This window comes from Heptranchias perlo, unplaced genomic scaffold (genome assembly GCF_035084215.1).
Source record: "Heptranchias perlo isolate sHepPer1 unplaced genomic scaffold, sHepPer1.hap1 HAP1_SCAFFOLD_656, whole genome shotgun sequence".
Taxonomy (NCBI): domain Eukaryota; kingdom Metazoa; phylum Chordata; class Chondrichthyes; order Hexanchiformes; family Hexanchidae; genus Heptranchias; species Heptranchias perlo.
The window spans coordinates 30,663-102,751 of NW_027139684.1; the positions used below are offsets into that span (position 1 = coordinate 30,663).

Here is a 72,089-nt window from a genome sequence, read left to right on the forward strand (position 1 = left end):
TCCTCAGTGCGTCCCTGAGCACGTAATCCTGGACCTTGGAATGTGCCAGTCTGCAACACTCGGTCGAGGACAGCTCCTTGCACTGGAAGACCAGCAGGTTTCGGGCAGACCAAAGGGCGTCTTTCACTGAGTTGATGGTCTTCCAGCAGCAGTTGATGTCCGTCTCAGTGTGTGTCCCCGGGAACAGCCCGTAGAGCACAGAATCCTGTGTTACGGAACTGCTCGGGACGAACCTGGACAGATACCACTGCATCTCTCTCCAGACCTTCTTTGCAAAGGCACATTCCAGAAGGAGATGGGTGATGGGTGAGGGACAAATTACATTCAAATCCAGAACTCACCGACACGATCAGGTGGAGAGATGCGGAGAAATATTGTAAACTGAGATACAAACTAGATACCAGTTCAGAACACACCCATAGTGTGACATTGAAAGACACATTATCGATTCCATTAATGGACCGAGAGCTGGACATTACACACAGTCTGAAAATCACACACAATGTCAGACTGAAAGATTCTGTATCAATTCCATTAGTGCAGACTGTGCTACACATTACATCCCAGTCCAAAAATCTCATACACTATCAGAGTGAAAGACACAGTATAATTATACAGAGGTTCACAGAGGGACAGATTTAATACAATATCAAACTCACACTCATTACCCATTTAAAACCGACTGCATGAAATTCAAAAATGTATCCACATTGAGAAATGAACTACTAAATTGAAAAATATTTCTATATTAAGATATTAAAGATAGAGTTTCAAACACTATCCTCTGACCTGAGATAAGAACATAAGAAATAGGAGCAGCAGTAGGCCAGTCGGCCCCTCGATCCTGCCCCACCATTCAATCAGATCTCAACTCCACTTTCCCACCTGATCCCCATATCCCTTGATTCCCTTGGAGTCCAAAAATCTATCATAGAATCAGAGAAGTTCAGGCACAGAAGGAGGCCATTCGGCCCATCGTGTCTGTACTGTCCGAAAAAGAGCCATCCAGCCTAATCCCACTTTCCAGCTCTTGGTCCACAGTCTTGCAGGTTACGGCTCTTCAAGTCCACATCCAAACACCTTTCAAATGAGTTGAGGGTTTCTGCCTCTCCCACCCTCTCAGGCAGTGAGTTCCAGACCCCCACCACCCTCTGGGTGAAAACATTTCTCCTCAGCTCCCCTCTAATCCTTCTACCAATTACTTTAAATCTATGCCCCCTGGTAATTGACCTCTCTGCTAAGGGAAATAGGTCCTTCCTATCCACTCTATCTCGGCCCCTCATAATTTTATACACCTCAATTAAATCTCCCCTCAGCCTCCTCTGTTCCAAAGAGAACAACCCCAGCCGATCCAATCTTTCCTCATAGCTAAAATTCTCCAGTCCTGGCAACATCCTCGTAAATCTCCTCTGCACCCTCTCCAGTGCAATCACATCCTTCCTGTAATGTGGTGACCAGAACTGTACGCAGTACTCAAGCTGTGGCCTAACTAGTGTTTTATACAGTTCCAGCATAACCTTCCTGCTCTTATATTCTATGCCTCAGCTAATAAAGGAAAGTATCCCATATGCCTTTTTAACCACCTTATCAACCTGTCCTGCTACCTTCAGTGATCTGTGGACATGCACTCCAAGGTCCCTCACTCCCTCGACACCTCTCAGTATCCTCCCATTTATTGTGTACTCCCTTGCCTTGTTTGCCCTCCCCAAATGCATTACCTCACACTTCTCCGGATTGAATTCCATTTGCCACTTTTCTGCCCACCTGACCAGTCCATTGATATCTTCCTGCAGTCGACAGCAGTGGAAACGATTGTTGACTTTAATCTATTTTTGTTTAAAGAAGCAGTCTCCACAGAGACTATCAAAAATTGCCATTACCGACTATATTTCAAGTCAGCACAGCGGGGTATTGGGTAAAGTTTTCAATAAGCAATAATCACGCCTCAGTTCAACCTCATCGGCTACGATACTGCCACTGCGCAAAGTTAAAGAGATCCACCCTGACACACTGTGGTCTATCCGACTCGTACCCTTCACATTTGTGGTGAGTGGAGGTAACTTTTTAAATTATCAGCTCGGATCGTCTTTTCAACTGGCAATCACATTGTTTTCTTAAAAAAAATCGAGAAAACTCATTTTGTTCACAAAATATTGAAATGGGAATAAACTTTAATAGAATGGAAATATGTTAATTACTACAGCTACTTTGCATAAACTAATGTGTTTATAAAACATCTTTGGGTTTTCCTTGATTTTACTTGCCAATATTTTTTCATGCCCTCTCTTTACTTTCCTAATTTCCTATTTAATTTCACCCCTGCACTTTCTATCCTCCTCTGGGCTTTCTGTAATATTGAGTTCTCGGTGTCTGACATAAGCTTCCCTTTTCTGCCTTATCTTACCCTGTGTGCTCCTTGTCATTCAGGGGACTCTGGATTTGGGAGTCCCACCTTTTTCTTTGTGGAACATATTTGCTCTGAACCACCACTATCTCCTCCTTGAATGCTGTTCTGACACTGATTTACTTTCAAATAGCTGTTTACAGTCCACTTTTGCGAAATCACTTCTCAGCTCAGTAAAATTCGCTTTTCCCCAATTGAAAACTTTTACTCCTGTTCCATCTTTGTCCTTTTCCATTCATAATCCAAATCTAACTGAATTATGATCACTCCCACCAAAATGCTCTCCCACTGATACTCCTTCCACCTGCCCAGAATCATTCCCAAGAACTAAGTCCAGAACTGCCCCCTCTCTTGTTGGGCTTGCTACGTACTGGCCAAAAATGTTGTCCTGAATGCATTTTAAGAATTCTGCACCCTCTATACCCTTTACACTGATTCTATCCCGGTTAATATTAGGGTAGTTGAGATCCCCGATTACTGCCATATGAATCTCAGTCTTGAATATACTCAACGACTGAGCATCTACAGCCCTCTGGGGTTGAGAATTCCAAAGATTCACAACCCTCTGAGTGAAGATATTTTTATTCATTTTGTGCCTAAATGGCCGACCTCTTATCCTCTCTTTCAAATCTGCCGTCATCACCCCCTTCACAAAAAACCCACCTTGACCCCTCTGCCCTTCCAACTATTTCTAACCTCCCGATCCACTTAAACGTACAGTCGCCTCCCAAATCCGTTCCCACCTTTCCTGCAACTCCATGTTTGAATCTCTCCAATCAGGTTTCCGTCCCTGCCACAGTATTGAAACGACCCTTATCAAAGTCACCAATGACATCCTATGTGACTGTGACCGTGGTAAACTGTCTCTCCTCATCCTTCTCCACCTGTCTGCAGCCTTTGACATGGTCGACCACACCATCCTCCTCCAACCCCTCTCCTCCGTCCTCCAGCTGAGTGGGACTCCACTCGCCTGGTTCCATTCTGATCTCTCCAGTCGTAGCCAGAGAATCTCCTACAATGGTTTCTATTCCCACCCTCAGCCCGTTACCTGCGGAGTCCCCCAAGGATCTATCCTTGGACCCCTCCTATTTCACATCTGCATGCTGCCCCTCGGTGACATCATCCGAAGACATGACAACAGGTTCCCCATGTAGGCTGGAGGCACCGAGCTCGACCTCACCACCACCTCTCTCCACCCCTCCATGTTTTTGTTCCCTCCAGATTTGATTATTCCAATGTTCTCCTGGCCGGTCTCCCATCGTCCACCCTCCATAAACTTGAGCTCATCCAAAACTCTGCTGCCCGTATCCTGACCATTCACCCAAAAACCCCCCAACTCCTCAGTTTTAACATTCTCATCCTTGTGTGCGAATCCATGGCCTCGTCCCTCCCAGGCTCCGTCGCCTCCTCCAGCCCCACAACCCTCCAGGAACCCTGCACTCCTCCAACTCTGGACCATCCCTGAACACCACCATTGGCAGCTGCATCTTCAAAGCAACATTCAAGACACCAACACAAACTAATCATTACAGCGACAGAAACAACTTGAAAAGAATATCAACTTCAAACTATTTTTGGTTAAAGAAGCAGTCTCCACAGAGACTATCAAAAATTGCCATTACCGACTATATTTCAAGTCAGCATAGCGGGGTATTGGGTAAAGTTTTCAATAAACAATAATCACGCCTCAGTTCAACCTCATCGGCTACGATACTGCCACTGCGCAAAGTTAAAGAGATCCACCCTGACACACTGTGGTCTATCCGACTCGTACCCTTCACATTTGTGGTGAGTCGAGGTAACTTTTTAAATTATCAGCTCGGATCGTCTTTTCAACCGGCAATCACATTGTTTTCTTTAAAAAATTGAGAAAAAATATTTTTGTTCACAAAAGATTGAAATGGGAATAAACTATAATAGAATGGAAATATGTTAATTACTACGGCTGCTTTGCATAAATTAAAAACACTGAATATTGACAGGGAATGAGAACTTCCTCAAAAGCAAAATACTGCGGATGCTGGAAATCTGAAGTAAAAACAGAAAATGCTGTAAATCCTCAGCAGGTCAGGCAGCATCTGTGGAGAGAGAAACAGAGTTAATGTTTCAGCTCAAAGACCCTTCGTCAGAACTGGAAGAAGTTCAAGATTAAACAGTTTTGAAGTAAGTCCAGAGTGAGGGAAAGGAGGGAGGAGAGGAGGAAAGAACAAAAGGGAGGGTCTGTGAGAGGGTGGAGGGCAGAAGTGATTAAATGACAGAAGGGATGATGGTGCGAGGCAAGGAGGGCGGGAATGGGACAAGTGAAGGAACAAAAGATGGGTCTGGAGGAGGGGGAAATGGGAACAGAAGAACCATTCCCAGCACCTGCTGTCCGAAAAAATGGGAGCAGTGGTTCTGATCTGAAGTTATTGAAATCAGTGTTGAGTCCAGAAGGTTGTAAAGTGTCCAATGGAAAGATGAGGTGCTGTTCCTCGAGCTTCCATTGAGCTTCATTGGAAGAGGCCGAGGACAGAGAGGTCAGAGTGGAAGTGGGACGGGGAATTAAAATGGGAAGTGACCTCTTATTTCCTTTTTCACTTCTCCTCTGTACTTTCTATATTCAGCCTGGTTCTCACTTGTATCATCAACTTGACATTTGTCATCCATCCCCGTTTTCTGCTTCATCTTATTCTCTGTCTCTTTCTTCATCCAGGAAGCTCTGGCTTTAGTTGCCCTACATTTCCCCCTCATGGGAATGTACCCAGACTGTACCTGAACCATCTCCTCTTTAAAGGCCGCCCACTGTTCGATTACAGTTTTACCTTCCAATCTTTGATTCAATTTACCCCCGGGCCAGATCCGTTCTCAACCCACTGAAACTGGCCCTCCTCCAATTAAGTATTTTTACTCTAGATTGCTCCTTGTCCTTTTGCATAACTAATCTAAAACTTATGATATTATGATCACTGTTCCCGAAAGGTCCCCCCACTGACACTTGATGCACCTGACCCACCTCATTCCCCAGAACTAGATCCAGTAATGTCTCCTTCCTCGTTGGGCCATAAAAATTCTGATCAAGAAAGTTCTCCTCAACATACTGCAGAAATGTCTCCCCCTCTCTGCCCTTCACACTATTACTATCCCAGTCTATATTAGGACAGTTGAAGTCCCCCATTATCACTGCTCGATAATTCTTGAACCTCGCTGTAATTTCCCTGCAAATTTGCTCGTCTATATCCTTCCCACTAGTTGGTGGCCCATAGAATACACCCAGTAGTGTAATGGCACCTCGATTGTTTCTTAACTCTAACCAAATAGATTCTGTCCTTGACCCCTCCAGGACATCCTCTCTCTCCAGCACTGCAATATCCCCCTGAATCAATACTGCCGCACTCCATCCTTTTTTCCTTCCCTATCTTTCCTGAACACCTTGTCTCCAGGAATATTTAGCCAATCCTGCCCTCTCTTGAGACAGATGTCCGTTATCGCCACTACATCATATTCCCATGTGGCTATTTGCGCCTGCAGCTCACCAACCTTATTTACCAGGCTTCGTGCGTTTACACACATGCACTGTTAAGCTATCTTCGACCTTCTCATATTGTCTCTTAGTCTGATCCCACCTAATATGGTAATATTTCTTACTCTAGTGCTATCTGTCTCTCCCAATCCTTCATGCGCCTTGTTCCTCCTTTCCAGTGCTACATCCTGGTGCCCACCAGCTGCCAAATTAGTTTAAACCCTCCCCCACAGCACTCGTGAACCTCCCTGTAGGAACATTGGTCCCAACTCTATTGAGGTGCGACCCGTCTGTCTTGAACAGGTCCATCCTGCGCCAGAGACCGACATGGAGAGAGATAGTAAAGGGGAGAGAAGCATGGAGATAGAGAGAGAAACACAGAGACAGATATGGAGAGAGGGAGAGAGAAACAGAGGAAGATATAGAGAGTGAGAGAAAAAGTGGGACAGACATGCAGAGAGAGTAAAACAGGAAGGTAGACACGGAGAGAGAAAATCAGTGGGACAATCACAAAGCGAAAAAGATAAGGGGAGAGAGACAGAGAAAGAGATGGATATGGAAAGAGAGAGAGTAAGAGAGAGGGAAACATGGGGAAAACGAGAAACAGAGGGACAGACAAGGAGAGAGTGAGAAACACCGAGACAGATATGGAGAGAGGGAGAGAGAAACACAGAGATCGACAGAGAGACGGAGAGAAACAGCGGGACAGACATGCAGAAAGACAGACATGGAGAGTGAGAGAAACAGAGCGACAGACAGAGAGAGAGAGAAAGACAGAGACACAGACAAGGAGAGAGAGAAACAGAGGGACATAAAAGGAGAGAGATTGAAATTGGGAGACAGACATTCAGAGAGTGAGAAACCGAGAGACAGACATGGAGAGAGAGAGAGAGAAAGGGAGACAGGAATCAGGAAGAGGCCACAAAGCACCATGACAGCAGGACCTGACAGAGGGCATAAAACAAATTCCTGGGGCATTGAGACCAGTTCTGTATCAGGAGGGACCTGCACAAGCTGGACGGGTTGCATCTCAACAGTGCTGGGACCAAAAACCTGGCGGGGAGGTTAACTAGTGTTGTTCGGAAGGGTTTAAACTAATTTAGCAGGGGAATGGGCACCAGGATGAAATATTAGAGAAGGGAAACAAAATGCACAGAGGACTGGGAGAGACAAATAGAACTGGAGCAAGGAATAGGTCAGAAATAGGAGGGAGGAATCAAGCAGTAAATGTGTGGCTCTCTGAGATGAGTTCGGAGTGTTGGCATGTAGATGCACAGAGCATGGGAAATAATGTTGGTGATCTGCAGGCACAAGTGGACACATGGGACCATGATATAAAGGAGAGCTGGCTCAAAGAAGGGGAGGATTGGGTATTCAGGAAAGATAGGGGATGACAGAAAGCGGGGGGAGTGGGTACAGGTTTGCTGGCGGCAGAATTGATCAAATAAACTATTATAGGACTGGAAAGGGATGATAGAGTTGAGGGGTCAGAAACAGAATCTATTTGTTTGGAATGAAAGTACAATCGAGGAGTTATCACACTACTGGGTGTATATTATAGGCCACCAAATAGTGGGAAGTAGGTAGAGGAGCAAATTTGTAGGCAAATTAGAGAAAGATGCAAGAACTAAAGAGCAGTGATAATGGGGATCTTCAATTATCTCAATAAAGACTGGGATAGTAACAGTGTAAAGGGCAGAGGGGGTGGAATTCAGGAAATGGACACTGAACTTTCGTGATCAATGTGTTTCTCGCCCAACGAGGAAGGAAGCAGAGTTAGATTTAGTTCTGGAGAATGAAGTGGGGCAAGTAGAGCATGTTTCAGTGGGGGAGCATTTGGGGAACACTGATCATAATATCATTAGGTTTAGAATAGTTATGCAGAAGGACAAGGAACAATCATTCATAAAAATACTTAACAGGAGGAGGGCTAATTTCAGTGGTTAAAAGGGGATCTTGCCCTGGTGGATTGGAATCAAAACTCGGAAGGCAAATTAGTAATTAAACAATGAGAGGCCTTCAAGGAGAAGACGGTTCGGGTACAGAGCAGATATATTCCCACGAGGGGGGAAAGGAAGAGCTCTATGGATGACTAAAGATGCAGAGACTAAAATGAAACAGAGAAAGGAGACTTATGATAAATGTAAGGTTCATGGATGTTTCATGGACTTGGATATAATTTCAAAGTTTGCAGGTGACACGAAACTCAGAAATGTAGTGAACAATGTGAAAGCTCGTAACAGACTTCAGGAGGACATAGACAGACTGGTGAAATAGACTAGCACATGGCAGATCAAATTTAACGCAGAGAAGTGTGAAGTAATACCTTTTACGAGAAAGAATGAGGAGAGGTTAAATAAGCTAAATGGTACACAAACTAAGTGGCATAGTCCCACGAGGGGGAAAGATAGGGCAACTGAAGCCAGAGTTCCCTGGATGACAAAAGAGATAGAGAGTAAGATGAAGCAGAAAAAGTAGCGTGTGACAGATATCAGGTTGATGATACAAGTAAGAACCAGGCTAAATGTAGAAAGTTCAGAGGGGAAGTGAAAAAGGAAATAAGAGGGGCAAAGAGAGAGAATGAGGCTAGACTGGCGGCCAATATAAAATGGAATTCAAAAGTCTTCTATCGGCAGGTAAAAAGTAAATGGGTAGTGAGAGGAGGGGCCGGACGGATTAGGGACCAAAAAGGAGATCTACGTTTGGAGGCAGAGGGCATGGCTGAGGTACTAAATCAGTATTTTGCATCTGTCTTTCCCAACAAAGTAACAGTAAAAGTTCTCCTCCATGTTGAACACCACTTGGAGGAAGCACTGAGGGTAGCAAGGGCACAGAATGTACTCTGGGTGGGGGACTTCAATGTCCATCACTAAGAGTGGCTCGGTAGCACCACTACTGACCGAGCTGGCCGAGTCCTGAAGGACATCGCTGCCAGACTGGGCCTGCGGCAGGTGGTGAGCGAACCAACACGAGGGAAAAACATACTTGAACTCGTCCTCACCAATCTACCTGTCGCAAATGCATTCTGTCCATGACAGTATTGGTCGGAGTGACCACCGCACAGTCCTCGTGGAGACGAAATCCCGTCTTCGCACTGAGGACACCATCCAACGTGTTGTGTGGCACTACCACCGTGCTAAATGGGATAGATTCAGAACAGATCTAGCAGCTCAAAACTGGGCATCCATGAGGTGCTGTGGGCCATCAGCAGCAGCACAATTGTATTCCAGCACAATCTGTAACCTCATGGCCTGGCATATTCCTCACTCTACCATTACCAACAAGCCAGGGGATCAACCCTGGTTCAATGAGGAGTGTAGAAGAGCATGCCAGGAGCAGCACCAGGCGTACCTAAAAATGAGGTGCCAACCTGGTGAACTAACAACTCAGGACCACATGCATGCTAAACAGTGCAAGCAACATGCTATAGACAGAGCTAAGCGATTCCACAACCAACGGATCAGATCAAAGCTCTGCAGTCCTGCCACATCCAGTCGTGAATGGTGGTGGACAATTGAACAACTAACGGGAGGAGGAGGCTCTGCAAACATCCCCATCCTCAATGATGGCGGAGTCCAGCACGTGAGTGCAAAAGACAAGGCTGAAGCGTTTGCAACCATCTTCAGCCAGAAGTGCCGAGTGGATGATCCATCTCGGCCTCCTCCCGATATCCCCACCATCACGGAAGCCAGTCTTCAGCCAATTCGATTCACTCCACGTGATATCAAGAAACGGCTGAGTGCACCGGATACAGCAAAGGCTATGGGCCCCGACAACATCCCAGCTGTAGTGCTGAAGACTTGTGCTCCAGAACTAGCTGCGCCTCTAGCCAAGCTGTTCTAGTACAGCTACAACACTGGCATCTACCCGACAATGTGGAAAATTGCACAGGTACGTCCTGTCCACTAAAAGCAGGACAAATCTAATCCGGCCAATTACTGGCCCATCAGTCTACTCTCAATCATCAGCAAAGTGATGGAAGGTGTCGTCGACAGTGCTATCAAACGGCACTTACTCACCAATAACCTGCTCACCGATGCTCAGTTTGGGTTCCGCCAGGACCACTCGGCTCCAGACCTCATTACAGCCTTGGTCCAAACTTGGACAAAAGAGCCGAGTACCAGAGGTGAAGTCAGAGTGACTGCCCTTGACATCAAGGCAGCATTTGACCGAGTGTGGCACCAAGGAGCCCTAGTAAAATTGAAGTCAATGGGAATCAGGGGGAAAACTCTCCACTGGCTGGAGTCATACCTAGCACAAAGGAAGATGGTAGTGGTTGTTGGAGGCCAATCATCTCAGCCCCAGGGCATTGCTGCAGGAGTTCCTCAGGGCAGTGTCCTAGGCCCAACCATCTTCAGCTGCTTCATCAATGACCTTCCCTCCATCATAAGGTCAGAAATGGGGATGTTCGCTGATGATTGCACAGTGTTCAGTTCCATTCGCAACCCCTCAGATAATGAAGCAGTCCGAGCCTGCAAGCAGCAAGACCTGGACAACATCCAGGCTTGGGCTGATAAGTGGCAAGTAACATTCATGCCAGACAAGTGCCAGGCAATGACCATCTCCAACAAGAGAGAGTCGAACCACCTCCCCTTGACATTCAAAGGCATTACCATCGCCGAATCCCCCACCATCAACATCCTGGGGGTCACCATTGACCAGAAACTGAACTGGACCAGCCATATAAATACTGTGGCTACAAGAGCAGGTCAGAGGCTGGGTATTCTGCGGTGAGTGACTCACCTCCTGACTCCCCAAAGCCTTTCCACCATCTACAAGGCACAAGTCAGGAGTGTGATGGAATACTCTCCACTTGCCTGGATGAGTGCAGCTCCAACAACACTCAAGAAGCTCGATCCCATCCAGGACAAAGCAGCCCACTCGATTGGCACCCCATCCACCACCCTAAACATTCACTCCCTTCACCACCTGTGCACCGTGGCTGCAGTGTGTACCATCCACAGGATGCACTGCAGCAACTCGCCAAGGCTTCTTCGACAGCACCTCCCAAACCCGTGACCTCTACCACCTAGAAGGACAAGGGCAGCAGGCACATGGGAACAACACCACCTGCACGTTCCCCTCCGAGTCACACACCATCCCGACTTGGAAATATATCGGCCGTTCCTTCATCGTCGCTGGGTCAAAATCCTGGAACTCCCTTCCTAACATCTCTGTGGGAGAACCGTCACCACACGGACTGCAGCGGTTCAAGAAGGCGGCTCACCACCACCTTCTCAAGGGGCAATTAGGGATGGGCAATAAATGCCGGCCTCGCCAGCGACGCCCACATCCCATGAACGAATAAAAAAAATGCGTTACCCTCATCGACCCTCTTTGTTACCTGTTCAAAAAATTCAATCAAGTTAGTCAGACACGAACTCCCCTGAACAAATCCATGCTGACTGTCCTTGATTAATCCGTGCCTTTCTAAATGATGATTAACACTGGCCCTCAGAATTGATTCCAGTAATTTGCCCACCGCTGAGATTACGTTGACTGACCTGTAATTACTCGGTCTATCCCTTTCTGCCTTTTTAAACATCAATACAATGGTTAGCAGTCCTCCAATCCTCCAGCACCTCGCCTGTATCCAGTGAGGATTAGAAAATGATGGTCAGAGTCTCTGCTATTTCCTCCCTTGCTTTTCTTAACAGCCTGGGATACATTTCATCCGTCCCTGGTGATTTATCCACTTTCAACGATGCTAATCCCCTTAATACTTCCTCTCTCACTATGTTTATCCCATCCAGTATTTCACACTCCTCCTCCTTAACTACAATCTCTGTATAGTCCCCGTCTTTTCTGAAGACAGACGCAAAGTATTCATTAAGAACCAAACCCACATCTTCCACCTCCACACACAGGTTACCTTTTTGGTCTCTAATAGGCCCTACTCTTTCCTGAGTTATCCTCTTGTTCTTTATGTATTTATAAAACATCTTTGGGTTTTTCTTGATTTTACTTGCCAATATTTTTCCATGCCCTCTCTTTACTTTCCTAATTTCCTATTTAATTTCACCCCTGCACTTTCTATCCTCCTCTGGGCTTTCTGTAGTATTGAGCTCTCGGTGTCTGACATAAGCTTCCCTTTTCTGCCTTATCTTACCCTGTGTGCTCCTTGTCATCCAGGGGGCTCGAGATTTGGGAGTCCCACCTTTTTCTTTGTGGAACATATTTGCTCTGAACCACCACTATCTCCTCCTTGAATACTGTTCTGACACTGATTTACTTTCAAATAGCTGTTTCCAGTCCACTTTTGCTAAATCACTTCTCAGCTCAGTAAAATTCGCTTTTCCCCAATTGAAAACTTTTACTCCTGTTCTATCTTTGTCCTTTCCCATTAATACTCCAAATCTAACTGAATTATGATCATTACCACCAAAATGCTCTCCCACTGATACTCCTTCCACCTGCCCAGAATCATTCCCTAAAACTAAGTCCAGAACTGTCCCCTCTCTTGTTGGGCTTGCTATGTACCGGCCAAAAATGTTGTCCTGAATGCATTTTATGAATTCTGCACCCTCAATACCCTTTACACTGATTCTATCCCGGTTAATATCAGGGTAGTTGAGATCCCCGATTACTGCCATATGAATCTCAGTCTTGAATATACTCAACGACTGAGCATCTACAGCCCTCTGGGGTTGAGAATTCCAAAGATTCACAACCCTCTGAGTGAAGATATTTTTACTCATTTTGTCCATAAATGGCCGACCTCTTGTCCTCTCTTTCAAATCTGCCGTCATCACCCCCTTCACAATAAACCCACTTTGACCCCTCTGCCCTTCCAACTATTTCTAACCTCCCGATCCACTTAAACGTACAGTCGCCTCCCAAATCCGTTCCCACCTTTCCAAAAATCTACTTTATTCATAACATTTGCAGCAATCCATAAAATACAGTTCTCATCTCACATTCCAAACGTACACAATACAGATTATACAATTTGCAGGTTCCATCAAGTACAGTTCAATGAACACATTGGACATAATTACAGTTCATGACACTCTGGGGTGTCTCATTGCATTACACTCAATACAGATTATTGATTACAGATTCATTACAGGTACATTACAGATTCATTACAGGTACATTACATCAATTTGAATTTTACATTCTGCCCGAGGGGGATTTTCCCTGATTTCAGCCCCTCGGTATACAATGGCGGGAAGGCTCTAAACGGTTGCCTTTCCCCACAGAGCCTTTGCGGAGGCCGCACCCGTCCTCAGTGCGTCCCTGAGCACGTCGTCCTGGACCTTGGAATGTGCCAGTCTGCAACACTCGGTCGAGGACAGCTCCTTGCACTGGAAGACCAGCAGGTTTCGGGCAGACCAAAGGGCGTCTTTCACCGAGTTGATGGTCTTCCAGCAGCAGTTGATGTCCGTCTCAGTGTGTGTCCCCGGGAACAGCCCGTAGAGCACAGAAACCTGTGTTACAGAACTGCTCGGGATGAACCTGGACAGATACCACTGCATCTCTCTCCAGACCTTCTTTGCAAAGACACATTCCAGAAGGAGATGGGTGAGGGTCTCGTCTCCACCGCAGTCTCCTCTGGGACAGCGCGCGGTGGGTCTGAGAGTCCGGGAGTACATGAAGGATCTGATGGGAAGGGCCCTTCTCACCACCAGCCAAGCTGCAGGAGCCAGAATGAATGTGATGTTTCCTCACAATAAACAGTACAGCCAGCTCCTTCTCACACACAGTCGGTACATTATAACACACAGAGCGTAGAGACACAGACAGGTCATCAGTTCCACAGTCTCAGACAGCAGAATTAGTCAGTCCCACACTGATCCCAAGTTCCAGAGACACAGTTTCAATCCGACAGTCAAACAGATCCGGAGAGACAGACATTGTTCCCATTTCATCCCAACTCAGTACCTCTGACAGGGAGAGAGAGAAATCCCAGATCAAAATCACACCCACTATCAGATTGAAAAGCATTGTGTCAGTCTCACAATACTGCAGACTGAGCTACAAATTAAATACCACATAGAACTGACACACGGTCCCCATTTGAAAGATACAGACTGAATCTCAATAATGGAGCCCCAGATTCAAATTAAATACCAGACAAGAACTCCCACATTGTGAGATTAAAACATGCAGTATCCATCCCAATAATGCACCCTGAGAGACAAATTACATTCAAATCCAGAACTCACCGACACTATCAGGTAGAGAGATGCGGAGAAATATTGTAAACTGAGATACAAACTAGATACCAGTTCAGAACACACCCATAGTGTGACATTGAAAGACACATTATCGATTCCATTAATGGACCGAGAGCTGGACATTACACACAGTCTGAAAATCACACACAATGTCAGACTGAAAGATTCAGGGCCAATTCCATTAGTGCAGACTGTGCGACACATTACATCCCAGTCCAAAAATCTCATACACTATCAGACTGAAAGACACAGTATTATTATACAGAGGTTCACAGAGGGACAGATTTAATACAATATCAAACTCACACTCATTACCCATTTAAAACCGACTGCATGAAATCCAAAAATGTACCCATATTGAGAAATTAAATACTAAATTCAAAAGTATTTCTATATTAAGATATTAAAGATACAGTTTCAAACACTATCCTCTGACCTGAGATAAGAACATAAGAAATAGGGGCAGGAGTAGGCCATTCGGCCCCTCGATCCTGCTCCACCTTTCAATCAGATCATGGCTGATCTTTGACCTCAACTCCACTTTCCCACCTGATCCCCATATCCCTTGATTCCCTTAGAGTCCAAAAATCTATCATAGAATCAGAGAAGTTCAGGCACAGAAGGAGGCCATTCGGCCCATCGTGTCTGTACTGTCCGAAAAAGAGCCATCCAGCCTAATCCCACTTTCCAGCTCTTGGTCCACAGTCTTGTAGGTTACGGCTCTTCAAGTCCACATCCAAACACCTTTCAAATGAGTTGAGGGTTTCTGCCTCTCCCACCCTCTCAGGCAGTGAGTTCCAGACCCCCACCACCCTCTGGGTGAAAACATTTCTCCTCAGCTCCCCTCTAATCCTTCTACCAATTACTTTAAATCTATGCCCCCTGGTTACTGACCTCTCTGCTGAGGGAAATCGGTCCTTCCTATCCACTCTATCTCGGCCCCTCATAATTTTATACACCTCAATTAAATCTCCCCTCAGCCTCCTCTGTTCCAAAGAGAACAACCCCAGCCTATCCAATCTTTCCTCATAGCTAAAATTCTCCAGTCCTGGAAACATCCTCGTAAATCTCCTCTGCACCCTCTCCAGTGCAATCACATCCTTCCTGTAATGTGGTGACCAGAACTGTACGCAGGACTCAAGCTGTGGCCTAACTAGTGTTTCATACAGTTCCAGCATAACCTTCCTGCTCTTATATTCTATGCCTCAGCTAATAAAGGAAAGTATCCCGTATGCCTTCTTAACCACCTTATCTACCTGTCCTGCTACCTTCAGGGATCTGTGGACATGCACTCCAAGGTCCCTCACTCCCTCTACACCTCTCAGTATCCTCCCATTTATTGTGTGCTCCCTTGCCTTGTTTGCCCTCCCCAAATGCATTACCTCACACTTCTCCGGATTGAACTCCATTTGCCACTTTTCTGCCCAGTCCATTAAGATCTGCCTGCAGTCGACAGCAGTGGAAAAGATTGTTGACTTTAATCTATTTTTGTTTAAAGAAGCAGTCTCCGCAGAGACTATCAAAAATTGCCATTACCGACGATATTTCAAGTCAGCATAGCGGGGTATTGGGAAAAGTTTTCAATAAGCAATAATCACGCCTCAGTTCAACCTCATCGGCTACGATACTGTCACTGCGCAAAGTTAAAGAGATCCACCCTGACACACTGTGGTCTATCCGACTCGTACCCTTCACATTTGTGGTGAGTGGAGGTAACTTTTTAAATTATCAGCTCGGATCGTCTTTTCAACTGGCAATCACATTGTTTTCTTAAAAAGATCGAGAAAAATCATTTTGTTCACAAAATATTGAAATGGGAATAAACTTTAATAGAATGGAAATATGTTAATTACTACAGCTACTTTGCATAAACTAATGTATTTATAAAACATCTTTGGGTTTTCCTTGATTTTACTTGCCAGTATTTTTTCATGCCCTCTCTTTACTTTCCTAATTTCCTTTTTAATTTCACCCCTGCACTTTCTATCCTCCTCTGGGCTTTCTGTGGTATTGAGTTCTCGGTGTCTGACATAAGCTTCCCTTTTCTGCCTTATCTCACCCTGTGTGCTCCTTGTCATCCAGGGGACTCTGGATTTGGGAGTCCCTCCATTTTCTTTGTGGAACATATTTGCTCTGAACCACCACTATCTCCTCCTTGAATACTGTTCTGACACTGATTTACTTTCAAATAGCTGTTTCCAGTCTACTTTTGCAAAATCACTTCTCAGCTCAGTAAAATTCGCTTTTCCCCAATTGAAAACTTTTACTCCTGTTCTATCTTTGTCCTTTTCCATTAATACTCCAAATCCAACTGAATTATGATCATTACCACCAAAATGCTCTCCCACTGATACTCCTTCCACCTGCCCAGAATCATTCCCAAGAACTAAGTCCAGAACTGTCCCCTCTCTTGTTGGGCTTGCTACGCACTGGCCAAAAATGTTGTCCTGAATGCATTTTAAGAATTCTGCACCCTCTATACCCTTTACACTGATTCTATCCCGGTTAATATTAGGGTAGTTGAGATCCCCGATTACTGCCATATGAATCTCAGTCTTGAATATACTCAACGACTGAGCATCTCCAGCCCTCTGGGGTTGAGAATTCCAAAGATTCACAACCCTCTGAGTGAAGATATTTTTACTCATTTTGTCCCTAAATGGCCGACCTCTTGTCCTCTCTTTCAAATCTGCCGTCATCACCCCCTTCACAAAAAACCCACCTTGACCCCTCTGCCCTTCCAACTATTTCTAACTTCCCGATCCACTTAAACGTACAGTCGCCTCCCAAATCCGTTCCCACCTTTCCTGCAACTCCATGTTTGAATCTCTCCAATCAGGTTTCCGGCCCTGCCACAGTATTGAAACGACCCTTATCAAAGTCATCAATGACATCCTATGTGACGGTGACCATGGTAAACTATCTCTCCTCATCCTTCTCCACCTGTCTGCAGCCTTTGACATGGTCGACCACACCATCCTCCTCCAACCCCTCTCCTCCGTCCTCCAGCTGAGTGGGACTCCACTCGCCTGGTTCCATTCTGATCTCTCCAGTCGTAGCCAGAGAATCACCTACAATGGTTTCTATTCCCACCCTCACCCCGTGACCTGTGGAGTCCCCCAAGGATCTATCCTTGGACCCCTCCTATTTCACATCTACATGCTGCCCCTCGGTGACATCATCCGAAGACATGACAACAGGTTCCCCATGTAGGCTGGAGGCACCGAGCTCGACCTCACCACCACCTCTCTCCACCCCTCCACTCTCTCTGTATGGTCAGGCTGCTGGTCTGACATCCAATCTTGAATCAGTTGTAATTTCCTCCAATTAATCATTACAAAGACTGAAGCCATTGTCATTGGCCCATTCACAAACTCCGTTCCCTCTCCCCCGATTCCATCACACTCCCTGGCCACTGTCTAAGGCTGAATCAGACTGTTTGCAACAACAGAATCCGATTTAACCCTGAACTGAGATTCCCAATCGCATATTCACTCCATCCCCAAAACCACCTACTTCCATCTCCATAATATCACCTGTCTCAATCCCTGCCCCAGCCCACCTGCTGCTGAATCCCTCATCCATGTTTTTGTTCCCTCCAGATTTGATTATTCCAATGTTCTCCTGGCCGGTCTCCCATCGTCCACCCTCCATAAACTTGAGCTCATCCAAAACTCTGCTGCCCGTATCCTGACCATTCACCCAAAAACCCCCCAACTCCTCAGTTTGAACATTCTCATCCTTGTGTGTGAATCCATGGCCTCGTCCCTCCCAGGCTCCGTCGCCTCCTCCAGCCCCACAACCCTCCAGGAACCCTGCGCTCCTCCAACTCTGGACCATCCCTGAACACCACCATTGGCGGCTCTATCGTCAAAGCAACATTCAACACACCAACACAAACTAATCATTACAGCGACAGAAACAACTTGAAAAGATTGTCAACTTTAATCTATTTTTGGTTAAAGAAGCAGTCTCCACAGAGACTATCAAAAATTGCCATTACCGACTATATTTCAAGTCAGCATAGCGGGATATTGGGTAAAGTTTTCAATAAGCAATAATCACGCCTCAGTTCAACCTCATCGGCTACGATACTGCCACTGCACAAAGTTAAAGAGATCCACCCTGACACACTGTGGTCTATCCGACTCGGACCCTTCACATTTGTGGTGAGTGGAGGTAACTTTTTAAATTATCAGCTCGGATCGTCTTTTCAACTGGCAATCACATTGTTTTCTTAAAAAAATCGAGAAAAATCATTTTGTTCGCAAAATATTGAAATGGGAATAAACAATAATAGAATAGAAATATGTTAATTTCTACGGCTGCTTTGCATAAACTAAAAACACTGAATATTGACGGGGAATGAGAACTTCCTCAAAAGCAAAATACTGCGGATGGTGGAAATCTGAAGTAAAAACAGAAAATGCTGTAAATCCTCAGCAGGTCAGGCAGCATCTGTGGAGAGAGAAACAGAGTTAATGTTTCAGCTCAAAGACCCTTCGTCAGAACTGGAAGAAGTTCAAGATTAAACAGTTTTGAAGTAAGTCCAGAGTGAGGGAAAGGAGGGAGGAGAGGAGGAAAGAGCAAAAGGGAGGGTCTGTGAGAGGGTGGAGGGCAGAAGTGATTAAATGACAGAAGGGATGATGGTGTAAGGCAAGGAGGGCGGGAATGGGACAAGTAAAGGAACAAAAGATGGGTCTGGAGGAGGGGGAAATGGGAACAGAAGAACCATTCCCAGCACCTGCTGTCCGAAAAAATGGGAGCAGTGGTTCTGATCTGAAGTTATTGAAATCAGTGTTGAGTCCAGAAGGTTGTAAAGTGTCCAATGGAAAGATGAGGTGCTGTTCCTCGAGCTTCATTGGAAGAGGCCGAGGACAGAGAGGTCAGAGTGGGAGTGGGACGGGGAATTAAAATGGGAAGTGACCGGAAGCTCAGGGTCAGGCTTGCAGACTGGACGGAGATGTTCAGTGGAGTGATGACCCCAATCTGTGTTTGGTCTCCCCAATGTAGAGGAGACCCTGATGGTGAGCAGCGAATCCAGTGGAGGAAACTGAAAGAAGGACACGGAAATCAGGAGTGTTTGGGGCCCTGGACGGTGGGAAGGGAGGAGGTGAAAGGGCAGGTGTTGCATCTCCTGCGCTCACAAGGCAAGGTGTGTGGGGAAGGCGAGCAGGTGTTGGGGATGTTTCATTGGAAACATAACGGAAAAACTTCAGGCATCTTCATGACGCATGTTGATGATTTCTTCTGGGCTGGCACTGCGGAATTTGAGAAATTCGTCATTAATAAGATTAGAGTCGAATTTAAAATGGGGAGTCGGGCCTGTGGGGCTTTTAAATCTATTGGTTTAGACATTAAGCAGAGTGGGCCTGGTTTAACTTTAAATCAACAGGCCTATTCAGAGAGTGTTATTCCCATCCCAGTGAATCGCACAAGGTCATCACAGAAAGGTGATGGTGTATGGAAAGAAGAGACAGAGCAATTACGAAGCTTGATTGGTCGGTTGAACTGGTTGTGCTCAGACTGGACCTGACGCTAGTTTTGATGTGTTGAGTTAAATACTTCAATGAAACGCCCCATAGCAGAGAATGGTTTAAAGGCAAATTATGAAAATTAAATACAGATAAAAGGGTCCTTAAGTTCACATCCTGAGGTGACCAAAGATAATGAAACTAGTTATCATTAGTGATGCTTCATGTGATAATCCTCCTGATGGGTATTGTGGTGCAGCTGGTTTCATTGTGTTTCTTATGGGCAAGAATGGGAAATGTTGTCTTTAGTTTGGGAAGTTAAGAAAATAAATATACTCTTGCTGTTGAAACACTGGCTCTACCGACACAGTGGATATGGGATTCTATTTGGCAAATATTTTGAGTGACTTCCCGTCCAATGGGAGTACTGAAGATAGTTTACCCATTGAATGTTATGTAGACAATCGTTCACTGTAGGATAATGCACACTCCACAAAAAATGTGAGTGAGAAAAGATCACGGATTGACTTTGCTGGCTTGAAACAAATGCAGGAGAGAAAGGAAATCTCTAAAATTAAATGGTGGATTCAAACCATCAACTGTCGGATTGTTTTACTAAAACAAGCAAATGTACGAGGAAATTTTTCGGGGTCCTGGAGAAGGGTCTCCTCACAATGTAATGTTTTGAATAATATAGGTTGTACAGAGGATGGAAGATTTTGATTTTTGATTTTTTTTATATTTAAAGGGAGAAAATGGAATCTGTTAATTGTGTCCATATGATTTATATCAATTAGTGTTAATTGTGTTCGGGTGGTGTGTATTAATTGGGGACTCTCCTGTATCCATTTATATGTGAGCTTATCTCGGGTGTGGAGCAGGTAATGTGGATCTCTGTGAATAAAGACTTGGAAGCAACTGAAGACGAGGCTCCAGTATTATATCCTTCACCACCGGGATATCCAGTTTATTACACAGATGGAGAGAAACATTGAGACCGAAGTGGAGAGAGAGAGAGAGTGAGACAGACATGGAAAGAGAGAAACAGAGAGATCGATATGGAGAGAGAGAGTAACAGAGCGACAGATATGGAGAGAGAGAAATATAGAATCAGAAAATAATAGAATGGTTGCAGCACATAAGAAGGCCATTCACCCCATCGAGCCCATGCTAGCTCTTTGTAAGAGCAATCCAGTTTGTCCCATTCCCCGCTCTTTCCCTGTAGCCCTGCATTTTTTCCCTTCAAGTATTTATACCATTCCTTGTTGAAAGCCATGATTGAATCTGCTTCCACCACCTTTTCAGGCGGAGCATTCCAGATCAGAACTACTCGCTGCATAAAAAAGCTTTTCCTCATGTCCCCATTGGTTCTTTTGTCAATCATCTTAAATCTGTGTCCTCTGGTTTTCGACCCTTCTGCCAATGGGAACAGTTTCTCTCTATTCACTTTATCAAAACCTTTCATGATTTCGAACACCTCGATCAAATCTCCTCTTAACCTTCTCTGCTCTAAGGAGAAAAACCCCAGTTTCTCCAGTCTCTCCACATAACTGAAGTCCCTCATCCCTGGAACCATTCTAGTAAATCTCCTCTGCACCCTCTCTAAGGCCCTCACATCTTTCCTAAAGTGCGGTGCCCAGAATTGGACACAATACTCCAGTTGTGGCCGAACCAGTGTTTTATAAAGGTTCAACATAACTTCCTTGCTTTTGTACTCTCTGCCTCTATTTATAAAGCCCAGGATCCCGTATACTTGATTAACCTCTTTCTCAACCTGTCCTGCTACCTTCAACGATTTGTGTCCAGACACCCCCAGGTCTCTCTGTTCCTGCACCTCCTTTGGAATTGTACCGTTTAGTTTATAGTGCCTCTCCTCATTCTTCCTGCCAATAACACAATTCTCTGCGTTAAATTTCATCTGCCACGTGTCCGCCCATTCCACCAGCCTGTCCATATCCTCTTGAAGTCTATCACTATCCTCCTCACTGTTTACTACACTTCCAAGTTTTGTGTCATCTGCAATTTTTGAAATTGTGCCCTGTACACCCAAGTCCAAGTCATTAATATATATCAAGAAAAGCAATGGTCCCAGCACCGACCCCTGGGGAACACCACTGTACACCTCCCTCCAGTCCGAAAAACAACCGTTCACCACTACTCTCTGTTTCCTGTCACTTAGCCAATTTTGTATCCATGCTGCCACTGCCCCTTTTATTCCATGGGCTTCAATTTTGCTGACAAGCCTATTATGCGGCACTTTATCAAACGCTTTTTGAAAGTCCATATACACAACATCAATCGTATTGCCCTCACCAACCCTCCCTGTTACCTCATCAAAAAACTCAATCAAGTTAATTAAACACGATTTGCCTTTAACAAATCCCTGCTGGCTTTCCTTAATTAATCCACACTTGTCAAAGCGACTATTAATTTTGAACGGGATTATCTTAAAGCTTTTCTTAAAGCTTCCCCACCACTGAGGTTAAACTGTCTGGCCTGTAGTTGCTGGGTTTATCATTACACCCATTTTTGAACAAGGGTGTAACATTTGCAATTCTCCAGTCCTCTGGTACCACCCCCAGTATCTAAGGATGTTTGGAAGATTATGGCCAGTACCTCTGCAATTTCCACCCTTACTTCCCTCAGCAACCTGGGATGCATCCCATCCGGACCGGGTGACTGAGATACTTTAACTACAGGCAGCCTTCCTAGTACCTCCTCTTTATCAATTTTTAGCCCATCCTGTATCTCAACTATCTCCTCTTTTACCGAGACTCTGGCAGCATCTTCTTCCTTGGTAAAGACAAATGTAAAGTACTCATTTATTTTTTTTTCAAAAAATATACTTTATTCATAAAATTTGCAGCAATCCATAAAATACAGCTCTCATCTCACATTCCAAACGTACACAATACAGATTATACAATTTGCAGGTTCCATCAAGTACAGTTCAATGAACACATTGGACATAATTACAGTTCATGACACTCTGGGGTGTCTCATTGCATTACACTCAGTACAGATTATTGATTACAGATTCTTTCCAGGTTCATTACAGATTCATTACAGGTACATGACATCAATTTGAATTTTACATTCTGCCCGAGGGGGTTTTTCCCTGATTGCGTCCCTGGGAACAGCCCGTAGAGCACAGAGTCCTGTGTTACGGAACTGCTCGGGACGAACCTGGACAGATACCACTGCATCTCTCTCCAGACCTTCTTTGCAAAGGCACATTCCAGAAGGAGACGGGTGAGGGTCTCGTCTCCACCGCAGCCTCCTCGGGGACAGCGTGTGGTGGGGCTGAGAGTCCGGGAGTACATGAAGGATCTGATGGGAAGGGCCCTTCGCACCACCAGCCGAGCTGGGTCTTGGTGCTTGTTTGAAAGCTCTGGCGATGAGGCGTTCTGCCAAATGACATTGACAGTCTGCTTGGGGAACAAACCGACAGGATCCACCATCTCCTTTTCCCGCAGGGTCTCGAGGACGTTACGTGCGGACCACTTGCTGATCGCCTTGTGGTCAAAGGTGTTTTTCTGCAGAAACTTTTCCACGAAGGACAGGTGGGGCGGAACGGTCCAACTGGACGGAGCGTTCCGTGGCAGCGTGGCCAGGCCCATCCTTCTCAACACCGGGGACAGGTAGAACCTCAGCACGTAGTGACACTTAGTGTTTGTGTACCGAGGGTCTATGCACAGCTTGATGCAGCCGCACACAAAGGTGGCCATCAGGATGAGGGCCACGTTGGGCATGCCTTTCCCCCCTTTCTCTGGAGATTTGTACACCGAGCTTGACCTCACCACCACCTCTCTCCACCCCTCCACTCTCTCTGTATGGTCAGGCTGCTGGTCTGACATCCAATCTTGAATCAGTTGTAATTTCCTCCAATTAATCATTACAAAGACTGAAGCCATTGTCATTGGCCCATTCACAAACTCCGTTCCCTCTCCCCCGATTCCATCACACTCCCCGGCCACTGTCTGAGGCTGAATCAGACTGTTTGCAACAACAGAATCCGATTTAACCCTGAACTGAGATTCCCAATCGCATATTCACTCCATCCCCAAAACCACCTACTTCCATCTCCATAATATCACCTGTCTCAATCCCTGCCCCAGCCCACCTGCTGCTGAATCCCTCATCCATGTTTTTGTTCCCTCCAGATTTGATTATTCCAATGTTCTCCTGGCCGGTCTCCCATCGTCCACCCTCCATAAACTTGAGCTCATCCAAAACTCTGCTGCCCGTATCCTGACCATTCACCCAAAAAAAACCCCCAACTCCTCAGTTTTAACATTCTCATCCTTGTGTGCGAATCCATGGCCTCGTCCCTCCCAGGCTCCGTCGCCTCCTCCAGCCCCACAACCCTCCAGGAACCCTGCGCTCCTCCAACTCTGGACCATCCCTGAACACCACCATTGGCAGCTGGATCGTCAAAGCAACATTCAACACACCAACACAAACTAATCATTACAGCAACAGAAACAACTTGAAAAGATTGTAAACTTCAAACTATTTTTCATTAAAGAAGCAGTCTCCGCAGAGACTATCAAAAATTGCCATTACCGACTATATTTCAAGTCAGTATCGCGAGGTATTGGGTAAAGTTTTCAATAAGCAATAATCACGCCTCAGTTCAACCTCATCGGCTACGATACTGTCACTGCGCAAAGTTAAAGAGATCCACCCTGACACACTGTGGTCTATCCGACTCGTACCCTTCACATTTGTGGTGAGTGGAGGTAACTTTTTAAATTATCAGCTCGGATCGTCTTTTCAACTGGCAATCACATTGTTTTCTCAAAAAAATCGAGAAAAATCATTTTGTTCGCAAAATATTGAAATGGGAATAAACTTTAATAGAATGGAAATATGTTAATTACTACAGCTACTTTGCATAAACTAATGTATTTATAAAACATCTTTGGGTTTTCCTTGATTTTACTTGCCAATATTTTTTCATGCCCTCTCTTTACTTTCCTAATTTCCTTTTTAATTTCACCCCTGCACTTTCTATCCTCCTCTGGGCTTTCTGTAATATTGAGTTCTCGGTGTCTGACATAAGCTTCCCTTTTCTGCCTTATCTCACCCTGTGTGCTCCTTGTCATTCAGGGGACTCTAGATTTGGGAGTCCCACCTTTTTCTTTGTGGGAACATATTTGCTCTGAACCACCACTATCTCCTCCTTGAATGCTGTTCTGACACTGATTTACTTTCAAATAGCTGTTTCCAGTCCACTTTTGCAAAATCACTTCTCAGCTCAGTAAAATTCGCTTTTCCCCAATTGAAAACTTTTACTCCTGTTCTATCTTTGTCCTTTTCCATTAATACTCCAAATCTAACTGAATTATGATCATTACCACCAAAATGCTCTCCCACTGATACTCCTTCCACCTGCCCAGAATCATTCCCCAAAACTAAGTCCAGAACTGTCCCCTCTCTTGTTGGGCTTGCTACGTACTGGCCAAAAATGTTGTCCTGAATGCATTTTAAGAATTCTGCACCCTCTATACCCTTTACACTGATTCTATCCCGGTTAATATTAGGGTAGTTGAGATCCCCGATTACTGCCATATGAATCTCAGTCTTGAATATACTCAACGACTGAGCATCTACAGCCCTCTGGGGTTGAGAATTCCAAAGATTCACAACCCTCTGAGTGAAGATATTTTTACTCATCTTGGCCCTAAATGGCCGACCTCTTGTCCTCTCTTTCAAATCTGCCGTCATCAACCCCTTCACAAAAAACCCACCTTGACCCCTCTGCCCTTCCAACTATTTCCAACCTCCGGATCCACTTAAACGTACAGTCGCCTCCCAAATCCGTTCCCACCTTTCCTGCAACTCCATGTTTGAATCTCTCCAATCAGGTTTCCGGCCCTGCCACAGTATTGAAACGGCCCTTATCAAAGTCACCAATGACATCCTATGTGACTGTGACCGTGGTAAACTATCTCTCCTCATCCTTCTCCACCTGTCTGCAGCCTTTGACATGGTCGACCACACCATCCTCCTCCAACCCCTCTCCTCCGTCCTCCAGCTGGGTGGGACTCCACTCGCCTGGTTCCATTCTGATCTCTCCAGTCGTAGCCAGAGAATCACCTACAATGGTTTCTATTCCCACCCTCACTCCGTTACCTGCGGAGTCCCCCAAGGATCTATCCTTGGACCCCTCCTATTTCACATCTACACGCTGCCCCTCGGTGACATCATCCGAAGACATGACAACAGGTTCCCCATGTCGGCTGGAGGCACCGAGCTCGACCTCACCACCACCTCTCCCCACCCCTCCACTCTCTCTGTATGGTCAGGCTGCTGGTCTGACATCCAATCTTGAATCAGTTGTAATTTCCTCCAATTAATCATTACAAAGACTGAAGCCATTGTCATTGGCCCATTCACAAACTCCGTTCCCTCTCCCCCGATTCCATCACACTCCCCGGCCACTGTCTGAGGCTGAATCAGACTGTTTGCAACAACAGAATCCGATTTAACCCTGAACTGAGATTCCCAATCGCATATTCACTCCATCCCCAAAACCACCTACTTCCATCTCCATAATATCACCTGTCTCAATCCCTGCCCCAGCCCACCTGCTGCTGAATCCCTCATCCATGTTTTTGTTCCCTCCACATTTGATTATTCCAATGTTCTCCTGGCCGGTCTCCCATCGTCCACCCTCCATAAACTTGAGCTCATCCAAAACTCTGCTGCCCGTATCCGAACCGTTCACCCAAAACCCCCCAACTCCTCAGTTTGAACATTCTCATCCTTGTGTGCGAATCCATGGCCTCGTCCCTCCCAGGCTCCGTCGCCTCCTCCAGCCCCACAACCCTCCAGGAACCCTGCGCTCCTCCAACTCTGGACCATCCCTGAACACCACCATTGGCAGCTCTATCGTCAAAGCAACATTCAACACACCAACACAAACTAATCATTACAGCAACAGAAACAACTTGAAAAGATTGTCAACTTCAAACTATTTTTGTTTAAAGAAGCAGTCTCCGCAGAGACTATCAAAAATTGCCATTACCGACTATATTTCAAGTCAGCATAGCGGGGTATTGGGTAAAGTTTTCAATAAGCAATAATCACGCCTCAGTTCAACCTCATCGGCTACGATACTGCCACTGCGCAAAGTTAAAGAGATCCACCCTGACACACTGTGGTCTATCCGACTCGTACTCTTCACATTTGTGGTGAGTCGAGGTAACTTTTTAAATTATCAGCTCGGATCGTCTTTTCAACTGGCAATCACATTGTTTTCTTAAAAAAAATCGAGAAAAATCATTTTGTTCGCAAAAGATTGAAATGGGAATAAACAATAATAGAACGGAAATATGTTAATTACTACGGCTGCTTTGCATAAATTAAAAACACTGAATATTGACAGGGAATGAGAACTTCCTCAAAAGCAAAATACTGCGGATGGTGGAAATCTGAAGTAAAAACAGAAAATGCTGTAAATCCTCAGCAGGTCAGGCAGCATCTGTGGAGAGAGAAACAGAGTTAATGTTTCAGCTCAAAGACCCTTCGTCAGAACTGGAAGAAGTTCAAGATTAAACAGTTTTGAAGTAAGTCCAGAGTGAGGGAAAGGAGGGAGGAGAGGAGGAAAGAACAAAAGGGAGGGTCTGTGAGAGGGTGGAGGGCAGAAGTGATTAAATGACAGAAGGGATGATGGTGCAAGGCAAGGAGGGCGGGAATGGGACAAGGAAAGGAACAAAAGATGGGTCTGGAGGAGGGGGAAATGGGAACAGAAGAACCATTCCCAGCACCTGCTGTCCGAAAAAATGGGAGCAGTGGTTCTGATCTGAAGATATTGAAATCAGTGTTGAGTCCAGAAGGTTGTAAAGTGTCCAATGGAAAGATGAGGGGCTGTTCCTCGAGCTTCCATTGAGCTTCATTGGAAGAGGCCGAGGACAGAGAGGTCAGAGTGGGAGTGGGACGGGGAATTAAAATGGGAAGTGACCGGAAGCTCAGGGTCAGCCTTGCAGACTGGACGGAGGTGTTCAGTGGAGTGATGACCCCAATCTGTGTTTGGTCTCCCCAATGTAGAGGAGACCCGGATGGTGAGCAGCGAATCCAGTGGAGGAAACTGAAAGAAGGACACGGAAATCAGGAGTGTTTGGGGCCCTGGACGGTGGGAAGGGAGGAGGTGAAAGGGCAGGTGTTGCATCTCCTGCGCTCACAAGGCAAGGTGTGTGGGGAAGGGGAGCAGGTGTTGGGGGTGATGGATGAGTGGACCAGGGTATCGCGGGGGGAGCGGTCCCTTCGGAATGCTGACAGGGGAGGGGAGGGGAAGGTGTTTGGTGGTGACATTGGGCTGGAGGTGGGGGAAAGGGCAGAGGATGATCTGTTCAATGTGGAGGCTGGTGGGGTGCAAGGTGAGGACAAGGGGGACCCTCTCCTGGTTCTGGGATTGAGGGGAAGGGGTGAGGGCTGAAATGGGGATGTTCGCTGATGATTGCACAGTGTTCAGTTCCATTCGCAACCCCTCAGATAATGAAGCAGTCCGAGCCCGCATGCAGCAAGACCTGGACAACATCCAGGCTTGGGCTCATAAATGGCAAGTAACATTCGCGCCAGATAAGTGCCAGGCAATGACCATCTCCAACAAGAGAGAGTCTAACCTCCTCCCCTTGACATTCAACGGCATTACCATCGCCGAATCCCCCACCATCAACATCCTGGGGGTCACCATTGACCAGAAACTGAACTGGACCAGCCAAATAAATACTGTGGCTACAAGAGCAGGTCAGATGCTGGGTATTCTGCGGCGAGTGACTCACCTCCTGACTCCCCAAACCTTTCCACCATCTACAAGGCACAAGTCAGGAGTGTGATGGAATACTCTCCACTTGCCTGGATGAGTGCAGCTCCAACAACAATTAAGAAGCTCGACACCATCCAAGATAAAGCAGCCCGCTTGATTGGCACCCCATCCACCACCCTAAACATTCACTCCCTTCACCACCGGCGCACAGTGGCTGCAGTGTGTACCATCCACAGGATGCACTGCAGCAACTCGCCAAGGCTTCTTCGACAGCACCTCCCAAACCCGCGACCTCAACCACCTAGAAGGACAAGAGCAGCAGGCACATGGGAACAACACCACCTGCACGTTCCCCTCCGAGTCACACACCATCCCGACTTGGAAATATATCGGCCGTTCCTTCATCGTCGCTGGGTCAAAATCCTGGAACTCCCTTCCTAACAGCACTGTGGGAGAACCTTCACCACACGGACTGCAGCGGTTCAAGAAGGCGGCTCACCACCACCTTCTCAAGGGGCAATTAAGGATGGGCAATAAATGCCGGCCTCGCCAGCAACGCCCACATCCCATGAACGAATAAAAAAAAAATGCAGGAATGGGACGGACTCGAGAGAACTTCCTCTTTTGCTCAAACACATGCACGGGACTCCGGTCTTGCCGTGAATAAATTACACACAGCGCTGGGCTCGTCCTTGAATTGAAGGATACACACAGTTCAATGGAAATATCACAATTCCAAAGCAATACAGTTCAAAACAATTCAAACAGATGGTCCACAATACGCTCCCAGTATTACAATTCAAACACAGTCCATTTCTTATAATCCATGGTGTACAATACAAAGGTGGGATGGCCCTACACTGTGGGCTTTCCCCATAGAGCCTTTGCTTCAGTGCGTCCCACAGCACGTACTCCTGGACCTTGGATTGTACCAGTCGGCAACACTCGGCCATGGACAGCTCCTTCGACTGGAAGACCAGCAGGTTTCGGACGGGCCAAAGGGCCTCCTTCACCGAGTTGATGGTCTTCCAGCACCAGTTGATGTCTGTCTCGGTGTGCGTCCCCGGGAACAGTGCCATGTGTTCCCGAGCTTTTTGGGCTGAACTGGGACAGATCCCAACACAGATTTAAGGGGATTGGTAAAAGAACCAATGGGGACATGAGGAGAATGTTTTTTTACGCAGCGAGTTGTTCTGATCTGGAATGTGCTGCCTGAAAGGGCAGTGGAAGCAGATTCAATCGTGGGTTTCAAAAAGGAATTGGAGAAATACTTGAAGGGAAAATAATTGCAGGGCGACAGGGAAAGAGCGGGGGAGTGGGACTAACTGGATTGCTCTTCCAACGAGCCAGCACGGGCTGGATGGGCCAAGTGGCCTCCTTCTGCACTGTAACCATTCGATCATTTTATTATTCTATACAACCTGGTGTCTGTTGGTCAGTTCCAGCGATAAGACATTCGGGGAAATGGCGTCGACTGTCTGGTCGGGGAGCTGCCTAATTGGATCGACCCTCTACATTCTCTGCAGGACCCCTGGGACGTTTCGTGCCAACCACCGTCTGGATCTCTGTCTCTCTGTGTTTGTCTGTCTGTCTCTCTGTCTGTCTCTCTTCCCTCGCTCTGTATCTGTCTCTGTCTCTCTGTTTGTTTCTCTTCCCTCGCTCTGTATCTGTCTGTCTCTCTGTCTGTCTCTCTTCCCTCGCTCTGTATCTGTCTCTCTCTGTGTCTGTCTCTCTTCCCTCGCTCTGTATCTGTCTGTCTCTCTGTCTGTCTCTCTTCCCTCGCTCTGTATCTGTCTCTCTCTCTGTCTGACTCTCTTCCCTCACTCTGTATCTGTCTGTCTCTTTGTCTGTCTCTCTTCCCTTGCTCTGTATCTGTCTCTGTCTCTCTGTCTGTCTCTCTTCCCTCACTCTGTATCTGTCTGTCTCTCTGTCTGTCTCTCTTCCCTCGCTCTGTATCTGTCTGTCTCTCTGTCTGTCTCTCTTCCCTCGCTCTGTATCTGTCTCTCTCTCTGTCTGTCTCTCTTCCCTCGCTCTGTATCTGTCTGTCTCTCTCTCTGTCTCTCTTCCCTCGCTCTGTATCTGTCTCTCTCTCTGTCTGTCTCTCTTCCCTCGCTCTGTATCTGTCTGTCTCTCTGTTTGTTTCTCTTCCCTCGCTCTGTATCTGTCTCTCTCTCTGTCTGTCCCTCTTCCCTCGCTCTGTATCTGTCTGTCTCTCTGTCTGTCTCTCTTCCCTCGCTCTGTATCTGTCTGTCTCTCTGTCTGACTCTCTTCCCTCGCTCTGTATCTGTCTGTCTCTCTGTCTGTCTCTCTTCCCTCGCTCTGTATCTGTCTCTGTCTCTCTGTCTGTCTCTCTTCCCTCGCTCTGTATCTGTCTCTCTCTCTGTCTGTCTCTCTTCCCTCGCTCTGTATCTGTCTGTCTCTCTGTCTGTCTCTCTTCCTTCGCTCTGTATCTGTCTGTCTCTCTGTCTGTCTCTCTTCCCTCACTCTGTATCTGTCTGTCTCTCTGTCTGTCTCTCTTCCCTCGCTCTGTATCTGTCTGTCTCTCTGTTTGTCTCTCTTCCCTCGCTCTGTATCTGTCTGTCTCTCTGTCTGTCTCTCTTCCCTCGCTCTGTATCTGTCTCTCTCTCTGTCTCTCTTCCCTCACTCTGTATCTGTCTGTCTCTCTGTCTGTCTCTCTTCCCTCGCTCTGTCTCTGTCTCTCTCTCTGTCTCTCTTCCCTCGCTCTGTATCTGTCTGTCTCTCTGTTTGTCTCTCTTCCCTCGCTCTGTATCTGTCTGTCTCTCTGTCTCTCTTCCCTCGCTCTGTATCTGTCTCTCTCTCTGTCATTCTCTCTTCTCTCGCTCTGTATCTGTCTCTCTCTCTGTCTCTCTCTCTTCTCTCGCTCTGTATCTGTCTCTCTCTCTGTCTGTCTCTCTTCTCTCGCTCTGTATCTGTCTGTCTCTCTGTCTGTCTAATTATGAAGACTAGTTGCAGAGAATGGACTTGTATTCCTGCGAGTATTGAAGATTAAGGGATGATCTTATTGATTTCTTTTTAACAAAATATACTTTATTCATAAGAATTTGCAGCAATCCATAAAATACAGTTCTCATCTCACATTCCAAACGTACACAATACAGATTATACAATTTGCAGGTTCCATCAAGTACAGTTCAATGAACACATTGGACAGAATTACAGTTCATGACACTCTGGGCTGTCTCATTACATTACACTCAATACAGATTATTGATTACAGATTCATTACAGTACATTACAGATTCATTACAGGTACATTACATCAATTTGAATTTTTCATTCTGCCCGAGGGGGATTTTCCCTGATTGCAGCCCCTCGGTATACAATGGCGGGAAGGCCCTAAACGGTTGCCTTTCCCCACAGAGCCTTTGCGGAGGCCGCACCCGTCCTCAGTGTGTCCCTGAGCACGTAGTCCTGGACCTTGGAATGTGCCAGTCTGCAACACTCGGTCGAGGACAGCTCCTTGCACTGGAAGACCAGCAAGTTTCGGGCAGACCAAAGGGCGTCTTTCACCGAGTTGATGGTCTTCCAGCAGCAGTTGATGTCCGTCTCAGTGTGTGTCCCCGGGAACAGCCCGTAGAGCACAGAGTCCTGTGTTACGGAACTGCTCGGGACGAACCTGGACAGATACCACTGCATCTCTCTCCAGACCTTCTTTGCAAAGGCACATTCCAGAAGGAGATGGGTGATGGGTGAGGGACAAATTACATTCAAATCCAGAACTCACCGACACTATCAGGTGGAGAGATGCGGAGAAATATTGTAAACTGAGATACAAACTAGATACCAGTTCAGAACACACCCATAGTGTGACATTGAAAGACACATTATCGATTCCATTAATGGACCGAGAGCTGGACATTACACACAGTCTGAAAATCACACACAATGTTAGACTGAAAGATTCAGGGCCAATTCCATTAGTGCAGACTGAACTACACATTACATCCCAGTCCAAAAATCTCATACACTATCAGACTGAAAGACACGGTATAATTTACAGAGGTTCACAGAGGGACAGATTTAATACAATATCAAACTCACACTCATTACCCATTTAAAACCGACTGCATGAAATTCAAAAATGTATCCACATTGAGAAATGAACTACTAAATTCAAAAATATTTCTATATTAAGATATTAAAGATACAGTTTCAAACACTATCCTCTGACCTGAGATAAGAACATAAGAAATAGGGGCAGGAGTAGGCCATTCGGCCCCTCGATCCTGCTCCACCATTCAATCAGATCATGGCTGATCTTTGACCTCAACTCCACTTTCCCACCTGATCCCCATATCCCTTGATTCCCTTAGAGTCCAAAAATCTATCATAGAATCAGAGAAATTCAGGCACAGAAGGAGGCCATTCGGCCCATCGTGTCTACTGTCCGAAAAAGAGCCATCCAGCCTAATCCCACTTTCCAGCTCTTGGTCCACAGTCTTGTAGGTTACGGCTCTTCAAGTCCACATCCAAACACCTTTCAAATGAGTTGAGGGTTTCTGCCTCTCCCACCCTCTCAGGCAGTGAGTTCCAGACCCCCACCACCCTCTGGGTGAAAACATTTCTCCTCAGCTCCCCTCTAATCCTTCTACCAATTACTTTAAATCTATGCCCCCCGGTGACTGACCTCTCTGCTGAGGGAAATAGGTCCTTCCTATCCACTCTATCTCGGCCCCTCATAATTTTATACACCTCAATTAAATCTCCCCTCAGCCTCCTCTGTTCCAAAGAGAACAACCCCAGCCTATCCAATCTATCTTCATAGCTAAAATTCTCCAGTCCTGGCAACATCCTCGTAAATCTCCTCTGCACCCTCTCCAGTGCAATCACATCCTTCCTGTAATGTGGTGACCAGAACTGTACACAGTACTCAAGCTGTGGCCTAACTAGTGTTTCATACAGTTCCAGCATAACCTCCCTGCTCTTATATTCTATGCCTCAGCTAATAAAGGAAAGTATCCCATATGCCTTTTTAACCACCTTATCAACCTGTCCTGCTACCTTCAGGGATCTGTGGACATGCACTCCAAGGTCCCTCTGTTCCTCTACACCTCTCAGTATCCTCCCATTTATTGTGTACTCCCTTGCCTTGTTTGCCCTCCCCAAATGCATTACCTCACACTTCTCCGGATTGAACTCCATTTGTCACTTTTCTGCCCAGTCCATTGATATCTGCCTGCAGTCGACAGCAGTGAAAACGATTGTTGACTTTAATCTATTTTTGTTCAAAGAAGCAGTCTCCGCAGAGACTATCAAAAATTGCCATTACCGACTATATTTCAAGTCAGCATAGCGGGGTATTGGGTAAAGTTTTCAATAAGCAATAATCACGCCTCAGTTCAACCTCATCGGCTACGATACTGCCACTGCGCAAAGTTAAAGAGATCCACCCTGACACACTGTGGTCTATCCGACTCGTACCCTTCACATTTGTGGTGAGTCGAGGTAACTTTTTAAATTATCAGCTCGGATCGTCTTTTCAACTGGCAATCACATTGTTTTCTTAAAAAAAATCGAGAAAAATCATTTTGTTCACAAAATATTGAAATGGGAATAAACTTTAATAGAATGGAAATATGTTAATTACTACGGCTACTTTGCATAAACTAACGTATTTATAAAACATCTTTGGGTTTTCCTTGATTTTACTTGCCAATATTTTTTCATGCCCTCTCTTTACTTTCCTAATTTCCTTTTTAATTTCACCCCTGCACTTTCTATCCTCCTCTGGGCTTTCTGTAGTATTGAGTTCTCGGTGTCTGACATAAGCTTCCCTTTTCTGCCTTATCTTACCCTGAATGCTCCTTGTCATTCAGGGGACTCCAGATTTGGGAGTCCCTCCATTTTCTTTGTGGGAACATATTTGCTCTGAACCACCACTATCTCCTCCTTGAATGCTGTTCTGACACTGATTTACTTTCAAATAGCTGTTTACAGTCCACTTTTGCGAAATCACTTCTCAGCTCAGTAAAATTCGCTTTTCCCCAATTGAAAACTTTTACTCCTGTTCTATCTTTGTCCTTTCCCATTAATACTCCAAATCTAACTGAATTATGATCATTACCACCAAAATGCTCTCCCACTGATACTCCTTCCACCTGCCCAGAATCATTCCCTAAAACTAAGTCCAGAACTGCCCCCTCTCTTGTTGGGCTTGCTACGTACTGGCCAAAAATGTTCTCCTGAATGCATTTTAAGAATTCTGCACCCTCTATACCCTTTACACTGATTCTATCCCGGTTAATATCAGGGTAGTTGAGATCCCCGATTACTGCCATATGAATCTCAGTCTTGAATATACTCAACGACTGAGCATCTACAGCCCTCTGGGGTTGAGAATTCCAAAGATTCACAACCCTCTGAGTGAAGATATTTTTACTCATCTTGGCCCTAAATGGTCGACCTCTTGTCCTCTCTTTCAAATCTGCCATCATCACCCCCTTCACAAAAAACCCACTTTGACCCCTCTGCCCTTCCAACTATTTCTAACCTCCCGATCCACTTAAACGTACAGTCGCCTCCCAAATCCATTCCCACCTTTCCTGCAACTCCATGTTTGAATCTCTCCAATCAGGTTTCCGGCCCTGCCACAGTATTGAAACGACCCTTATCAAAGTCACCAATGACATCCTATGTGACTGTGACCGTGGTAAACTGTCTCTCCTCATCCTTCTCCACCTGTCTGCAGCCTTTGACATGGTCGACCACACCATCCTCCTCCAACCCCTCTCCTCCGTCCTCCAGCTGGGTGGGACTCCACTCGCCTGGTTCCATTCTGATCTCTCCAGTCGCAGCCAGAGAATCACCTACAATGGTTTCTATTCCCACCCTCACCCCGTTACCTGTGGAGACCCCCAAGGATCTATCCTTGGACCCCTCCTATTTCACATCTACATGCTGCCCCTCGGTGATATCATCCGAAGACATGACAACAGGTTCCCCATGTAGGCTGGAGGCACCGAGCTCGACCTCACCACCACCTCTCTCCACCCCTCCACTCTCTCTGTATGGTCAGGCTGCTGGTCTGACATCCAATCTTGAATCAGTTGTAATTTCCTCCAATTAATCATTACAAAGACTGAAGCCATTGTCATTGGCCCATTCACAAACTCCGTTCCCTCTCCCCCGATTCCATCACACTCCCCGGCCACTGTCTCAGGCTGAATCAGACTGTTTGCAACAACAGAATCCGATTTAACCCTGAACTGAGATTCCCAATCACATATTCACTCCATCCCCAAAACCACCTACTTCCATCTCCATAATATCACCTGTCTCAATCCCTGCCCCAGCCCACCTGCTGCTGAATCCCTCATCCATGTTTTTGTTCCCTCCAGATTTGATTATTCCAATGTTCTCCTGGCCGGTCTCCCATCGTCCACCCTCCATAAACTTGAGCTCATCCAAAACTCTGCTGCCCGTATCCTGACCATTCACCCAAAAACCCCCCAACTCCTCAGTTTTAACATTCTCATCCTTGTGTGCGAATCCATGGCCTTGACCCTCCCAGGCTCCGTCGCCTCCTCCAGCCCCACAACCCTCCAGGAACCCTGCGCTCCTCCAACTCTGGACCATCCCTGAACACCACCATTGGCAGCTGGATCGTCAAAGCAACATTCAACACACCAACACAAACTAATCATTACAGCAACAGAAACAACTTGAAAAGATTGTCAACTTTAATCTATTTTGTTTAAAGAAGCAGTCTCCGCAGAGACTATCAAAAATTGCCATTACCGACTAGATTTCAAGTCAGCATAGCGGGGTATTGGGTAAAGTTTTCAATAAGCAATAATCACGCCTCAGTTCAACCTCATCGGCTACGATACTGCCACTGCGCAAAGTTAAAGAGATCCACCCTGACACACTGTGGTCTATCCGACTCGTACCCTTCACATTTGTGGTGAGTGGAGGTAACTTTTTAAATTATCAGCTCGGATCGTCTTTTCAACTGGCAATCACATTGTTTTCTTTAAAAAATCGAGAAAAATCATTTTGTTCGCAAAATATTGAAATGGGAATGAACAATAATAGAATGGAAATATGTTAATTACTACGGCTGCTTTGCATAAACTAAAAACACTGAATATTGACAGGGAATGAGAACTTCCTCAAAAGCAAAATACTGCGGATGGTGGAAATCTGAAGTAAAAACAGAAAATGCTGTAAATCCTCAGCAGGTCAGGCAGCATCTGTGGAGAGAGAAACAGAGTTAATGTTTCAGCTCAAAGACCCTTCGTCAGAACTGGAAGAAGTTCAAGATTAAACAGTTTTGAAGTAAGTCCAGAGTGAGGGAAAGGAGGGAGGAGAGGAGGAAAGAACAAAAGGGAGGGTCTGTGAGAGGGTGGAGGGCAGAAGTGATTAAATGACAGAAGGGATGATGGTGCAAGGCAAGGAGGGCGGGAATGGGACAAGTAAAGGAACAAAAGATGGGTCTGGAGGAGGGGGAAATGGGAACAGAAGAACCATTCCCAGCACCTGCTGTCCGAAAAAATGGGAGCAGTGGTTCTGATCTGAAGTTATTGAAATCAGTGTTGAGTCCAGAAGGTTGTAAAGTGTCCAATGGAAAGATGAGGTGCTGTTCCTCGAGCTTCCATCGAGCTTCATTGGGAGAGGCCGAGGACAGAGAGGTCAGAGTGGGAGTGGGACGGGGAATTAAAATGGGAAGTGACCGGAAGCTCAGGGTCAGGCTTGCAGACTGGACGGAGATGTTCATTGGAGTGATGACCACAATCTGTGTTTGGTCTCCCCAATGTAGAGGAGACCCGGATGGTGAGCAGTGAATCCAGTGGAGGAAACTGAAAGAAGAACAAGGAAATCAGGAGTGTTTGGGGCCCTGGACGGTGGGAAGGGAGGAGGTGAAAGGGCAGGTGTTGCATCTCCTGCGTTCACAAGGCAAGGTGTGTGGGGAAGGCGAGCAGGTGTTGGGGGTGATGGATGAGTGGACCAGGGGGTCGCGGGGGGAGCGGTCCCTTCGGAATGCTGACAGGGGAGGGGAGGGGAAGGTGTTTGGTGGTGACATTGGGCTGGAGGTGGGGGAAAGGGCAGAGGATGATCTGTTGAATGTGGAGGCTGGTGGGGTGCAAGGTGAGGACAAGGGGGAACCTATCCTGGTTCTGGGATTGAGGGGAAGGGGTGAGGGCTGAAATGCGGGAATGGGACGGACACGAGAGAACTTCCTCTTTTGCTCAAACACATGCACGGGACTCCGGTCTTGCCGTGAATAAATTACACACAGCGCTGGGCCCCTCCTTGAATTGAAGGATACACACAGTTCAATGGAAATATCACAATTCCAAAGCAATACAGTTCAACACAATTCAAACAGATGGTCCACAATACGCTCCCAGTATTACAATTCAAACACAGTCCATTTCTTATAATCCATGGTGTACAATACAAAGGTGGGATGGCCCTACACTGTGGGCTTTCCCCATAGAGCCTTTGCTTCAGTGCGTCCCACAGCACGTACTCCTGGACCTTGGATTGTGCCAGTCGGTAACACTCGGCCATGGACAGCTCCTTCTACTGGAAGACCAGCAGGTTTCGGACGGGCCAAAGGGCCTCCTTCACCGAGTTGATGGTTTTCCAGCACCAGTTGATGTCTGTCTCGGTGTGCGTCCCCGGGAACAGTGCCCTGTGTTCCCGAGCTTTTTGGGCTGAACTGGGACAGAACCCAACACAGATTTAAGGGGATTGGTAAAAGAACCAATGGGGACATGAGGAGAATGTTTTTTTACGCAGCGAGTTGTTCTGATCTGGAATGTGCTGCCTGAAAGGGCAGTGGAAGCAGATTCAATCGTGGGTTTCAAAAAGGAATTGGAGAAATACTTGAAGGGAAAATAATTGCAGGGCGACAGGGAAAGAGCGGGGGAGTGGGACTAACTGGATTGCTCTTACAACGAGCCAGCACGGGCTGGATGGGCCAAGTGGCCTCCTTCTGCACTGTAACCATTCGATCATTTTATTATTCTATACATCCTGGTGTCTGTTGGTCAGTTCCAGCGATAAGACATTCGGGGAAATGGCGTCGACTGTCTGGTCGGGGAGCTGCCTAATTGGATCGACCCTCTCCATTCTCTGCAGGGCCCCTGGGACGTTTCGTGCCAACCACCGTCTGATTCTCTGTCTCTCTGTGTTTGTCTGTCTGTCTCTCTGTCTGTCCCTCTTCCCTCGCTCTGTATCTGTCTCTCTCTGTCTGTCTCTCTTCCCTCGCTCTGTATCTGTCTGTCTCTCTGTCTCTCTCTCTTCCCTCGCTCTGTATCTGTCTGTCTCTCTGTCTGTCTATCTTCCCTCGCTCTGTATCTGTCTGTCTCTCTGTCTCTCTCTCTTCCCTCGCTCTGTATCTGTCTGTCTCTCTGTCTGTCTATCTTCCCTCGCTCTGTATCTGTCTGTCTCTCTGTCTCTCTCTCTTCCCTCGCTCTGTATCTGTCTGTCTCTCTTCCCTCGCTCTGTATCTGTCTGTCTCTCTGTCTGTCTCTCTTCCCTCGCTCTGTATCTGTCTCTCTCTCTGTCTGTCTCTCTTCCCTCGCTCTGTATCTGTCTGTCTCTCTGTCTGTCTCTCTTCCCTCGCTCTGTATCTGTCTGTCTCTCTGTCTGTCTCCCTTCCCTCGTTCTGTGTCTGTCCGTCTCTCTGTCTGTCTATCTTCCCTCGCTCTGTATCTGTCTGTCTCTCTGTCTGTCTCCCTTCCCTCGTTCTGTGTCTGTCTGTCTCTCTGTCTGTCTCTCTTCCCTCGCTCTGTATCTGTCTGTCTCTCTGTCTGTCTCCCTTCCCTCGTTCTGTGTCTGTCTGTCTCTCTGTCTGTCTATCTTCCCTCGCTCTGTATCTGTCTGTCTCTCTGTCTGTCTCCCTTCCCTCGTTCTGTATCTGTCTGTCCCTCTGTCTGTCTCTCTTCCCTCGCTCTGTATCTGTCTGTCTCTCTCTCTGTCTCCCTTCCCTCGTTCTGTGTCTGTCTGTCTCTCTGTCTGTCTATCTTCCCTCGTTCTGTGTCTGTTTGTCTCTCTGTCTGTCTCTCTTCCCTCGCTCTGTATCTGTCTGTCTCTCTCTCTCTGTCTGTCTCTCTTCCCTCGCTCTGTATCTGTCTCTCTCTCTGTCTGTCTCTCTTCCCTCACTTTGTATCTGTCTGTCTCTCTGTCTGACTCTCTTCCCTCGCTCTGTATCTGTCTCTCTCTCTGTCTGTCTCTCTTCCCTCGCTCTGTATCTGTCTGACTCTCTTCCCTCGCCCTGTATCTGTCTCTCTCTCTGTCTGTCTCTCTTCCCTTGCTCTGTATCTGTCTCTCTCTCTCTCTGTCGAATTATGAAGACTGATTACATAGAATGGACTTGTATTCCTGCGAGTATTGAAGATTAAGGGATGATCTTATTGATTTTTTTCAACAAAATATACTTTATTCATAAGAATTTGCAGCAATCCACAAAATACAGTTCTCATCTCACATTCCAAACGTACACAATACAGATTATACAATTTGCAGGTTCCATCAAGTACAGTTCAATGAACACATTGGACAGAATTACAGTTCATGACACTCTGGGGTGTCTCATTGTATTACACTCAATACAGATTATTGATTACAGATTCATTACAGTACATTACAGATTCATTACAGGTACATTACATCAATTTGAATTTTACATTCTGCCCGAGGGGGATTTTCCCTGATTTCAGCCCCTCGGTTTACAATGGCGGGAAGGCTCTAAACGGTTGCCTTTCCCCACAGAGCCTTTGCGGAGGCCGCACCCGTCCTCAGTGTGTCCCTGAGCACGTAGTCCTGGACCTTGGAATGTGCCAGTCTGCAACACTCGGTCGAGGACAGCTCCTTGCACTGGAAGACCAGCAAGTTTCGGGCAGACCAAAGGGCGTCTTTCACCGAGTTGATGGTCTTCCAGCAGCAGTTGATGTCCATCTCAGTGTGTGTCCCCGGGAACAGCCCGTAGAGCACAGAAACCTGTGTTACGGAACTGCTCGGGACGAACCTGGACAGATACCACTGCATCTCTCTCCAGACCTTCTTTGCAAAGGCACATTCCAGAAGGAGATGGGTGAGGGTCTCGTCTCCACCGCAGTCTCCTCTGGGACAGCGCGCGGTGGGTCTGAGAGTCCGGGAGTACATGAAGGATCTGATGGGAAGGGCCCTTCGCACCACCAGCCAAGCTACAGGAGCCAGAATGAATGTGATGTTTCCTCACAATAAACAGTACAGCCAGCTCCTTCTCACACACAGTCGGTACATTATCACACACAGAGCGTAGAGACACAGACAGGTCATCAGTTCCACAGTCTCAGACAGCAGAATTAGTCAGTCCCACACTGATCCCAAGTTCCAGAGACACAGTTTCAATCCAACAGTCAAACAGATCCGGAGAGACAGACATTGTTCCCATTTCATCCCAACTCAGTACCTCTGACAGGGAGAGAGAGAAATCCCAGATCAAAATCACACCCACTATCAGATTGAAAAGCATTGTGTCAGTCTCACAATACTGCAGACTGAGCTACAAATTAAATACCACATAGAACTGACACACGGTCCCCATTTGAAAGATACAGACTGAATCTCAATAATGGAGCCCCAGATTCAAATTAAATACCAGACAAGAACTCCCACATTGTGAGATTAAAACATGCAGTATCCATCCCAATAATGCACCCTGAGAGACAAATTACATTCAAATCCAGAACTCACCGACACTATCAGGTGGAGAGATGCGGAGAAATATTGTAAACTGAGATACAAACTAGATACCAGTTCAGAACACACCCATAGTGTGACATTGAAAGACACATTATCGATTCCATTAATGGACCGAGAGCTGGACATTACACACAGTCTGAAAACCACATACAATGTCAGACTGAAAGATTCAGGGCCAATTCCATTAGTTCAGACTGTGCTACACATTACATCCCAGTCCAAAAATCTCATACACTATCAGACTGAAAGATTCAGGGCCAATTCCATTAGTTCAGACTGTGCTACACATTACATCCCAGTCCAAAAATCTCATCGTGTCAGACTGAAAGATTTTGTATCAATTCCATTAGTGCAGACTGTGCTACACGTTACATCCCAGTCCGAAAATCTCATACACTATCAGAGTGAAAGACACAGTATAATTATACAGAGGTTCACAGAGGGACAGATTTAATACAATATCAAACTCACACTCATTACCCATTTAAAACCGACTGCATGAAATTCAAAAATGTCCCCATATTGAGAAATTAAACACTAAATTCAAAAATATTTCGATGTTAAGATATTAAAGATACAGTTTCAAACACTATCCTCTGACCTGAGATAAGAACATAAGAAATAGGGGCAGGAGTAGGCCATTCGGCCCCTCGATCCTGCTCCGTCATTCAATCAGATCATGGCTGATCTTTGACCTCAACTCCACTTTCCCACCTGATCCCCATATCCCTTGATTCCCTTAGAGTCCAAAAATCTATCATAGAATCAGAGAAATTCAGGCACAGAAGGAGGCCATTCGGCCCATCGTGTCTGTACTGTCCGAAAAAGAGCCATCCAGCCTAACCCCACTTTCCAGCTCTTGGTCCGTGGCCCTGCAGGTCACGGCTCTCCAGGTTCACATCCAGGTATTTATTGAATGAGTTGAGGGTTTCTGCCTCTCCCACCCTCTCAGGCAGTGAGTTCCAGACCCCCACCACCCTCTGGGTGAAAACATTTCTCCTCAGCTCCCCTCTAATCCTTCTACCAATTACTTTAAATCTATGCCCCCTGGTTACTGACCTCTCTGCTAAGGGAAATAGGTCCTCCCTATCCACTCTATCTCGGCCCCTCATAATTTTATACACCTCAATTAAATCTCCCCTCAGCCTCCTCTGTTCCAAAGAGAACAACCCCAGCCTATCCAATCTTTCCTCATAGCTAAAATTCTCCAGTCCTGGCAACATCCTCGTAAATCTCCTCTGCACCCTCTCTAGTGCAATCACATCCTTCCTGTAATGTGGTGACCAGAACTGTACACAGTACTCAAGCTGTGGCCTAACTAGTGTTTTAGACAGTTCCAGCATAACCTCCCTGCTCTTATAGTCCAGGCCTCGGCTAATAAAGGAAAGTATCCCGTATGCCTTCTTAACCACGTTATCTACCTGTCCTGCTACCTTCAGGGATCTGTGGACATGCACTCCAAGGTCCCTCACTCCCTCTACACCTCTCAGTATCCTCCCATTTATTGTGTATTCCCTTGCCTTGTTTGCCCTCCCCAAATGCATTACCTCACACTTCTCCGGATTGAATTCCATTTGCCACTTTTCTGCCCACCTGACCAGTCCATTGATATCTTCCTGCAGTCTACAGCTTTCCTCCTCACTATCAACCACACGGACAATTTTTGTGTCATTTGCAAACTTCTTAATCATGCTCTCTACATTTATGTTTAAATCATTGATATAATCACAAAAAGCAAAGGACCTCTTACTGAGCCTTGCGGCACCCCACTGGAAACAGCCTTCCAGTCACAGAAACACCCATCGACCATTACCCTTTGCTTCCTGCCATTTTGGATCCAATTTGCCACTTTCCCTTGGATCCCATGGGCTTTTACTTTTCTGACCAGTGTGCCATGTGGAAACTAGTCAAAAGCCTTGCTAAATTCCATGTAGATATCATCAGATATGTTACCCTCATCGACCCTCCTTGTTACCTGCTCAAAAAATTCAATCGAGTTCGTCAGACACGAACTCCCCTTAACAAATCCATGCTGACTGTCCTTGATTAATCCGTGCCTTTCTAAATGATGATTAACACTGGCCCTCAGAATTGATTCCAGTAATTTGCGCACCGCTGAGATTACGTTGACTGACCTGTAATTACTCGGTCTATCCCTTTCTGCTTTTTTAAACAACAATACAACGTTAGCAGTCCTCCAATCCTCCGGCACCTCGCCTGTATCCGGTGGGGATTGGAAAATGATGGTCAGAGTCTCCGCTATTTCCTCCCTTGCTTCTTTTAACAGCCTGGGATACATTTCATCCGTCCCTGGTGATTTATCTACTTTCAAAGATGCTAATTCCCTGAACACTTCCTCTCTCACTATGTTTATCCCATCCAATATTTCACACTCCTCCTCCTTAATTACAATCTCTGTATCGTCCCCGTCTTTTCTGAAGACAGACGCAAAGTATTCATTAAGAACCAAACCCACATCTTCCACCTCCACACACAGGTTACCTTTTTGGTCTCTAATAGGCCCGACTCTTTCCTTAGTTATCCTCTTGCTCTTAATGCATTTATAAAACATCTTTGGGTTTCCCTTGATTTTACTTGCCAATATTTTTTCATGCCCTCTCTTTGCTTTCCTAATTTCCTTTTTAATTTCACCCCTGCACTTTCTATCCTCCTCTGGGCTTTCTGTAATATTGAGTTCTCTGTGTCTGACATAAGCTTCCCTTTTCTGCCTTATCTTACCCTGTGTGCTCCTTGTCATTCAGGGGACTCTAGATTTGGGAGTCCCTCCTTTTTTTTTGTGGAACATATTTGCTCTGAACCACCACTATCTCCTCCTTGAATGCTGTTCTGACACTGATTTACTTTCAAATAGCTGTTTCCAGTCCACTTTTGCTAAATCACTTCTCAGCTCAGTAAAATTCGCTTTTCCCCAATTGAAAACTGTTACTTCTGTTCTATCTTTCTCCTTCTCCATTAATAATCCAAATCCAACTGAATTATGATCATTCCTGCCAAAATGCTCTCCCACTGATACTCCTTCCACCTGCCCAGAATCATTCCCTAAAACTAAGTCCAGAACTGTCCCCTCTCTTGTTGGGCTTGCTACGTACCGGCCAAAATTGTTGTCCTGAATGCATTTTAAGAATTCTGCACCCTCTATACCCTTTACACTGATTCTATCCCGGTTAATATCAGGGTAGTTGAGATCCCCGATTACTACCATATGAATCTCAGTCTTGAATATACTCAACGACTGAGCATCTTCAGCCCTCTGGGGTTGAGAATTCCAAAGATTCACAACCCTCTGAGTGAAGATAATTTTACTCATTTTGTCCCTAAATGGCCGACCTCTTGTCCTCTCTTTCAAATCTGCCGTCATCACCCCCTTCACAATAAACCCACCTTGAACTCTCTGCCCTTCCAACTATTTCTAACCTCCCGATCCACTGAAACGTACAGTCGCCTCCCAAATCCGTTCCCACCTTTCCTGCAACTCCATGTTTGAATCTCTCCAATCAGGTTTCCGGCCCTGCCACAATATTGAAACGGCCCTTATCAAAGTCACCAATGACATCCTATGTGACTGTGACCGTGGTAAACTATCTCTCCTCATCCTTCTCCACCTGTCTGCAGCCTTTGACATGGTCGACCACACCATCCTCCTCCAACCCCTCTCCTCCGTCCTCCAGCTGAGTGGGACTCCACTCGCCTGGTTCCATTCTGATCTCTCCAGTCGTAGCCAGAGAATCTCCTACAATGGTTTCTATTCCCACCCTCACCCCGTTACCTGTGGAGTCCCCCAAGGATCTATCCTTGGACCCCTCCTATTTCACATCTACACGCTGCCCCTCGGTGACATCATCCGAAGACATGACAACAGGTTCCCCATGTAGGCTGGAGGCACCGAGCTCGACCTCACCACCACCTCTCTCCACCCCTCCACTCTCTCTGTATGGTCAGGCTGCTGGTCTGACATCCAATCTTGAATCAGTTGTAATTTCCTCCAATGAATCATTACAAAGACTGAAGCCATTGTCATTGGCCCATTCACAAACTCCGTTCCCTCTCCCCCGATTCCATCACACTCCCTGGCCACTGTCTAAGGCTGAATCAGACTGTTTGCAACAACAGAATCCGATTTAACCCTGAACTGAGATTCCCAATCGCATATTCACTCCATCCCCAAAACCACCGACTTCCATCTCCATAATATCACCTGTCTCAATCCCTGCCCCAGCCCACCTGCTGCTGAATCCCTCATCCATGTTTTTGTTCCCTCCAGATTTGATTATTCCAATGTTCTCCTGGCCGGTCTCCCATCGTCCACCCTCCATAAACTTGAGCTCATCCAAAACTCTGCTGCCCGTATCCTGACCATTCACCCAAAAACCCCCCAACTCCTCAGTTTGAACATTCTCATCCTTGTGTGCGAATCCATGGCCTCGTCCCTCCCAGGCTCCGTCGCCTCCTCCAGCCCCACAACCCTCCAGGAACCCTGCGCTCCTCCAACTCTGGACCATCCCTGAACACCACCATTGGCGGCTCTATCGTCAAAGCAACATTCAACACACCAACACAAACTAATCATCACAGCAACAGAAACAACTTGAAAAGATTGTTGACTTTAAACTATTTTTGTTTAAAGAAGCAGTCTCCGCAGAGACTATCAAAAATTGCCATGATCGACTATATTTCAAGTCAGTATAGCGGGGTATTGGGAAAAGTTTTCAATAAGCAATAATCACGCCTCAGTTCAACCTCATCGGCTACGATACTGCCACTGCGCAAAGTTAAAGAGACCCACCCTGACACACTGTGGTCTATCCGACTCGTACCCTTCACATTTGTGGTGAGTGGAGGTAACTTTTTAAATTATCAGCTCGGATCGTCTTTTCAACTGGCAATCACATTGTTTTCTTTAAAAATTCGACAAGAAATCATTTTATTAGCAAAATATTGAAATGGGAATCAACTATAATAGAACGGAAATATGTTAATTACTACGGCTGCTTTGCATAAACTAAAAACACTGAATATTGAGAGGGAATGAGAACTTCCTCAAAAGCAAAATACTGCGGATGGTGGAAATCTGAAGTAAAAACAGAAAATGCTGTAAATCCTCAGCAGGTCAGGCAGCATCTGTGGAGAGAGAAACAGAGTTAATGTTTCAGCTCAAAGACCCTTCGTCAGAACTGGAAGAAGTTCAAGATTAAACAGTTTTGAAGTAAGTCCAGAGTGAGGGAAAGGAGGGAGGAGAGGAGGAAAGAACAAAAGGGAGGGTCTGTGAGAGGGTGGAGGGCAGAAGTGATTAAATGACAGAAGGGATGATGGTGCAAGGCAAGGAGGGCGGGAATGGGACAAGTGAAGGAACAAAAGATGGGTCCAGAGGAGGGGGAAATGGGAACAGAAGAACCATTCCCAGCACCTGCTGTCCGAAAAAATGGGAGCAGTGGTTCTGATCTGAAGATATTGAAATCAGTGTTGAGTCCAGAAGGTTGTAAAGTGTCCAATGGAAAGATGAGGTGCTGTTCCTCGAGCTTCCATTGAGCTTCATTGGAAGAGGCCGAGGACAGAGAGGTCAGAGTGGGAGTGGGACGGGGAATTAAAATGGGAAGTGACCTCTTATTTCCTTTTTCACTTCTCCTCTGTACTTTCTATATTCAGCCTGGTTCTCACTTGTATCATCAACTTGACATCTGTCATCCATCCCCGTTTTCTGCTTCATCTTATTCTCTATCTCTTTCTTCATCCAGGAAGCTCTGGCTTTAGTTGCCCTACATTTCCCCCTCATGGGAATGTACCCAGACTGTACCTGAACCATCTCCTCTTTAAAGGCCGCCCACTGTTCGATTACAGTTTTACCTTCCAATCTTTGATTCAATTTACCCCCGGGCCAGATCCGTTCTCAACCCACTGAAACTGGCCCTCCTCCAATTAAGTATTTTTACTCTAGATTGCTCCTTGTCCTTTTGCATAACTAATCTAAAACTTATGATATTATGATCACTGTTCCCGAAAGGTCCCCCCACTGACACTTGATGCACCTGACCCACCTCATTCCCCAGAACTAGATCCAGTAATGTCTCCTTCCTCGTTGGGCCATAAAAATTCTGATCAAGAAAGTTCTCCTCAACATACTGCAGAAATGTCTCCCCCTCTCTGCCCTTCACACTATTACTATCCCAGTCTATATTAGGACAGTTGAAGTCCCCCATTATCACTGCTCGATAATTCTTGAACCTCGCTGTAATTTCCCTGCAAATTTGCTCGTCTATATCCTTCCTACTAGTTGGTGGCCTATAGAGTACACCCAGTAGTGTAATGGCACCTCGATTGTTTCTTAACTCTAACCAAATAGATTCTGTCCTTGACCCCTCCAGGACATCCTCTCTCTCCAGCACTGCAATATCCCCCTGAATCAATACTGCCGCACTCCATCCTTTTTTCCTTCCCTATCTTTCCTGAACACCTTGTCTCCAGGAATATTTAGCCAATCCTGCCCTCTCTTGAGACAGATGTCCGTTATCGCCACTACATCATATTCCCATGTGGCTATTTGCGCCTGCAGCTCACCAACCTTATTTACCAGGCTTCGTGCGTTTACACACATGCACTGTTAAGCTATCTTCGACCTTCTCATATTGTCTCTTAGTCTGATCCCACCTAATATGGTAATATTTCTTACTCTAGTGCTATCTGTCTCTCCCAATCCTTCATGCGCCTTGTTCCTCCTTTCCAGTGCTACATCCTGGTGCCCACCAGCTGCCAAATTAGTTTAAACCCTCCCCCACAGCACTCGTGAACCTCCCTGTAGGAACATTGGTCCCAACTCTATTGAGGTGCGACCCGTCTGTCTTGAACAGGTCCATCCTGCCCCAGAGACCGACATGGAGAGAGATAGTAAAGGGGAGAGAAGCATGGAGATAGAGAGAGAAACACAGAGACAGATATGGAGAGAGGGAGAGAGAAACAGAGGAAGATATAGAGAGTGAGAGAAAAAGTGGGACAGACATGCAGAGAGAGTAAAACAGGAAGGTAGACACGGAGAGAGAAAATCAGTGGGACAATCACAAAGCGAAAAAGATAAGGGGAGAGAGACAGAGAAAGAGATGGATATGGAAAGAGAGAGAGTAAGAGAGAGGGAAACATGGGGAAAACGAGAAACAGAGGGACAGACAAGGAGAGAGTGAGAAACACCGAGACAGATATGGAGAGAGGGAGAGAGAAACACAGAGATCGACAGAGAGACGGAGAGAAACAGCGGGACAGACATGCAGAAAGACAGACATGGAGAGTGAGAGAAACAGAGCGACAGACAGAGAGAGAGAGAAAGACAGAGACACAGACAAGGAGAGAGAGAAACAGAGGGACATAAAAGGAGAGAGATTGAAATTGGGAGACAGACATTCAGAGAGTGAGAAACCGAGAGACAGACATGGAGAGAGAGAGAGAGAAAGGGAGACAGGAATCAGGAAGAGGCCACAAAGCACCATGACAGCAGGACCTGACAGAGGGCATAAAACAAATTCCTGGGGCATTGAGACCAGTTCTGTATCAGGAGGGACCTGCACAAGCTGGACGGGTTGCATCTCAACAGTGCTGGGACCAAAAACCTGGCGGGGAGGTTAACTAGTGTTGTTCGGAAGGGTTTAAACTAATTTAGCAGGGGAATGGGCACCAGGATGAAATATTAGAGAAGGGAAACAAAATGCACAGAGGACTGGGAGAGACAAATAGAACTGGAGCAAGGAATAGGTCAGAAATAGGAGGGAGGAATCAAGCAGTAAATGTGTGGCTCTCTGAGATGAGTTCGGAGTGTTGGCATGTAGATGCACAGAGCATGGGAAATAATGTTGGTGATCTGCAGGCACAAGTGGACACATGGGACCATGATATAAAGGAGAGCTGGCTCAAAGAAGGGGAGGATTGGGTATTCAGGAAAGATAGGGGATGACAGAAAGCGGGGGGAGTGGGTACAGGTTTGCTGGCGGCAGAATTGATCAAATAAACTATTATAGGACTGGAAAGGGATGATAGAGTTGAGGGGTCAGAAACAGAATCTATTTGTTTGGAATGAAAGTACAATCGAGGAGTTATCACACTACTGGGTGTATATTATAGGCCACCAAATAGTGGGAAGTAGGTAGAGGAGCAAATTTGTAGGCAAATTAGAGAAAGATGCAAGAACTAAAGAGCAGTGATAATGGGGATCTTCAATTATCTCAATAAAGACTGGGATAGTAACAGTGTAAAGGGCAGAGGGGGTGGAATTCAGGAAATGGACACTGAACTTTCGTGATCAATGTGTTTCTAGCCCAACGAGGAAGGAAGCAGAGTTAGATTTAGTTCTGGAGAATGAAGTGGGGCAAGTAGAGCATGTTTCAGTGGGGGAGCATTTGGGGAACACTGATCATAATATCATTAGGTTTAGAATAGTTATGCAGAAGGACAAGGAACAATCATTCATAAAAATACTTAACAGGAGGAGGGCTAATTTCAGTGGTTAAAAGGGGATCTTGCCCTGGTGGATTGGAATCAAAACTCGGAAGGCAAATTAGTAATTAAACAATGAGAGGCCTTCAAGGAGAAGACGGTTCGGGTACAGAGCAGATATATTCCCACGAGGGGGGAAAGGAAGAGCTCTATGGATGACTAAAGATGCAGAGACTAAAATGAAACAGAGAAAGGAGACTTATGATAAATGTAAGGTTCATGGATGTTTCATGGACTTGGATATAATTTCAAAGTTTGCAGGTGACACGAAACTCAGAAATGTAGTGAACAATGTGAAAGCTCGTAACAGACTTCAGGAGGACATAGACAGACTGGTGAAATAGACTAGCACATGGCAGATGAAATTTAACGCAGAGAAGTGTGAAGTAATACCTTTTACGAGAAAGAATGAGGAGAGGTTAAATAAGCTAAATGGTACACAAACTAAGTGGCATAGTCCCACGAGGGGGAAAGATAGGGCAACTGAAGCCAGAGTTCCCTGGATGACAAAAGAGATAGAGAGTAAGATGAAGCAGAAAAAGTAGCGTGTGACAGACATCAGGTTGATGATACAAGTAAGAACCAGGCTAAATGTAGAAAGTTCAGAGGGGAAGTGAAAAAGGAAATAAGAGGGGCAAAGAGAGAGAATGAGACTAGACTGGCAGCCAATATAAAATGGAATTCAAAAGTCTTCTATCGGCAGGTAAAAAGTAAATGGGTAGTGAGAGGAGGGGCCGGACGGATTAGGGACCAAAAAGGAGATCTACGTTTGGAGGCAGAGGGCATGGCTGAGGTACTAAATCAGTATTTTGCATCTGTCTTTCCCAACAAAGTAACAGTAAAAGTTCTCCTCCATGTTGAACACCACTTGGAGGAAGCACTGAGGGTAGCAAGGGCACAGAATGTACTCTGGGTGGGGGACTTCAATGTCCATCACTAAGAGTGGCTCGGTAGCACCACTACTGACCGAGCTGGCCGAGTCCTGAAGGACATCGCTGCCAGACTGGGCCTGCGGCAGGTGGTGAGCGAACCAACACGAGGGAAAAACATACTTGAACTCGTCCTCACCAATCTACTTGTCGCAAATGCATTCTGTCCATGACAGTATTGGTCGGAGTGACCACCGCACAGTCCTCGTGGAGACGAAGTCCCGTCTTCGCACTGAGGACACCATCCAACGTGTTGCGTGGCACTACCACCGTGCTAAATGGGATAGATTCAGAACAGATCTAGCAGCTCAAAACTGGGCATCCATGAGGTGCTGTGGGCCATCAGCAGCAGCACAATTGTATTCCAGCACAATCTGTAACCTCATGGCCCGGCATATTCCTCACTCTACCATTACCAACAAGCCAGGGGATCAACCCTGGTTCAATGAGGAGTGTAGAAGAGCATGCCAGGAGCAGCACCAGGCCTACCTAAAAATGAGGTGCCAACCTGGTGAACTAACAACTCAGGACCACATGCATGCTAAACAGCGGAAGCAACATGCTATAGACAGAGCTAAGCGATTCCACAACCAACGGATCAGATCAAAGCTCTGCAGTCCTGCCACATCCAGTCGTGAATGGTGGTGGACAATTAAACAACTAACGGGAGGAGGAGGCTCTGCAAACATCCCCATCCTCAATGATGGCGGAGTCCAGCACGTGAGTGCAAAAGACAAGGCTGAAGCGTTTGCAACCATCTTCAGCCAGAAGTGCCGAGTGGATGATCCATCTCGGCCTCCTCCCAATATCCCCACCATCACGGAAGCCAGTCTTCAGCCAATTCGATTCACTCCACGTGATATCAAGAAACGGCTGAGTGCACTGGATACAGCAAAGGCTATGGGCCCCGACAACATCCCAGCTGTAGTGCTGAAGACTTGTGCTCCAGAACTAGCTGCGCCTCTAGCCAAGCTGTTCTAGTACAGCTACAACACTGGCATCTACCCGACAATGTGGAAAATTGCACAGGTACGTCCTGTCCACTAAAAGCAGGACAAATCTAATCCGGCCAATTACTGGCCCATCAGTCTACTCTCAATCATCAGCAAAGTGATGGAAGGTGTCGTCGACAGTGCTATCAAACGGCACTTACTCACCAATAACCTGCTCACCGATGCTCAGTTTGGGTTCCGCCAGGACCACTCGGCTCCAGACCTCATTACAGCCTTGGTCCAAACTTGGACAAAAGAGCCGAGTACCAGAGGTGAGGTGAGAGTGACTGCCCTTGACATCAAGGCAGCATTTGACCGAGTGTGGCACCAAGGAGCCCTAGTAAAATTGAAGTCAATGGGAATCAGGGGGAAAACTCTCCACTGGCTGGAGTCATACCTAGCACAAAGGAAGATGGTAGTGGTTGTTGGAGGCCAATCATCTCAGCCCCAGGGCATTGCTGCAGGAGTTCCTCAGGGCAGTGTCCTAGGCCCAACCATCTTCAGCTGCTTCATCAATGACCTTCCCTCCATCATAAGGTCAGAAATGGGGATGTTCGCTGATGATTGCACAGTGTTCAGTTCCATTCGCAACCCCTCAGATAATGAAGCAGTCCGAGCCTGCAAGCAGCAAGACCTGGACAACATCCAGGCTTGGGCTGATAAGTGGCAAGTAACATTCACGCCAGACAAGTGCCAGGCAATGACCATCTCCAACAAGAGAGAGTCGAACCACCTCCCCTTGACATTCAAAGGCATTACCATCGCCGAATCCCCCACCATCAACATCCTGGGGGTCACCATTGACCAGAAACTGAACTGGACCAGCCATGTAAATACTGTGGCTACAAGAGCAGGTCAGAGGCTGGGTATTCTGCGGTGAGTGACTCACCTCCTGACTCCCCAACGCCTTTCCACCATCTACAAGGCACAAGTCAGGAGTGTGATGGAATACTCTCCACTTGCCTGGATGAGTGCAGCTCCAACAACACTCAAGAAGCTCGATCCCATCCAGGACAAAGCAGCCCGCTTGATTGGCACCCCATCCACCACCCTAAACATTCACTCCCTTCACCACCTGTGCACCGTGGCTGCAGTGTGTACCATCCACAGGATGCACTGCAGCAACTCGCCAAGGCTTCTTCGACAGCACCTCCCAAACCCGCGACCTCTACCACCTAGAAGGACAAGAGCAGCAGGCACATGGGAACAACACCACCTGCACGTTCCCCTCCGAGTCACACACCATCCCGACTTGGAAATATATCGGCCGTTCCTTCATCGTCGCTGGGTCAAAATCCTGGAACTCCCTTCCTAACAGCGCTGTGGGAGAACCTTCACCACACGGACTGCAGCGGTTCAAGAAGGCGGCTCACCACCACCTTCTCAAGGGCAATTAGGGATGGGCAATAAATGCCGGCCTCGCCAGCGACGCCCACATCCCATGAACGAATAAAAAAAATGCGTTACCCTCATCGACCCTCTTTGTTACCTGTTCAAAAAATTCAATCAAGTTCGTCAGACACGAACTCCCCTGAACAAATCCATGCTGACTGTCCTTGATTAATCCGTGCCTTTCTAAATGATGATTAACACTGGCCCTCAGAATTGATTCCAGTAATTTGCCCACCGCTGAGATTACGTTGACTGACCTGTAATTACTCGGTCTATCCCTTTCTGCCTTTTTAAACATCAATACAATGGTTCGCAGTCCTCCAATCCTCCAGCACCTCGCCTGTATCCAGTGAGGATTAGAAAATGATGGTCAGAGTCTCTGCTATTTCCTCCCTTGCTTTTCTTAACAGCCTGGGATACATTTCATCCGTCCCTGGTGATTTATCCACTTTCAAAGACACTAATCCCCTGAACACTTCCTCTCTCACTATGTTTATTCCATCCAATATTTCACACTCCTCCTCCTCAACTACAATCTCTGTATCGTCCCCGTCTTTTCTGAAGACAGACGCAAAGTATTCATGAAGAACCAAACCCACATCTTCCACCTCCACACACAGGTTACCTTTTTGGTCTCTAATAGGCCCTACTCTTTCCTGAGTTATCCTCTTGCTCTTAATGCATTTATAAAACATCTTTGGGTTTTTCTTGATTTTACTTGCCAATATTTTTTCATGCCCTCTCTTTACTTTCCTAATTTCCTTTTTAATTTCATCCCTGCACTTTCTATCCTCCTCTGGGCTTTCTGTAATATTGAGCTCTCGGTGTCTGACATAAGCTTCCCTTTTCTGCCTTATCTTACCCTGTGTGCTCCTTGTCATTCAGGGGACTCTGGATTTGGGAGTCCCTCCTTTTTCTTTGTGGAACATATTTGCTCTGAACCACCACTATCTCCTCCTTGAATGCTGTTCTGACACTGATTTACTTTCAAATAGCTGTTTCCAGTCCACTTTTGCTAAATCACTTCTCAGCTCAGTAAAATTCGCTTTTCCCCAATTGAAAACTTTTACTCCTGTTCTATCTTTATCCTTTTCCATTAATAATCCAAATCTAACTGAATTATGATCATTACCACCAAAATGCTCTCCCACTGACACTCGTTCCACCTGCCCAGAATCATTCCCCAAAAGTAAGTCCAGAACTGTCCCCTCTCTTGTTGGGCTTGCTATGTACCGGCCAAAAATGTTGTCCTGAATGCATTTTATGAATTCTGCACCCTCAATACCCTTTACACTGATTCTATCCCGGTTAATATCAGGGTAGTTGAGATCCCCGATTACTGCCATATGAATCTCAGTCTTGAATATACTCAACGACTGAGCATCTACAGCCGTCTGGGGTTGAGAATTCCAAAGATTCACAACCCTCTGAGTGAAGATATTTTTACTCATTTTGTCCCTAAATGGCCGACCTCTTATCCTCTCTTTCAAATCTGCCGTCATCACGCCCTTCACAATAAACCCACTTTGACCCCTCTGCCCTTCCAACTATTTCTAACCTCCCGATCCACTTAAACGTACAGTCGCCTCCCAAATCCGTTCCCACCTTTCCAAAAATCTACTTTATTCATAACATTTGCTGCAATCTATAAAATACAGTTCTCATCTCACATTCCAAACGTACACAATACAGATTATACAATTTGCAGGTTCCATCAAGTACAGTTCAATGAACACATTGGACATAATTACAGTTCATGACACTCTGGGGTGTCTCATTACATTACACTCAATACAGATTATTGATTACAGATTCATTACAGGTACATTACAGATTCATTACAGGTACATTACATCAATTTGAATTTTACATTCTGCCCGAGGGGGATTTTCCCTGATTTCAGCCCCTCGGTATACAATGGCGGGAAGGCCCTAAACGGTTGCCTTTCCCCACAGAGCCTTTGCGGGGGCCGCACCCGTCCTCAGTGTGTCCCTGAGCACGTAGTCCTGGACCTTGGAATGTGCCAGTCTGCAACACTCGGTCGGGGACAGCTCCTTGCACTGGAAGACCAGCAGGTTTCGGGCAGACCAAAGGGCGTCTTTCTCCGAGTTGATGGTCTTCCAGCAGCAGTTGATGTCCGTCTCAGTGTGTGTCCCCGGGAACAGCCCGTAGAGCACAGAATCCTGTGTTACAGAACTGCTCGGGATGAACCTGGACAGATACCACTGCATCTCTCTCCAGACCTTCTTTGCAAAGGCACATTCCAGAAGGAGATGGGTGAGGGTCTCGTCTCCACCGCAGTCTCCTCTGGGACAGCGCGCGGTGGGTCTGAGAGTCCGGGAGTACATGAAGGATCTGATGGGAAGGGCCCTTCTCACCACCAGCCAAGCTACAGGAACCAGAATGAATGTGATGTTTCCTCACAATAAACAGTACAGCCAGCTCCTTCTCACACACAGTCGGTACATTATCACACACAGAGCGTAGAGACACAGACAGGTCATCAGTTCCACAGTCTCAGACAGCAGAATTAGTCAGTCCCACACTGATCCCAAGTTCCAGAGACACAGTTTCAATCCGACAGTCAAACAGATCCGGAGAGACAGACATTGTTCCCATTTCATCCCAACTCAGTACCTCTGACAGGGAGAGACAGAAATCCCAGATCAAAATCACACCCACTATCAGATTGAAAAGCATTGTGTCAGTCTCACAATACTGCAGACTGAGCTACAAATTAAATACCACATAGAACTGACACACGGTCCCCATTTGAAAGATACAGACTGAATCTCAATAATGGAGCCCCAGATTCAAATTAAATACCAGACAAGAACTCCCACATTGTGAGATTAAAACATGCAGTATCCATCCCAATAATGCACCCTGAGAGACAAATTACATTCAAATCCAGAACTCACCGACACTATCAGGTGGAGAGATGCGGAGAAATATTGTAAACTGAGATACAAACTAGATACCAGTTCAGAACACACCCATAGTGTGACATTGAAAGACACATTATCGATTCCATTAATGGACCGAGAGCTGGACATTACACACAGTCTGAAAATCACATACAATGTCAGACTGAAAGATTGAGGATCAATTTCAGTGGTGAAGACTGAACTACACATTACATCCCAGTCCAAAAATCTCATACACTATCAGACTGAAAGACACAGTATTATTATACAGAGGTTCACAGAGGGACAGATTTAATACAATATCAAACTCACACTCATTACCCATTTAAAACCGACTGCATGAAATCCAAAAATGTATCCATATTGAGAAATTAAATACTAAATTCAAAAGTATTTCTATATTAAGATATTAAAGATACAGTTTCAAACACTATCCTCTGACCTGAGATAAGAACATAAGAAATAGGGGCAGGAGTAGGCCATTCGGCCCCTCGATCCTGCTCCACCTTTCAATCAGATCATGGCTGATCTTTGACCTCAACTCCACTTTCCCACCTGATCCCCATATCCCTTGATTCCCTTCGAGTCCAAAAATCTATCATAGAATCAGAGAAGTTCAGGCACAGAAGGAGGCCATTCGGCCCATCGTGTCTGTACTGTCCGAAAAAGAGCCATCCAGCCTAATCCCACTTTCCAGCTCTTGGTCCACAGTCTTGTAGGTTACGGCTCTTCAAGTCCACATCCAAACACCTTTCAAATGAGTTGAGGGTTTCTGCCTCTCCCACCCTCTCAGGCAGTGAGTTCCAGACCCCCACCACCCTCTGGGTGAAAACATTTCTCCTCAGCTCCCCTCTAATCCTTCTACCAATTACTTTAAATCTATGCCCCCTGGTTACTGACCTCTCTGCTGAGGGAAATAGGTCCTTCCTATCCACTCTATCTCGGCCCCTCATAATTTTGTACACCTCAATTAAATCTCCCCTCAGCCTCCTCTGTTCCAAAGAGAACAACCCCAGCCGATCCAATCTTCCCTCACAGCTAAAATTCTCCAGTCCTGGCAACATCCTCGTAAATCTCCTCTGTACCCTCTCGAGTGCAATCACATCCTTCCTGTAATGTGGTGACCAGAACTGTACACAGTACTCAAGCTGTGGCCTAACTGGTGTTTTATGCAGTTCCAGCATAACCTTCCTGCTCTTATATTCTATGCCTCCGCTAATAAAGGAAAGTATCCCGTATGCCTTCTTAACCACCTTATCTACCTGTCCTGCTACCTTCAGGGATCTGTGGACATGCACTCCAAGGTTCCTCTGTTCCTCTACACCTCTCAGTATCCTCCCATTTATTGTGTGCTCCCTTGCCTTGTTTGCCCTCCCCAAATGCATTACCCCACACTTCTCCGGATTGAACTCCATTTGTCACTTTTCTGCCCAGTCCATTGATATCTTCCTGCAGTCGACAGCAGTGAAAAAATTGTTGACTTTAATCTATTTTTGTTTAAAGAAGCAGTCTCCACAGAGACTATCAAAAATTGCCATTACCGACTATATTTCAAGTCAGCATAGCGAGATATTGGGTAAAGTTTTCAATAAGCAATAATCACGCCTCAGTTCAACCTCATCGGCTACGATACTGTCACTGCGCAAAGTTAAAGAGATCCACCCTGACACACTGTGGTCTATCCGACTCGTACCCTTCACATTTGTGGTGAGTGGAGGTAACTTTTTAAATTATCAGCTCGGATCGTCTTTTCAACTGGCAATCACATAGTTTTCTTAAAAACATCGAGAAAACTCATTTTGTTCACAAAATATTGAAATGGGAATAAACTTTAATAGAATGGAAATATGTTAATTACTACAGCTACTTTGCATAAACTAATGTATTTATAAAACATCTTTGGGTTTTCCTTGATTTTACTTGCCAATATTTTTTCATGCCCTCTCTTTACTTTCCTAATTTCCTTTTTAATTTCACCCCTGCACTTTCTATCCTCCTCTGGGCTTTCTGTAATATTGAGTTCTCGGTGTCTGACATAAGCTTCCCTTTTCTGCCTTATCTTACCCTGTGTGCTCCTTGTCATTCAGGGGACTCTGGATTTGGGAGTCCCTCCATTTTCTTTGTGGGAACATATTTGCTCTGAACCACCACTATCTCCTCCTTGAATGCTGTTCTGACACTGATTTACTTTCAAATAGCTGTTTACAGTCCACTTTTGCAAAATCACTTCTCAGCTCAGTAAAATTCGCTTTTCCCCGATTGAAAACTTTTACTCCTGTTCTATCTTTGTCCTTTTCCATTAATACTCCAAATCCAACTGAATTATGATCATTACCACCAAAATGCTCTCCCACTGATACACGTTCCACCTGCCCAGAATCATTCCCCAAAAGTAAGTCCAGAACTGTCCCCTCTCTTGTTGGGCTTGCTATGTACCGGCCAAAAATGTTGTCCTGAATGCATTTTATGAATTCTGCACCCTCAATACCCTTTACACTGATTCTATCCCGGTTAATATCAGGGTAGTTGAGATCCCCGATTACTGCCATATGAATCTCAGTCTTGAATATACTCAACGACTGAGCATCTACAGCCCTCTGGGGTTGAGAATTCCAAAGATTCACAACCCTCTGAGTGAAGATATTTTTACTCATTTTGTCCATAAATGGCCGACCTCTTCTCCTCTCTTTCAAATCTGCCGTCATCACCCCCTTCACAATAAACCCACTTTGACCCCTCTGCCCTTCCAACTATTTCTAACCTCCCGATCCACTTAAACGTACAGTCGCCTCCCAAATCCGTTCCCACCTTTCCAAAAATCTACTTTATTCATAACATTTGCAGCAATCCATAAAATACAGTTCTCATCTCACATTCCAAACGTACACAATACAGATTGTACAATTTGCAGGTTCCATCAAGTACAGTTCAATGAACACATTGGACATAATTACAGTTCATTACACTCTGGGGTGTCTCATTGCATTACACTCAATACAGATTATTGATTACAGATTCATTACAGTACATTACAGATTCATTACAGGTACATTACATCAATTTGAATTTTACATTCTGCCCGAGGGGGATTTTCCCTGATTTCAGCCCCTCGGTATACAATGGCGGGAAGGCCCTAAACGGTTGCCTTTCCCCACAGAGCCTTTGCGGAGGCCGCACCCGTCCTCAGTGTGTCTCTGAGCACGTAGTCCTGGACCTTGGAATGTGCCAGTCTGCAACACTCGGTCGAGGACAGCTCCTTGCACTGGAAGATCAGCAGGTTTCGGGCAGACCAAAGGGCATCTTTCACTGAGTTGATGGTCTTCCAGCAGCAGTTGATGTCCGTCTCAGTGTTTGTCCCCGGGAACAGCCCGTAGAGCACAGAGTCCTGTGTTACAGAACTGCTCGGGACGAACCTGGACAGATACCACTGCATCTCTCTCCAGACCTTCTTTGCAAAGACACATTCCAGAAGGAGATGGGTGATGGTCTCGTCTCCACCGCAGTCTCCTCTGGGACAGCGCGCGGTGGGTCTGAGATTCCGGGAGTACATGAAGGATCTGATGGGAAGGGCCCTTCTCACCACCAGCCAAGCTACAGGAACCAGAATGAATGTGATGTTTCCTCACAATAAACAGTACAGCCAGCTCCTTCTCACACACAGTCGGTACATTATCACACACAGAGCGTAGAGACACAGACAGATCGTCAGTTCCACAGTCTCAGACAGCAGAATTAGTCAGTCCCACACTGATCCCAAGTTCCAGAGATACAGTTTCAATCCAACAGTCAAACAGATCCGGAGAGACAGACATTGTTCCCATTTCATCCCAACTCAGTACCTCTGACAGGGAGAGAGAGAAATCCCAGATCAAAATCACACCCACTATCAGATTGAAAAGCATTGTGTCAGTCTCACAATACTGCAGACTGAGCTACAAATTAAATACCACATAGAACTGACACACGGTCCCCATTTGAAAGATACAGACTGAATCTCAATAATGGAGCCCCAGATTCAAATTAAATACCAGACAAGAACTCCCACATTGTGAGATTAAAACATGCAGTATCCATCCCAATAATGCACCCTGAGAGACAAATTACATTCAAATCCAGAACTCACCGACACTATCAGGTGGAGAGATGCGGAGAAATATTGTAAACTGAGATACAAACTAGATACCAGTTCAGAACACACCCATAGTGTGACATTGAAAGACACATTATCGATTCCATTAATGGACCGAGAGCTGGACATTACACACAGTCTGAAAATCACACACAATGTCAGACTGAAAGATTCAGGGCCAATTCCATTAGTGCAGACTGAACTACACATTACATCCCAGTCCAAAAATCTCATACACTATCAGACTGAAAGATTCAGTATCAATTCCATTAGTTCAGACTGAACTACACATTACATCCCAGTCCAAAAATCTCATCGTGTCAGACTGAAAGATTCAGTATCAATTCCATTAGTGCAGACTGTGCTACACATTACATCCCAGTCCAAAAATCTCATACACTATCAGAGTGAAAGACACGGTATAATTTACAGAGGTTCACAGAGGGACAGATTTAATACAATATCAAACTCACACTCATTACCCATTTAAAACCGACTGCATGAAATTCAAAAATGTCCCCATATTGAGAAATTAAATACTAAATTCAAAAATATTTCGATGTTAAGATATTAAAGATACAGTTTCAAACACTATCCTCTGACCTGAGATAAGAACATAAGAAATAGGGGCAGGAGTAGGCCATTCGGCCCCTCGATCCTGCTCCGTCATTCAATCAGATCATGGCTGATCTTTGACCTCAACTCCACTTTCCCACCTGATCCCCATATCCGTTGATTCCCTTAGAGTCCAAAAATCTATCATAGAATCAGAGAAATTTAGGCACAGAAGGAGGCCATTCGGCCCATCGTGTCTGTACTGTCCGAAAAAGAGCCATCCAGCCTAACCCCACTTTCCAGCTCTTGGTCCGTGGCCCTGCAGGTCACGGCTCTCCAGGTTCACATCCAGGTATTTATTGAATGAGTTGAGGGTTTCTGCCTCTCCCACCCTCTCAGGCAGTGAGTTCCAGACCCCCACCACCCTCTGGGTGAAAACATTTCTCCTCAGCTCCCCTCTAATCCTTCTACCAATTACTTTAAATCTATGCCCCCTGGTTACTGACCTCTCTGCTAAGGGAAATAGGTCCTTCCTATCCACTCTATCTCAGCCCCTCATAATTTTATACACCTCAATTAAATCTCCCCTCAGCCTCCTTTGTTCCAAAGAGAACAACCCCAGCCTATCCGATCTTTCCTCATAGCTAAAATTCTCCAGTCCTGGCAACATCCTCGTAAATCTCCTCTGCACCCTCTCTAGTGCAATCACATCCTTCCTGTAATGTGGTGACCAGAACTGTGCGCAGTACTCAAGCTGTGGCCTAACTAGTGTTTTATGCAGTTCCAGCATAACCTCCCTGCTCTTATATTCTATGCCTCGGCTAATAAAGGAAAGTATCCCATATGCCTTCTTAACCACGTTATCTACCTGTCCTGCTACCTTCAGGGATCTGTGGACATGCACTCCAAGGTCCCTCACTCCCTCTACACCTCTCAGTATCCTCCCATTTATTGTGTACTCCCTTGCCTTGTTTGCCCTCCCCAAATGCATTACCCCACACTTCTCCGGATTGAATTCCATTTGCCACTTTTCTGCCCACCTGACCAGTCCATTGATATCTTCCTGCAGTCTACAGCTTTCCTCCTCACTATCAACCACACGGCCAATTTTTGTGTCATTTGCAAACTTCTTAATCATGCTCTCTACATTTATGTTTAAATCATTGATATAATCACAAAAAGCAAAGGACCTCTTACTGAGCCCTGCGGCACCCCACTGGAAACAGCCTTCCAGTCACAGAAACACCCATCGACCATTACCCTTTGCTTCCTGCCATTTTAGATCCAATTTGCCACTTTCCCTTGGATCCCATGGGCTTTTACTTTTCTGACCAGTCTGCCATGTGGAAACTAGTCAAAAGCCTTGCTAAATTCCATGTGGATATCATCAGATATGTTACCCTCATCGACCCTCCTTGTTACCTGCTCAAAAAATTCAATCGAGTTCGTCAGACACGAACTCCCCTTAACAAATCCATGCTGACTGTCCTTGATTAATCCGTGCCTTTCTAAATGATGATTAACACTGGCCCTCAGAATTGATTCCAGTAATTTGCGCACCGCTGAGATTACGTTGACTGACCTGTAATTACTCGGTCTATCCCTTTCTGCCTTTTTAAACATCAATACAATGGTTAGCAGTCCTCCAATCCTCCGGCACCTCTCCTGTATCCAGTGAGGATTAGAAAATGATGGTCAGAGTCTCCGCTATTTCCTCCCTGGCTTCTTTTAACAGCCTGGGATACATTTCATCCGTCCCTGGTGATTTATCTACTTTCAACGATGCTAATCCCCTGAACACTTCCTCTCTCACTATGTTTATCCCATCCAGTATTTCACACTCCTCCTCCTTAATTACAATCTCTGTATCGTCACCATCTTTTCTGAAGACAGACGCAAAGTATTCATTAAGAACCAAACCCACATCTTCCACCTCCACACACAGGTTACCTTTTTGGTCTCTAATAGGCCCGACTCTTTCCTTAGTTATCCTCTTGCTCTTAATGCATTTATAAAACATCTTTGGGTTTCCCTTGATTTTACTTGCCAATATTTTTTCATGCCCTCTCTTTGCTTTCCTAATTTCCTTTTTAATTTCACCCCTGCACTTTCTATCCTCCTCTGGGCTTTCTGTAATATTGAGTTCTCGGTGTCTGACATAAGCTTCCCTTTTCTGCCTTATCTTACCCTGTGTGCTCCTGGTCATCCAGGGGACTCTTGATTTGGGAGTCTCACCTTTTTCTTTGTGGAACATATTTGCTCTGAACCACCATTATCTCCTCCTTGAATGCTGTTCTGACACTGATTTATTTTCAAATAGCTGTTTCCAGTCTACTTTTGCTAAATCACTTCTCAGCTCAGTAAAATTCGCTTTTCCCCAATTGAAAACTTTTACTCCTGTTCTATCTTTGTCCTTTTCCATTAATACTCCAAATCTAACTGAATTATGATCATTACCACCAAAATGCTCTCCCACTGATACTCCTTCCACCTGCCCAGTTTCATTCCCTAAAACTAAGTCCAGAACTGCCCCCTCTCTTGTAGGGCTTGCTACGCACTGGCCAAAAATGTTGTCCTGAATGCATTTTATGAATTCTGCACCCTCTATACCCTTTACACTGATTCTATCCCGGTTAATATCAGGGTAGTTGAGATCCCAGATTACTGCCATATGAATCTCAGTCTTGAATATACTCAACGACTGAGCATCTACAGCCCTCTGGGGTTGAGAATTCCAAAGATTCACAACCCTCTGAGTGAAGATATTTTTTACTCATCTTGGCCCAAAATGGCCGACCTCTTGTCCTCTCTTTCAAATCTGCCGTCATCACCCCCTTCACAATAAACCCACCGTGACCCCTCTGCCCTTCCAACTATTTCTAACCTCCGGATCCACTTAAACGTACAGTCGCCTCCCAAATCCGTTCCCACCTTTCCTGCAACTCCATGTTTGAATCTCTCCAATCAGGTTTCCGGCCCTGCCACAGTATTGAAACGACCCTTATCAAAGTCACCAATGACATCCTATGTGACTGTGACCGTGGTAAACTATCTCTCCTCATCCTTCTCCACCTGTCTGCAGCCTTTGACATGGTCGACCACACCATCCTCCTCCAACCCCTCTCCTCCGTCCTCCAGCTGAGTGGGACTCCACTCGCCTGGTTCCATTCTGATCTCTCCAGTCGTAGCCAGAGAATCACCTACAATGGTTTCTATTCCCACCCTCACCCCGTTACCTGTGGAGACCCCCAAGGATCTATCCTTGGACCCCTCCTATTTCACATCTACACGCTGCCCCTCGGTGACATCATCCGAAGACATGACAACAGGTTCCCCATGTAGGCTGGAGGCACCGAGCTCGACCTCACCACCACCTCTCTCCACCCCTCCACTCTCTCTGTATGGTCAGGCTGCTGGTCTGACATCCAATCTTGAATCAGTTGTAATTTCCTCCAATTAATCATTACAAAGACTGAAGCCATTGTCATTGGCCCATTCACAAACTCCGTTCCCTCTCCCCCGATTCCATCACACTCCCCGGCCACTGTCTAAGGCTGAATCAGACTGTTTGCAACAACAGAATCCGATTTAACCCTGAACTGAGATTCCCAATCGCATATTCACTCCATCCCCAAAACCACCTACTTCCATCTCCATAATATCACCTGTCTCAATCCCTGCCCCAGCCCACCTGCTGCTGAATCCCTCATCCATGTTTTTGTTCCCTCCAGATTTGATTATTCCAATGTTCTCCTGGCCGGTCTCCCATCGTCCACCCTCCATAAACTTGAGCTCATCCAAAACTCTGCTGCCCGTATCCTGACCATTCACCCAAAAACCCCCAACTCCTCAGTTTTAACATTCTCATCCTTGTGTGCGAATCCATGGCCTCGTCCCTCCCAGGCTCCGTCGCCTCCTCCAGCCCCACAACCCTCCAGGAACCCTGCGCTCCTCCAACTCTGGACCATCCCTGAACACCACCATTGGCAGCTGGATCGTCAAAGCAACATTCAACACACCAACACAAACTAATCATTACAGCAACAGAAACAACTTGAAAAGATTGTCAACTTCAAACTATTTTTGGTTAACAATTGTAAACAATTTTACAACACCAAGTTATAGTCCAACAATTTTATTTTAAAATCCACAAGCTTTCGGAGGCTTCCTCCTTCCTCAGGTGAATGTGGAAATGAAATCCTCGAACCCTTCGCATTTATAAATCACAGAACAATGCCTGGTGATTGCAGAAAGTCTTTTCAACTGCCCGTTGCCAAGGCAACCAAGGTGTTCAGACAGACAGGTGTTACCTGCAGGGCCACCGAATATACAAACGGCCAGAACTAAAAAAACAGATGATATGGAGATGCCAATTAAAAAAAACAGAGCGAGAGAGGCAGAAACATCGAAACATCCGGAAGGAAAAGACAGCAATTGACCCATTATATTAAAAACAGATAACATTTGTTCGCTGGTGGGGTAATGTGTAGCGTGACATGAACCCAAGATCCCGGTTGAGGCCGTCCTCATGGGTGCGGAACTTGGCTATCAATTTCTGCTCGACGATTTTGCGTTGTCTTGTGTCTCGAAGGCCGCCTTGGAGAGCGCTTACCCGAAGATCGGTGGCTGAATGTCCTTGACTGCTGAAGTGTTCCCCGACTGGGAGGGAACCCTCCTGTCTGGCGATTGTTGCGCGGTGTCCGTTCATCCGTTGCTGCAGCGTCTGCATGGTCTCGCCAATGTACTATGCTCTGGGGCATCCTTGGTTAAAGAAGCAGTCTCCTCACAGACTATCAAAAATTGCCATTACCAACTATATTTCAAGTCAGGAAAACAGGGCATTGGGAAAAGTTTTCAATAAGCAATAATCACATCTCGGTTCAACCTCATCAACTACAATACTGCCACTGCGCAAAGTTAAAAACATGTGTCCTGACACACTGTGGTCTATCCGACTCGTACACTTCAAATTTGTGGTGAGTCGAGGTAACTTTTTAAATTATCAGCTCGGATCGTCTGTTCAACTGGCAATCACATTGTTTCCTTAAAAAATCGAGAAAAATCATTTTGTTCGCAAAAGATTGAAATGGGAATAAACTATAATAGAACGGAAATATGTTAATTACTACGGCTGCTTTGCATAAACTAAAAACACTGAATATTGAGAGGGAATGAGAACATTAGAACATAAGAAATAGGAGCAGGAGTAGGCCAATCGGCCCCTCGAGCCTGCTCCACCATTCAATAAGATCATGGCTGATCTGATCCTAACCTCAAATCTAAAATCATGTCCAATTTCCTGCCCGCTCCCCGTAACCCCAAATTCCCTTTACTTCTAGGAAACTGTCTATTTCTGTTTTAAATGTATTTAATGATGTAGCTTCCACAGCTTCCTGGGGCAGCAAATTCCACAGACCGACTACCCTCTGAGTGAAGAAGTTTCTCCTCATCTCAGTTTTGAAAGAGCAGCCCCTTATTCTAAGATTATGCCCCCAGTTCTAGTTTCACCCATCCTTGGGAGCATCCTTACCGCATCCACCCGATCAAGCCCCTTCCCAATCTTATATGTTTCAATAAGATCGCCTCTCATTCTTCTGAACTCCAATGAGTAGAGTCCCAATCTACTCAACCTCTCCTCATATGTCCACCCCCTCATCCCCGGGATTAACCGAGTGAACCTTCTTTGTACTGCCTCGAGAGCAAGTATGTCTTTTCTTAAGTATGGTAAGTATGAGAACTTCCTCAAAAGCAAAATACTGCGGATGGTGGAAATCTGAAGTAAAAACAGAAAATGCTGTAAATCCTCAGCAGGTCAGGCAGCATCTGTGGAGAGAGAAACAGAGTTAATGTTTCAGCTCAAAGACCCTTCGTCAGAACTGGAAGAAGTTCAAGATTAAACAGTTTTGAAGTAAGTCCAGAGTGAGGGAAAGGAGGGAGGAGAGGAGGAAAGAGCAAAAGGGAGGGTCTGTGAGAGGGTGGAGGGCAGAAGTGATTAAATGACAGAAGGGATGATGGTGCAAGGCAAGGAGGGCGGGAATGGGACAAGTAAAGGAACAAAAGATGGGTCTGGAGGAGGGGGAAATGGGAACAGAAGAACCATTCCCAGCAGCTGCTGTCCGAAAAAATGGGAGCAGTGGTTCTGATCTGAAGTTATTGAAATCAGTGTTGAGTCCAGAAGGTTGTAAAGTGTCCAATGGAAAGATGAGGTGCTGTTCCTCGAGCTTCATTGAGCTTCATTGGAAGAGGCCGAGGACAGAGAGGTCAGAGTGGGAGTGGGACGGGGAATTAAAATGGGAAGTGACCTCTTATTTCCTTTTTCACTTCTCCTCTGTACTTTCTATATTCAGCCTGGTTCTCACTTGTATCATCAACTTGACATCTGTCATCCATCCCCGTTTTCTGCTTCATCTTATTCTCTATCTCTTTCTTCATCCAGGAAGCTCTGGCTTTAGTTGCCCTACATTTCCCCCTCATGGGAATGTACCCAGACTGTACCTGAACCATCTCCTCTTTAAAGGCCGCCCACTGTTCGATTACAGTTTTACCTTCCAATCTTTGATTCAATTTACCCCCGGGCCAGATCCGTTCTCAACCCACTGAAACTGGCCCTCCTCCAATTAAGTATTTTTACTCTAGATTGCTGCTTGTCCTTTTGCATAACTAATCTAAAACTTATGATATTATGATCACTGTTCCCGAAAGGTCCCCCCACTGACACTTGATGCACCTGACCCACCTCATTCCCCAGAACTAGATCCAGTAATGTCTCCTTCCTCGTTGGGCCATAAAAATTCTGATCAAGAAAGTTCTCCTCAACATACTGCAGAAATGTCTCCCCCTCTCTGCCCTTCACACTATTACTATCCCAGTCTATATTAGGACAGTTGAAGTCCCCCATTATCACTGCTCGATAATTCTTGAACCTCTCTGTAATTTCCCTGCAAATTTGCTCGTCTATATCCTTCCCACTAGTTGGTGGCCCATAGAATACACCCAGTAGTGTAATGGCACCTCGATTGTTTCTTAACTCTAACCAAATAGATTCTGTCCTTGACCCCTCCAGGACATCCTCTCTCTCCAGCACTGCAATATCCCCCTGAATCAATACTGCCGCACTCCATCCTTTTTTCCTTCCCTATCTTTCCTGAACACCTTGTCTCCAGGAATATTTAGCCAATCCTGCCCTCTCTTGAGACAGATGTCCGTTATCGCCACTACATCATATTCCCATGTGGCTATTTGCGCCTGCAGCTCACCAACCTTATTTACCAGGCTTCGTGCGTTTACACACATGCACTGTTAAGCTATCTTCGACCTTCTCATATTGTCTCTTAGTCTGATCCCACCTAATATGGTAATATTTCTTACTCTAGTGCTATCTGTCTCTCCCAATCCTTCATGCGCCTTGTTCCTCCTTTCCAGTGCTACATCCTGGTGCCCACCAGCTGCCAAATTAGTTTAAACCCTCCCCCACAGCACTCGTGAACCTCCCTGTAGGAACATTGGTCCCAACTCTATTGAGGTGCGACCCGTCTGTCTTGAACAGGTCCATCCTGCCCCAGAGACCGACATGGAGAGAGATAGTAAAGGGGAGAGAAGCATGGAGATAGAGAGAGAAACACAGAGACAGATATGGAGAGAGGGAGAGAGAAACAGAGGAAGATATAGAGAGTGAGAGAAAAAGTGGGACAGACATGCAGAGAGAGTAAAACAGGAAGGTAGACACGGAGAGAGAAAATCAGTGGGACAATCACAAAGCGAAAAAGATAAGGGGAGAGAGACAGAGAAAGAGATGGATATGGAAAGAGAGAGAGTAAGAGAGAGGGAAACATGGGGAAAACGAGAAACAGAGGGACAGACAAGGAGAGAGTGAGAAACACCGAGACAGATATGGAGAGAGGGAGAGAGAAACACAGAGATCGACAGAGAGACGGAGAGAAACAGCGGGACAGACATGCAGAAAGACAGACATGGAGAGTGAGAGAAACAGAGCGACAGACAGAGAGAGAGAGAAAGACAGAGACACAGACAAGGAGAGAGAGAAACAGAGGGACATAAAAGGAGAGAGATTGAAATTGGGAGACAGACATTCAGAGAGTGAGAAACCGAGAGACAGACATGGAGAGAGAGAGAGAGAAAGGGAGACAGGAATCAGGAAGAGGCCACAAAGCACCATGACAGCAGAACCTGACAGAGGGCATAAAACAAATTCCTGGGGCATTGAGACCAGTTCTGTATCAGGAGGGACCTGCACAAGCTGGACGGGTTGCATCTCAACAGTGCTGGGACCAAAAACCTGGCGGGGAGGTTAACTAGTGTTGTTCGGAAGGGTTTAAACTAATTTAGCAGGGGAATGGGCACCAGGATGAAATATTAGAGAAGGGAAACAAAATGCACAGAGGACTGGGAGAGACAAATAGAACTGGAGCAAGGAATAGGTCAGAAATAGGAGGGAGGAATCAAGCAGTAAATGTGTGGCTCTCTGAGATGAGTTCGGAGTGTTGGCATGTAGATGCACAGAGCATGGGAAATAATGTTGGTGATCTGCAGGCACAAGTGGACACATGGGACCATGATATAAAGGAGAGCTGGCTCAAAGAAGGGGAGGATTGGGTATTCAGGAAAGATAGGGGATGACAGAAAGCGGGGGGAGTGGGTACAGGTTTGCTGGCGGCAGAATTGATCAAATAAACTATTATAGGACTGGAAAGGGATGATAGAGTTGAGGGGTCAGAAACAGAATCTATTTGTTTGGAATGAAAGTACAATCGAGGAGTTATCACACTACTGGGTGTATATTATAGGCCACCAAATAGTGGGAAGTAGGTAGAGGAGCAAATTTGTAGGCAAATTAGAGAAAGATGCAAGAACTAAAGAGCAGTGATAATGGGGATCTTCAATTATCTCAATAAAGACTGGGATAGTAACAGTGTAAAGGGCAGAGGGGGTGGAATTCAGGAAATGTACACTGAACTTTCGTGATCAATGTGTTTCTAGCCCAACGAGGAAGGAAGCAGAGTTAGATTTAGTTCTGGAGAATGAAGTGGGGCAAGTAGAGCATGTTTCAGTGGGGGAGCATTTGGGGAACACTGATCATAATATCATTAGGTTTAGAATAGTTATGCAGAAGGACAAGGAACAATCATTCATAAAAATACTTAACAGGAGGAGGGCTAATTTCAGTGGTTAAAAGGGGATCTTGCCCTGGTGGATTGGAATCAAAACTCGGAAGGCAAATTAGTAATTAAACAATGAGAGGCCTTCAAGGAGAAGACGGTTCGGGTACAGAGCAGATATATTCCCACGAGGGGGGAAAGGAAGAGCTCCCTGGATGACAAAAGAGATAGAGAGTAAAATGAAACAGAAAAAGGAGACTTATGATAAATGTAAGGTTCATGGATGTTTCATGGACTTGGATATAATTTCAAAGTTTGCAGGTGACACGAAACTCAGAAATGTAGTGAACAATGTGAAGGCTCGTAACAGACTTCAGGAGGACATAGACAGACTGGTGAAATAGACTAGCACATGGCAGATGAAATTTAACGCAGAGAAGTGTGAAGTAATACCTTTTACGAGAAAGAATGAGGAGAGGTTAAATAAGCTAAATGGTACACAAACTAAGTGGCATAGTCCCACGAGGGGGAAAGATAGGGCAACTGAAGCCAGAGTTCCCTGGATGACAAAAGAGATAGAGAGTAAGATGAAGCAGAAAAAGTAGCGTGTGACAGACATCAGGTTGATGATACAAGTAAGAACCAGGCTAAATGTAGAAAGTTCAGAGGGGAAGTGAAAAAGGAAATAAGAGGGGCAAAGAGAGAGTATGAGACTAGACTGGCGGCCAATATAAAATGGAATTCAAAAGTCTTCTATCGGCAGGTAAAAAGTAAATGGGTAGTGAGAGGAGGGGCCGGACGGATTAGGGACCAAAAAGGAGATCTACGTTTGGAGGCAGAGGGCATGGCTGAGGTACTAAATCAGTATTTTGCATCTGTCTTTCCCAACAAAGTAACAGTAAAAGTTCTCCTCCATGTTGAACACCACTTGGAGGAAGCACTGAGGGTAGCAAGGGCACAGAATGTACTCTGGGTGGGAGACTTCAATGTCCATCACCAGGAGTGGCTCGGTAGCACCACTACTGACCGAGCTGGCCGAGTCCTGAAGGACATCGCTGCCAGACTGGGCCTGCGGCAGGTGGTGAGCGAACCAACACGAGGGAAAAACATACTTGAACTCGTCCTCACCAATCTACTTGTCGCAAATGCATTCTGTCCATGACAGTATTGGTCGGAGTGACCACCGCACAGTCCTCGTGGAGACGAAATCCCGTCTTCGCACTGAGGACACCATCCAACGTGTTGTGTGGCACTACCACCGTGCTAAATGGGATAGATTCAGAACAGATCTAGCAGCTCAAAACTGGGCATCCATGAGGTGCTGTGGGCCATCAGCAGCAGCACAATTGTATTCCAGCACAATCTGTAACCTCATGGCCCGGCATATTCCTCACTCTACCATTACCAACAAGCCAGGGGATCAACCCTGGTTCAATGAGGAGTGTAGAAGAGCATGCCAGGAGCAGCACCAGGCCTACCTAAAAATGAGGTGCCAACCTGGTGAACTAACAACTCAGGACCACATGCATGCTAAACAGCGGAAGCAACCTGCTATAGACAGAGCTAAGCGATTCCACAACCAACGGATCAGATCAAAGCTCTGCAGTCCTGCCACATCCAGTCGTGAATGGTGGTGGACAATTAAACAACTAACGGGAGGAGGAGGCTCTGCAAACATCCCCATCCTCAATGATGGCGGAGTCCAGCACGTGAGTGCAAAAGACAAGGCTGAAGCGTTTGCAACCATCTTCAGCCAGAAGTGCCGAGTGGATGATCCATCTCGGCCTCCTCCCGATATCCCCACCATCACGGAAGCCAGTCTTCAGCCAATTCGATTCACTCCACGTGATATCAAGAAACGGCTGAGTGCACTGGATACAGCAAAGGCTATGGGCCCCGACAACATCCCAGCTGTAGTGCTGAAGACTTGTGCTCCAGAACTAGCTGCGCCTCTAGCCAAGCTGTTCTAGTACAGCTACAACACTGGCATCTACCCGACAATGTGGAAAATTGCACAGGTACGTCCTGTCCACTAAAAGCAGGACAAATCTAATCCGGCCAATTACCGCCCCATCAGTCTACTCTCAATCATCAGCAAAGTGATGGAAGGTGTCGTCGACAGTGCTATCAAACGGCACTTACTCACCAATAACCTGCTCACCGATGCTCAGTTTGGGTTCCGCCAGGACCACTCGGCTCCAGACCTCATTACAGCCTTGGTCCAAACTTGGACAAAAGAGCCGAGTACCAGAGGTGAAGTCAGAGTGACTGCCCTTGACATCAAGGCAGCATTTGACCGAGTGTGGCACCAAGGAGCCCTAGTAAAATTGAAGTCAATGGGAATCAGGGGGAAAACTCTCCACTGGCTGGAGTCATACCTAGCACAAAGGAAGATGGTAGTGGTTGTTGGAGGCCAATCATCTCAGCCCCAGGGCATTGCTGCAGGAGTTCCTCAGGGCAGTGTCCTAGGCCCAACCATCTTCAGCTGCTTCATCAATGACCTTCCCTC

General features: G+C 46.1%; 11 non-coding genes across 11 annotated transcripts; all 11 read right to left on the reverse strand.

Annotated features, from left to right (window-relative positions):
* Positions 1-1,848: 1,848 nt before the first annotated feature.
* LOC137318153 (U4 spliceosomal RNA) lies at positions 1,849-1,989 on the reverse strand. Its single transcript, XR_010961820.1, has one exon. It is a non-coding gene; the product is annotated as a U4 spliceosomal RNA (small nuclear RNA).
* Positions 1,990-3,994: 2,005 nt separating this feature from the next.
* On the reverse strand, positions 3,995-4,135 carry LOC137318145 (U4 spliceosomal RNA). Its single transcript, XR_010961812.1, has one exon. It is a non-coding gene; the product is annotated as a U4 spliceosomal RNA (small nuclear RNA).
* Positions 4,136-15,587: 11,452 nt separating this feature from the next.
* Positions 15,588-15,728, reverse strand: LOC137318147 (U4 spliceosomal RNA). Its single transcript, XR_010961814.1, has one exon. It is a non-coding gene; the product is annotated as a U4 spliceosomal RNA (small nuclear RNA).
* A 2,326-nt stretch (positions 15,729-18,054) lies between these two features.
* Positions 18,055-18,195, reverse strand: LOC137318142 (U4 spliceosomal RNA). The gene has a single exon (XR_010961809.1). It is a non-coding gene; the product is annotated as a U4 spliceosomal RNA (small nuclear RNA).
* Positions 18,196-24,091: 5,896 nt separating this feature from the next.
* LOC137318148 (U4 spliceosomal RNA) lies at positions 24,092-24,232 on the reverse strand. Its single transcript, XR_010961815.1, has one exon. It is a non-coding gene; the product is annotated as a U4 spliceosomal RNA (small nuclear RNA).
* A 2,326-nt stretch (positions 24,233-26,558) lies between these two features.
* On the reverse strand, positions 26,559-26,699 carry LOC137318154 (U4 spliceosomal RNA). Its single transcript, XR_010961821.1, has one exon. It is a non-coding gene; the product is annotated as a U4 spliceosomal RNA (small nuclear RNA).
* A 6,889-nt stretch (positions 26,700-33,588) lies between these two features.
* Positions 33,589-33,729, reverse strand: LOC137318155 (U4 spliceosomal RNA). Its single transcript, XR_010961822.1, has one exon. It is a non-coding gene; the product is annotated as a U4 spliceosomal RNA (small nuclear RNA).
* Positions 33,730-36,056: 2,327 nt separating this feature from the next.
* LOC137318152 (U4 spliceosomal RNA) lies at positions 36,057-36,197 on the reverse strand. The gene has a single exon (XR_010961819.1). It is a non-coding gene; the product is annotated as a U4 spliceosomal RNA (small nuclear RNA).
* A 9,501-nt stretch (positions 36,198-45,698) lies between these two features.
* On the reverse strand, positions 45,699-45,839 carry LOC137318146 (U4 spliceosomal RNA). Its single transcript, XR_010961813.1, has one exon. It is a non-coding gene; the product is annotated as a U4 spliceosomal RNA (small nuclear RNA).
* Positions 45,840-57,289: 11,450 nt separating this feature from the next.
* Positions 57,290-57,430, reverse strand: LOC137318144 (U4 spliceosomal RNA). The gene has a single exon (XR_010961811.1). It is a non-coding gene; the product is annotated as a U4 spliceosomal RNA (small nuclear RNA).
* A 7,812-nt stretch (positions 57,431-65,242) lies between these two features.
* On the reverse strand, positions 65,243-65,383 carry LOC137318151 (U4 spliceosomal RNA). The gene has a single exon (XR_010961818.1). It is a non-coding gene; the product is annotated as a U4 spliceosomal RNA (small nuclear RNA).
* Positions 65,384-72,089: the final 6,706 nt, after the last annotated feature.